The sequence below is a fragment of the Crinia signifera genome, chromosome 6, assembly GCF_055691185.1.
Source record: "Crinia signifera chromosome 6, ASM5569118v1, whole genome shotgun sequence".
Classification (NCBI taxonomy): Eukaryota; Metazoa; Chordata; class Amphibia; order Anura; family Myobatrachidae; genus Crinia; species Crinia signifera.
Genome location: NC_139222.1, coordinates 240,410,218 through 240,481,469, shown reverse-complemented (window position 1 = coordinate 240,481,469; position 71,252 = coordinate 240,410,218). Strand labels below are relative to the sequence as shown.

The 71,252-nt window shown below is 44.6% G+C and overlaps 1 protein-coding gene across 1 annotated transcript; it reads left to right on the top strand.

Moving 5' to 3' along the window:
• Positions 1 to 24,697: 24,697 nt before the first annotated feature.
• On the top strand, positions 24,698 to 45,044 carry LOC146009112 (uncharacterized). The gene is made up of 3 exons (XM_083149172.1): positions 24,698 to 26,598; positions 27,398 to 27,485; positions 42,888 to 45,044. Exons 1-3 carry the CDS (start codon positions 26,493 to 26,495, stop codon positions 43,126 to 43,128), a joined length of 435 nt encoding a protein of 144 aa, XP_083005298.1. The 5' UTR covers positions 24,698 to 26,492; the 3' UTR covers positions 43,129 to 45,044.
• Positions 45,045 to 71,252: the final 26,208 nt, after the last annotated feature.

Here is a 71,252-nt window from a genome sequence, read left to right as displayed (position 1 = left end):
CGTGTCAGCAATGGAACTTTGGCGGGGTCTTTCTGGTTTCTGTGGGCACCTGTTCTCGTAAGTGTTCTTGTATGAGTAAATGCTGCTATAAATAATATTTTACACCCAGCATGTAATACATGTAGAAGGTAAGACTTTCAGGAAATATTAATATGTGAAAATACCGTAGGTAAAAACATTTCTATGCATCTCAGATTTGTTTTGTGGAAAAACTGCAGGGAAATTACTATTGCTTAAGCCAGGCATGTCCAAACTAGGGCCCTCCAGCTGTTGTAAAACTACAAGTCCCATCATGCTTTGCTACAGTTTTGCTATTAGGCATTGCTAAAACTATGGCAAGTCATGCTGGGATGTGTAGTTTTACAACAGCTGGAGGGCCACAGTTTGGACATGCTTGGCTTAGGCTATATGGCTTTTGACCTATGACAATTTATCGTGGATTTAAAAAACAACCAATATCTACTAAAGGCAAACCTATACTATAGTACCATAAGCAGCATAATCTTGTTCTGTAGGAGTTATAGCTTTTCCTGTTCTATGCATTTGCAACCATCTTCTAGTATTCACAGCATTCACCTGCTGCAGAACTGCTAATCCAGAAGAATCTCCTCATCTTTTATTTTCTTTATCTTTTAATTCTTCTCTTTTCCAGAGTCACTCCGCATTGCTCCAGAACAGTAGGCAGCCCGAACGTAATTGTTTATTATCTAAAGTTGGTACACACCGAGACTAGAGATATGTAGTTTCCAGACAATCAGAATGACATATGAAGCATTTTGCTTGGTGTGTATACAGGGCAGCCGAGAGGAATGCCGGGCCCCGGTAAAATTGTGGGGGTGTGGCCTAAGTGTGTGTGTTGTGTGGGCACCTCCCACACTTAGGCCACACCCCCAAAATGTTTAGAGGTGGGTAAAAGAAAACTCTAAAAACTGTAATCTCAGACGCAGCACACACCTACAGCATGTGCTGTGCTGACAGCAGGCTCAGCATGACCTCTCACGCTGTCATTGAGACACTCATGCTGAGCCTGCTGTCAGAACAGCACATGCTGTAGAAGTGTGTGCTACTGTTGATACTTGGGAGGGACGGAGGGGGAAGGGAGGGGTCGAACCAGGGCCCCTGCGGGGCCCCTTCAGCAAGCCTGGGCCCGGGTAATTAGTACCTGCTCCCCCCCTCTCTCGGCTCCCCTGTGTGTATGCCCAATATGGGGGTGCCCGCAGTCGCATGCGACAGCCGTACTACATGGCAAACCGGAAGATATTGCATGTGTAATGAAGGAAGGAACGCTATGTCACTTTGAACATAATTCATTTGTTCTTGTTTGTACCCATGATCCAATATTTGTCGGCCAGATGAATACACATCATATATTGTTTACCAAGCCCTGTTTTCCCTACAAATATGGGTGTGGTCATAGGGTCAACGGTTATTAGATTGACAAAAAGCCAACCTGCACAAGGTCGGCATAGGAAAAATGTCAACACAGTGGTTCCCAAATTGTGTACCCTGGGGTGCCTTGAAACTATTTCAAGGGTGTCTTGGATTGCTAGTCCAGGACTAATACAAATGATTTATGGTCAAATTAATAGGCAAATTGATAGATTGTGGCTGCCAATCTTGGCCCTCACCACATAGATGAATGAAAGGTTGACATATAAACACAATTTAGTTCATTTACAATTTTTCTAAATTTTTCAATTACAAACTGGGGTGTTGTGATTCAAAAAAGTTTGGGTACCACTGGGTCAACACAAGCAATAGGTGGACACGAAAATGGTTGACACATGAAGAGGTTGATGTGTTTTTCATTTGTTTGCTGTTAATTTGTACGTTTGAACACAAGGACCCCAATGAGGGTACCTACATTCCAGGCCATATATTCCCTGTCCGGCTGCCCCTAGTAGTGGATGGACTAAGCGCTACATGTAAAAATGATTAATTCCTCTAAAATAAGCATCACAAGCGTAACATCCTCTTCATAAGCAATGCTAACCAACAGTACTGGCTTACTGGCACCAGGAGGAGGCATGGACTATAGTCACAGCGGGTATGGGTCATTGGGTTGACAAGCATTAGGTCGACATGCATAAAGGTCGACATGACTGTAGGTTGACATGGTCATTAGGTCGACAAAAGCATTAGGTCGACACGGGGAATGTCGACAGTCAAAAGGTCAACACAGGATTTTTTTGCATTTTTTTGTCCCGAATGTCGACATGGACACTAAAACGTAGCTTGCTGCGCTCGCCATGCTTCGGGCATGGTGCCTCGCAGTGCTCGGCACACTATTTTATTCACCCGCCATGCCCTAGTGGATGGTAGGGCATGAAATACCACCTGTTGGCACATGTCGGCTCCAAAAATGTGAAAAACCCCGTCGACCTTCCTCATGTCGACCTAATGCTTGTGTCAACCTAATAACCCTGTCGACCTTAATGCATGTCAACCTACTTGCCATCGACCCAATGACCGTATCTGGTTACAGCATGGGTAGAGTATGGCACACAGGCAGTGATGTATGCAGGCAATTCAGTGCAGACCGTGATGTGACGTCACATGTGCTGCAGAGTGAAGGCCGGGTGCACAGGCCGCTATCCATGCAGGTGGGCGCCTATCGCAGCATTTCACAAACAGCACAGGTGAAGCTGAAGGGGTGTACACATGGAGAACTTTTAACAGGAGATTTTCACTAGATAGTCAACATCTCCTAGAAGGTTAGCCAAAATCTCCCTATTTTTCTCTGGTTCCCCTTGTTACAGCCCTGGGAGTTCTGGCTGGCTAAATTTTGTTGAGCTCTGAGTATTACACATAATTAGAGTTGAGAGCAGTAAGGTCACTGTCCATAAGCACACACCCTCCCCACCACTAAGAATAGGTCTAAATGAAACAATGAAAACCTTGTGAAGCCTTTGTATTACAGACACTATTTATCTGCTAATGTGAACTGTGACACCCCTGGCCTGGCCCCAGCCATAAACCAGCCTATAGCACTGATTGCAGTAATAAGGCATACACACATTGGGGGAAATTTACTAAACAAAATTTGTAAAAAATAGGTGTATTCGTATCCAGAAATACACCTATTTTTTTTACTCATTTACTATCCCGAAAATATGTCAATTCGTATTCGTATGGATGGGACATTCGTATTTGTATTAACAAATACGAATGAATACACCATCGAAAGAATACGTCAGGGAATCCCCATTTCAAAAAAATGGTGATTCCTAATTTACTGTTAATTAGCGGGATACGCAATGTCCGAAATGCATAAGGCTGGTGACTTTTAAAACCTTGTCACTCGGTGACAGTGGGACGCACAGAGCTTGTGGAGGATAGTGGAGCCTGCACCCTCTACCTCACTCTCCCTGATTCCAACTCGGGACCTGCTGCAGACGTCTTTAGCCTAGTGTTACAGGAATTCTTTTTACCACAGTCGGTGGTTACATGCCCTTTATCCTGTTTGTTTGTAAGTGTCCTACGAGACTATTAAACTGTCATATTTTTTAAACATATTGGACTGTTTGGCGATGTTTTGTGATTTCTCAGGTTAATATCTTGGTACTAAAACTTATTGGACATCAGACACGCAGTGGAACAACCTGACTTTGTGCGTAATTATAAACTATTTTTTATGAAATTAATTATATCACCCATAAGTGCCCATATACACTAACTCTCACTACTGCTTGTAATCTGTGTTAAGACCTAAGGTGCAGGTCTTGTGTGTATGGTGGGCTGCACTGGTGGAGTATCTGCACCATTTTTTTACCAAATATACTACAAATTGGAGCTCAAGTGGGTAGGCACATGTAAATGCCCGATCCATCTACAGATATATCTGCAAACAGATTGATCTGTGTCAGGGCTTTGGTCTCTGATGTTCCCGGCTGTGGCAGCAATGGCCCAGTGGTGGATGCTGGGAACTGGAACACGGTAGGTTTAACAATATACAGTTCATATAAGGATCACTGGCACTGCGGGCACAGCTAGGTGGGGGGAGTTGACGAGACTCTGGTCAGAGGCGCGGAATCTAACACCACCAACGGTTTCACCAGGGACCCCCGCAAGGAGGTTTAGACTCCGCTGCATTCGGTGGTGAGGTCGCGGCCCTCTGACCTGAGTTCCCCACAGCTAACTAGCCAGTCACAGGAGATGGACAGTGACTAGTGGCAGTGAGCTTGGAACTTGGATCTTTGGTCTGTGTTGGCCTGAGAGGCCGGAGAGATGACAGTGGCTTGGGAGCCGATGAATAATCGATGGCCTGGGAGCTGACACAGAAGGTTGACAGCCTGGGAGGCGGAGGGAGTGTTGACGACCTGGGAGTCGACGCGGTACTGTAGATGGCCTGGGAGCCAGAAAAGTGTTGAAGACCTGGGAGTTGACACAGTACTGTAGACGGCCTGGGAGCAGGAGGGAATGTTAACAACCTGGGAGTTGACACTATACTGTAGACAGCCCGGGAGCTGGAGGAAAGTCGATGGCCAAGGAGCCGGAGGGGTATTGATAATCTGGGAGTTGACAGGAGCTTGTTGATGACCTGGGAGTCAACACGGTAGTTGATGGCCTGGGAGCCAACACGGCTGTTGACGACATGGGAGTTAACATGGGAGTTGAAGGCTTGGGAGTTGACACCTGTGTCCACTTGGGAGTCGCAGATGGTATGGCCCTTTAAGGGCAGTAGCAAACTCAGCTGAGGGATGATGTAGTGCTTCATTCTCTTCCCTTAGGAGCTGGAGATGGTAGACAGCGAGGAAGGTAACCTGGCCGGTGAGAAGAGCCAGGGAGCTTTAACGTCAGCAGATGACAGCAGCATATTGCACAGGGATTGCAAAGGGTAACCACAGGGACTCTGGACGGGATCCTGGAGCCTTGGGACGCTGAGGACTCGATACACACAGGGATCAGACAAGTTGTTCAAGGCAGGAAAAATGGGCCAGAGGCCTCAGCTATATCCCCCTGCTGGTCTGTGATTGGCTGCAAGCCGTAGCAGCAATTAAGTCCCGGAAGTACCTGTGCACACCTTTGGTCACATGAGTCAGCAAACGGGTCAGAGTAGCAAGGTCGCAGGGAAAACATTGGACAACAGCCATATGATTGCATATGATTGCAGGTGTCAATGCGGCGCCCATGTGGCGTGGGCTCGGGACCAGCGTGGGACACCGGCAATAGTTCAGGGTAATGCCACTCAGATCCTGCCATAAAGAGTACCCTTGGACAGCACAGGACAGGGGCCTGCACAGCAAGACACACCAGCGAGCAGGTAAGGAACGCAGGTGTGTACCCAGCTTAACATTCCAAGTTTTAAGGATATACATGACTAAACAAAGATGGTTAAGTCAAAATAAATCAAGTAATTTCAGTAATCTGTGCTCAATTATTGATATCCTTAAAACTTGGACTGCTAGAGTTGAGACCAAACTTGAGAACCACTGTACCAGAAACAATGGTAGTAAATAGAATTTCGTAACCCAGTTGTTCCCAAAATCAGTCCTAGTAAAAGTGTAATGCTTGTTGACAATGCCTACTGATGCGCTATTATTTATTGTTTCTTATTAGTTTCTTACATAGCGCACACATATTCCGCAGCGCTTTACAGAGAATATTTGAACATTCACCTCAGTCCCTGCCCCAGTGGAGAAAGGTGTCTCTTTCTTTCATTTAATGTATTGTTTCCGTTAATGAGATTAAATGTAATATGGCCCTTTTGAAGGTTAGAGGGTTGTCTATCACTGGTTGAGGTTGTTAACTTTATTTTCCCAGCCTAATCCCATCTAGACTAACATGAAACCTGTGATAAGATACTGGTGAATATGCACTTGCTCGTTATCAGTAGTGCAAGGTTCATTGTAATAATCTACAGTTTCTACACCTGTCTAAAGATGGAAACCCATGTAATGATTGTCATTTCAACTATTTGGAATGAGACTCTGGTAGCGTACAAAGCATCCAGAAAGTATTCACAGCGCTTCACTTTTTCCACATTTTGTTATGTTACAGCCTAATTCCAAATGGAATAAATTATGTTTCAAAATTCAACGTGAAAAATGTTTTTGGAAGATTTTTGCTAATTTATTAAAAATAAAAAAAAAACTAAGAAATCACATGTACATAAATATTCACAGCCTTTGCTCACTACTTTTTTGATGCACCTTTGGGAGCAATTACAACCTCAAGTCTTTTTTTAATATGATGCCACAAGCTTGACAAATATCTTTGGGCAGTTTTGCCCATTCCACTTTGCAGCACCTCTCCAGCTTCATCATGGATGGGAAACATTGGTGCGCAGCCATTTTCAGGTCTCTCCAGAGATATTTAATTGGATTCAAGTCTGGGCTCTGGATGGGCCACTCACGGACATTCACAGAGTTGTCATGAAGCCACTGCTTTGATATCTTGGTTGTGTGCTTAGGCTCGTTGTCCTGCTGGAAGATGAACCATCATCCCAGTCTGAGGTCAAGAGTGTTCTGGAGCAGGTTCTCATCCAGGATGTCTCTGTACACACTGCATCCCTCTATCCTGAATAGTCTCCCTGTACCTGCCACTAAAATACATCCCCACATCTTGATGCTGCAACCACCATTCTTCACTGTAGTTATGGTAATGAGCGGTGCCTGGTTTCCTCCAAACATGAAATAATGCATTCATGCCAAAGAGCTCAATCTTTGTCTCATCATAGCAGAGAATTTTGTTTTTCATGGTCTGAGAGTCCTTCAGGTGCATTTTGGCAAACTCCAGGTGGGCATGTGCTTTTAGTAAGTAAAAATGGCTTCCATCTGGCCAATCTACCATACAGGCCTGATTGGTGGATTGCTGCAGTGGTGGCTGTCCATCTGGAAGGTTCTCCTGTCTCCACAGAGGAATGCTGTAGCTCTGGCAGAGTGACCATCAAGTTCTTGGTTACTTCCCTGACTAGGGCCCTTCTGCCCCGATTGCTATGTTTAGACAGCCTGCCAGCTCTAGGAAGAGTCCTGGTGGTTTTGAACTTCTTCCATTTTTGGATGATGATGTGCTCATTTGGACCTTCAAAGCAGCAGATATTTTTTCTATACCCTCCCCCAGATTTGTGCATCGAGACAAACCATTACTTCATGCTTGGTTTGTGCTCTGACATGCACTGTCAAGTGTAGGACCTTATATAGCCACGTGTTCCACCAAGTTCTCTGGCATACGTTTTTTCATATGCATTTAATAGGGCCAGACCAAAGTCTGTGATTTTTTCATGTCCGTCTGTGGTCAGGAAAATGTTCTGCATTTTTCCTCTGGAATGCATGAAGTGCAAGCCACAGACCTGTTCCGCCACTGTAAATGTTTTCGGTGATTGGGTTCAGCAATGAGTTCGCTGCACCAAATGGAATAGCTGAAAATTGCAGTCCCAAAAATCTAAGTTTTGGGTCCAAAACATGTGTTCAAATTTTTAGCTTGGTCAGATAATTATTACTATCCCCAGCAAGTCCTTGAAATGTTGAAAATTTTACACAAATTAGGATATTTTGTAATCAAGTAAAAGCATGATTATAGGGCACATATTTTGCCAATTACGTTTTTTTAGGCGAAAACACTTCAGTTGAAGGGGGAAATGTACTAAGATGGGAGTTCTATTGCTAAGGTGAACAAAAAAAAATCTACTTCTTATGTAATTAGCACCTGCTAGGATATAATAGATAATATCTAATTGGTTGCCCATAGCAACATCCTCTATGAAAAAGAACTCACATCTTAGTAAATTTTCCCCGAAATCTGTTACAAACCTTTGCGTTAAATGCTTAAGAGGGGGGTCCATGCCTTATCCCCCACCCCCGAGAAAAGGTAAAACTATGACAATTTCCCAAAAATGCCATCTGAAAATTGAATGGCACTATTTTCAAGTATTTTAGCTCATGAAAATTTAATTTTTAGAGGAAGAGGTCTAGTTTGATTCTTTTGACACCCTACTATCCCTGGGTCAGAAAATTAATCTCACATTCCAACTTAAATACCCAAATGTCGACCAAAATTTCCTCATGTTTTAGTAATGGTCTTTTTATTTTATTTGATTTAGTGGTCTTGTCTTTAAGAACTTTTAATTTGCTGAACTCGTGGAATTTATGGTTGTCCTCGGCTACTTGCTGTTAGAAATTGATTTATTTTATTATGAAGAAAATCAGCATAACTGTCTTAGTATCTTTGTATGGTGACTTTTTTTCTGGTCATCTCTTTCTCTGGCAGGTTTCTTTGGCCTGCCCAATGGCTTTATTCTTCTTCTGGATCTTCATCTATGTCCATGTTTCTTCTGTGTCTCATTTGCCAAAATCTGGGATGCCTGCTATTTGATTTTAAGAGCTGATCTCTTTTCTTTTCAAGAAATGCTGCAAATCTATCCAACCTCTCTGTACACCTGCAACCAATGCATTTCTTCTCATCTCTCTTTATTGTCTGCTTTCTTATGCTGCTCTTTTGTTATTTTCTGTATCTTCTGTAGTTTCTTTCCTTTATAGTTCTATATTTTCTCTTACTGCATTCTTTCTTCTAACAGTTCCAAAGCCAGGAATAGGGCTCTTATAGAAATTAACAAACTACCAATATCAAAAGATGGTACGGGGGGATGTTATAGGTCGCACAAGACAAAGGTATGCTGGGTGGACCCCCTGAATTTATAATTGCACTTAATAACTTGTAGCAATAATGGGGGTGTGCTACCTCGGACATGTCGGCCGGGAGTCAGGTATCCAATTGGGGAGCTCCCTATCCAGCGAGCCCCCGGACGGTGTCCTCTCAGTTCATGTATTGGAAATCGTTGTCATGGTTACCACTAGCGTGTACGTCTGGACGTGGGCGCATTAATGACGCGCGCCTGCTCCGGTCCAATCGTGTGTGGTCTGTTGGTCATGACGCATAGTTGCGTCTGGGGTTGGTATGGTTACTGTGACTTGGTTGGACCGGAGCAGGCGCGCGTCATTAATGCGCCCACGTCCAGACGTACACGCTAGTGGTAACCATGACAACGATATCCAATACATGAACTGAGTGGACACCGTCCGGGGGCTCGCTGGATAGGGAGCTCCCCGATTGGATACCTGACTCCCGGCCGACTTCCGGGGGCGCGTCCAACAAGACGCACTACCATTGGGGCTTTACACATTACCACAGGTATAAAAACCCTGTGCTCACTCAGGTTGGTTGGCCCTGAGGAAGCTAAAATCTGCGAAGCGCGTGCCGGCTAGCGGTGCGCGGGCAGATGTTTGTAACTGTTTATTATTTTTCTTCCCTATGCATTTTGATTATCTGTTGAACCGTGCTATGCCGCAATAGCCCTTCTAAGGGCGTTCACTGCAGTCAGCTACGGTCCACTTGGAGGCGACTCCACTGGACTAGCACAGTGAATAAATATCCAGCAGGCACTGTACCCCATCGTACTGACTCCTCTACCAGGCAGACTGTAGCCGATAGGAGTTCAAGTTATTCGGGCCAGCGCCCTCATACTGGACCTATATCATTTGATTCAGTGACTCAGATAGTGACCCTCCCTAGGGAGTTGGAGTGACTTTCACCCCATACACTATGAGATTGTTAGTTGTATGTAATCCACTTCTGAGCATCACCAAATGATTTAGGATAAACGTGCCACTCTTCTACTGACACGAGTGTATTTTGCGGCAATTAGAACATCTACCTATAAAGGCAAACTGCCTATCTATATTGTTCACACTTGGTCTGTACAGTGATTACAGATCAGGAGCACACTGTCAACAAAATCAGTACATATATTATAGCATATGACAAACATCTGCCCGCCACCTTAGTTTTTAACAATATGTCACCCCACCCTTGTCTATTATATGTATTCATTTTATCTCACAGTTCTTAAAAGAAATTAATAAAAGTTATGTTTTACTCTGCTTTGGTGCACCGACATAGGACATCTCTCTCTCTTTTTTCCTTTTCTTGTCAATAACAAAAGATATAGTTTGAAGTTTAGTAAAACAGAGGCTCAAGGGCTTCAGCAGCGGTATAAATTGCTGCATGTTGTCAGTAGTAATTGTGGTGTAAGAAGTGTGCAGCTGAGCTTAGTCCTAAAGGTCACCTACATTATGGCATCTGATATAGAGTACAGTATGTATGAAAGTTTTATCCTTTTCAAATTTTAACCTTTTTTTACCAGTTATATTATTGCCTATTAAATTTTTTTACTTGAGATATTCATTGTCTTAATGTATTTGTGACCACACAAAATGTGACTTTTTTTCTGTTTTAGGCCTCGATACATGTATTCTTATAGTTATGTATATGTATTGGCCTTTCATACCTCTGTCATTTTTGCAAAAACTGATAAAGAATTTTTATATATGAAAAACTAAAATGTTTAGTTTTGCCACTGTTTTATCTCACACTGTTTTCCACCATTCTTACAAGGAATCATTTGCTCAATACGCTCTTATGAGCAGTTCATTTTTAACATCTCACTCATTATATCCCTAATGGGCTCATTACACATGTGGAAACACCAGTTTACACATGTGTTGTCGGCTTGCTCGGTTTCATAAGGTATTACTGCTATGTCAGTAGCAGTGTTAAGGATCTCTGCGAAAGCTGCTTTTTGTAATATAATTAAGTATCCATGTCCACAACTCAGCCTTGTGGATTGAGTTTGATTCTTTGGGGCCACTCAGTCTCCCCGAAAAACACCAGTCTCTCTGTGTCCCCATAAATCACTTCTTTACCTCCCTCTTTCTCTCATAAATACCTCTATAGTTATTATGCTATTATTAACCATTCACAATTAGTGATGCTGAGCAAGGGGGAGCAGGTTCACTTATCCTGGGTCTGATAGAGGTGCCTGATGGGGTCCAGGGTCCTGATACCCCCTCCGCCATTGCAGAGAGCTAGGCACAGAGATAGAACTAACTGACACTGCAGCACCCTCTCTTCTCAACCCAGTACATGCTTCTCAGAGCTGTGTGCAGTTTTCGCTCTTCCTGTGGGGGTGTGCTTTCCTGCACTCTGCAGTCCACTGGTTTAGACTCTCATGCCCAATGTTCCCTCTAATTTTACGAAGGCTGTGTGCGGCTAAAGATTTTGGCTGTGCAACTTTGGAATTAAATTTACATTTTTGTGCGTCACTTATATATAACTGAAAAATGACGTTCAGCATTTGCGTTAACTTTACTTCAAAATGATATTAAACATTTAAACATTCAAAACACAGCACACAATGTAGTTAATGGGTGAAACACACATTAATTGAGTCCACAACTGCAAAGAGGGACCACTGCTGCTTTGTGCGCTCAGTTGTAATGTCTGTGCACACGCTCATCGAGGTGTGTGCGCGCACACATGCTCACAGCTTAGAGGGAACACTGCTCATGCCCCCTGTGTACCACACAATCTAAGTTGTTTTTTTTTTTTTTTTTTACAGGGGCATGACCACGTTTCCTTAATTGACCATGTGGCTATGCCCTCCTGTTTATTTATTTACAGTTCCTTATATAGTGCAGTATATTCCGTTGTGCTTTACAATTGGAAACAACAGTGATTAAACAAACTGGGTAGATACAAACCGACATGGAGGGATAATAGGAGGGATACATAAGGATAGAATTTCATAGCATGGCTGTCCCATCAGATTACAAGACAGTCCTGTTGGGATGCAATTAGATATGAATGCTACTGGAGGTTGTGTGGGGATCCTGAATATGATAAGCTAGCCTGAAGAGGTGAGTTTTCAGGGAACGCTTGAAAGTTTGGCTAGAGGAGAGTCTTAATGTGTGTGGAAGGGCATTCCATAAGGTGGGTGCTGCCCGACAAACATCCTGCCAGTGTAAGTGGGAGCAAGTAATGAGTGTGGATGAGAGACGCAGATCTTGCGCAGAACGGAGAGGTCAGGTGGGGATATGTTTTGAGCTAAGCAAAGAGATATAAGTCGGTGTAGTCAGAGTAATGGCTTTGTATGTAAGTAGAAGTATTTTATATTGAATGCAGTAATATACAGGCAACCAATGGAGGGACTGGCAGAGCGGATCAGCAGACAATGAATGTCTAGCCAGGAAGATCAGCCTCACAGCTGTATTCAAAATGGATTGTAGTGGTGAGAGTTTTTTCTTAGGAAGACTGGTAAGGAGGCTATTGCAATAGTCAATGCGTTATAATGAGTGCATGGATTAGAGATTTTGCAGTGTCTTGTGTAAGGTATGGGCAAATTTTGGATATGTTTTTTAGATGCATGTAGCATGATTTAGAGACAAATTGAATGTGAGGACAGTTCAGAGTCGAGGATGACCCATAGGCAGCGAGCTTGTGGAGTAGGACGCATGTGAGAGTCACTCCCAATCTCTGCCATAATGGCGATTAATTTTTTTGACTTTTTGGTGCCAACCTATTGGCTGTCGACCTTTTAATCCAGAACCGTCATCTTACTCCACTGGAAATCTTGTGGCATTAGGTTGCCTCATTATAGGCCCCCCTCCCCCTTGAACTCACTGCAAACTCTATGTTATTACATACAACAGTCCTTTGCTGTCCGATCCGCTGGTTAAGGAGACCACATTTTCATCTTGTGCAGTCTGGAGCCGAGCCACAGCGGAAGAAAACACAGAAAAACAGCGGAGATCGAGTTACTCCCGAGCAGGACTGAGGCTGCGGAGAGAACTTGGTTAAAGGTTTGTGCTAGAACAATGACAGTCTTATACACGACCACTTCCTCATCTTCTATTAAAACATAGTATGAATGAAACACTATATTTTTATCATCTTCATTTGTTCCTGGGCAAATCCGTGCACACTCCGGCTTCTTCCGCAGGGATGAGTGGAAAATGTTAACGTGTCGCATACAGGACCCCATATTGTAGATAGGTCAACGATACCATATGCTGTAAGAGATTAGATGAAAGGGAAGAAGTCAGTGTTAATAAACATGTCGTCATAAAACCCTTACCGCAGCCAGTAGCTGTAACTATTTTTACTCTGTCAAATTACTTATGTCATTAAAGCAAAATGATTCATTAATGGGCTGTGGATGGAATCATTGTCAGCAAATGATGTTCTTGGTCTATAGTTAGACTTTCAGCACACGGTGCTCAGCGAGTGGCACGTGTTCCGCTTATCTCTCTCTAGGCCAACCTATGACTGGAAACGCTAATACATTCATGCATTCATTACATAATGGTTGGCTCAGACTTTCCAGTCTTCCCGACCAATATGTTACAAGCTCTGAGTATAGAGTTGCTGACTTGTACAATAAAAAGATTTAACCCTTCCAAATTAGTAGCAATTGAAATTGACTGCCGCTGTTACCTTTCAGAAAAAAGTAGTTAACAGATCATTTTTGCACATTGTAGACTCATACCCCTTTTATGCCAAAATGCTGGGTTGCACCCGGGTTTTTGGACCCAGCTTCAAGCCGGGTGCGACCCAGCGTTTGGTCCATTTTACACCGGCGCCCCTCCTCCCAACGCAGGCGGTTCCTGAGCTGCCGCTTGGAGATGACATAATCTCCAAGCGGCTCCGCCGGCTCCGGACCGCTGGGGGCAAGCCCAGCACTAAGGTAATCTGCTGGGCTGCCCCCAGCCCCTGTGCACCACCCAGCCCTTGTCCGGGAGGTGAATGGATGCCGCACACAGGCATTTATTCACCTCCTCCGCTGCCGCCGCTGCTGTCTGCAGAGTATAGCAGACAGCAGCGCAGGCTATTTGTGCCCCCCCCCCCCCCCGGTCCAACCTGGGGACGCTTGTACGTCGCCCATTGATGTAAAAGGGAACTCGGTCGGATGACCCGGCGTACCCATTTACACCGCCCTCCACCCAGGTCCTAGCCATGTTCTACCCAGGTCAGGACCTGGGTAGATGTCCCGTGTAAAGGGACATGGTGTGTCCCATTTACACCGCCGCTGACCCGGGTCTGACTCGCCGAAGATCCAGGTTTTGTGGCGGTGTAAAAGGGGTATCAGAGAGGGTACAAATGGTGAGATATGCTCTATATTTCTGTTTGATTTTGCTTATAGACACCAAATCGAAAAGAAATCAAATCAAAATACTTTTATTATCATTGGATGCAGATTCGATCCCAATGTGCACTCCCATGTAGTTGGCTGGCAAGACTACTGTATCTAATGGAAATCTAACAGTAGATAGTGCAAATCTAATGTATATAGTGCAAATCTAATGTGTTCACTGCTGCATTCGATTCGATCCAGATTTGATTTCAGTCTTCTGTCTGAAGGATCAGGAACACTGTGAGATCGAATTGAAATCAAATACACATCGAATGGTAAATCGAGTAGGAAAAACTTCAGAACAGGTGGAATAGACCAAATCTAATAAAAATCAAATCGATCCATGTATATGCACTATTAATTTTGTTACCTTTTTTTTTTGTGAGGTCTTGGTATAGTAACAATGCATTGGTATAATACTGCATTCTGCAAATTTAGCATAGAAAAATCAGTACATTTGCCAACCATTATTCCCTGGTCAGTAGTTGCAATGCCAGGGTGGCAGGACATAGTATAGATAAAGAAGTAAAATAAAGATAAATAAGATAAAGAAATAAGGATCAAAAAGGGTTGAGATTACCTGAGGGATAAAAAAGGGGCAGACTAGATGGGCCAAATGGTTCTTATCTGCCGTCAAATTCTATGTTTCTAGATCTGGCCTAGGCTACTAGCCCATGCACCCAGCTAGCCAGATCCAGGGCCCTACACCCTGGTCAATAGAACAGCTACCTTTGCAGCTCCCTAAGCAGCTACCTTTGCAGCTCCCTAAGGCCTGGGTAGCTGCAAAGAAACGGCAGCAGCCACTGGCTGATATATTATTGTTGTCTGATAATGAAATCCAGTATGAAATCCCGACGGTCGGGATCCCGGCATTCAAAATCCCGACGCCGGAATCCCGACCGCCGAAATCCCGACAAGGGGGGGACGTGGATCGCCCCTCCTTGCGGGCTCGCTGCGCTCGCCACGCAGCGGGCCCCGTGCCTCGATACGCTCGGCACACTAATTTTTTCTCCCTCCAGGGGTGTCGTGGACACCCACGGAGGGAGAAAGTGTTGGGATTTCGGCGGTCGGGATTCCAGCGTCGGGATTCAGAACGCCGGGATCCCGACCGCCGGGATTTAAACTGCATCCCGTTCTGCCTTACAATAGACACATGAACTCCCCCCCTCCCCCCAACAGCTACAATTGTACAATTGATATTTTGTAACCTTTGATATCAAGTGTTTCCCACACCTCTGTGTCTATATATAATACACACACACATTGGCCCCCACAATAATAATACACTATGCCCCCCCCCCCCCCCATTGTAATAAAATACACTGGTCCCTTCAGTAATAAAACCTATTGTCCCTCCGCAAAAATTAAACATAATGGTTCCCTCAATAATAACACTAATGCACAGTAATAAAGCATTGAAATCGTAATTCCCCACACATTCCCCCACAGTAATTGCACCACACAGTGTCCCCCATAGTAATTCCACCCATTGCCTATCCTCTGCCATACCGTAATTCCACGCATTGCCTACCCACATCCCACAGTAATTCCACCCATTGCCTACCCCCACCAAACCATAATTCCCCACAATGCCCCCCACAATGTCCCCCACAGTGTCCCCCATAGTAATTTCACCCATTGCCTACCCCCACCAAACCATAATTCCACACATTGTCCCCCACAGTGTCCCCCATAGTAATTTCACCCATTGCCTACCCACACCCCACAGTAATTCCACCCATTGCCTACCCACACCAACCCATAATTCCACACAGTGTCCCCCATAGTAATTCCTCCTATTGCCTACCCCTACCTCACCATGATTCAGGGTTGCCTACTTTCTGACAGCCAGTTCTGCGAGGCAGGGGGCGGGCCGACAATGGGACAGGGCTGAACGACAGAGAAACATCCTCTTTAGGGGCATGGCCAGCACAATTGTGTCATCATGGCCACGACCCCCGCCGTGCAATGCTGGTATTTCAGGCATTGCACAGCGTTGGGCAGGGCTTCAATTACACAAATTGCTCTGGATGGTTTGGCAACAAGGCAATGTGATGGCCTGACAAGTGAGTCACATCGCGTCCCTATAGGTCAAAATCTGTGCCGCAGATGAGCATAGCCAAACCTCCCAATATTTGTTGGTAAGTTCTCATCCGAAAAGGAGGCATTGAGTGGGAATCTCTGCTTTTGCCATTTTGAGGGTTGTGCTCCCCTGAGTACTTTTCAGGGGGAGTGGCCTAATCATGGGAGGCGTAGCCATGCAATTTTAGAACACCCCACTGGGCCCCTCCATCAGACCTGGCCAGGATAATTAGTACCCCCTCTCTCAGCATCACTAATTATAGAAACGCTAGTGATTAAAGCTGGCCACACACTCATCAAATCATTTCCCCACAAAAACATCCTGGATCATGTGGTTAATAAAACTTTCCAGACCTCTTGAATGTCGGTCACCTGATCACATTCTGCCTGTGCATGCAGTTCTCCTTCATACACCCTACAGCGTATGGAGGCAGTCTGGTGATTGTCCAGTCTCTCTATGGCCAGCTAAACGCCTAACACAACCAAGATATGTCCAAACTGCTATTCACAGCCAAAACGTGCAAGGGTTAAGAGCCGCTCTCTGAGCTTAGAGCAATATAGTGTCAGATTCTGTATGTTTATAAAGCACCCCCCAGCTTGAGATGTCGAAATCCACTTGACAGTATAAATCATTACAATATGCTGAGGGACTGCAAATGTATGGAACCAGCAGGCTTCTGAATTATGTGGCTGGAGCTCAGAAAAGCAACTTTTATATGTGTGGTAATAGCTCCCACCATAGAAGATAATGCGGTCAAGTTCTGTGTACGACACCAATAGTGGGTGGACAGGGCATATACAGCACCAGTCCTGCTCATGTACACAATGTATGTTACCAATGGTAGGGTTCAGTGACTGCGCGTTTTAAATAATATAATTTCCACAAACCTATTAAATAAATTATAGCCAGAAAAATATAAAATATACAGTATATAAATGTTTTTTTTTTTATTTTGACAATAAAAATGACAAAAAAATCAATATACTTAAAAATAATGAAGAATAAAAAGAAAAGGACTTGTTCAATAAAATAGCTTATCTTAGTTAGCTGAAGGCAGGATCACCAACGCGTTTCTTCACCAAGACTTCTTCAAGGTGTACCTTTACATACTTGTAGCAAACAGTGATATTTTACAGAGTCTATAAATGGGAGATGCAAGGTTACAAGTAAATCTATTGATAGTCAATAAAAAAGTAATAGAATTGTATAAATCGGTAGAAGAAAAATGTAGAGATCACTCAAATAAGACTCAATTGCATTGCTGAGCAATTTTTATTATTCATTTTACATAAATTACACTAAACAGTGATGATTGTCAGTAAGTATAAAAAAAATATCTCTCAACTGTCCTGATTTTTCAGGACCGTCCAGGTTTTTTTGGAAAGGTCCTGTGTCCCAACCGGGGATGGCAGTGTCCAGCGGTGGGGGGTGGGCTTTGGGAGCATGCACACAGCATCTATCCAGGCAGGCAGAGGGACTGGGAGCATGGCCAGCAGCCGCAGCTCACATAGCCCTGGCCCTGCCCCCACAGCGGCAGCAAAAACTTTGGGCGCATCCCTTGTTCCGCAAGGTTGAAGCTGTAACAGGCATAAACAAATGCTGTAATTCCCTTTTAGGTTCGCTTGCGTACTTTGCTATAGTTTGACATTGCTGTAATGGTACTAAGTGATTGGGTAGGCTGTTTGGTTTGGCGTCTTATTAAAAATTTTAAACTTCTTTCAACTGAAAATTACTAAACAGAATTTCCCATTCTCTATAATCTGGAGTCTGGACCAATTTTTGCCCATTGTAGACAGAGGAGCTGCCAACCTTACAGAAGTCACTGGTAAGCACCCTAATAACAGTGATTACAGCCACAGTATGTCTGGATCTCAATTCAGCACTATACTGTAGTCATGACAATTGAAGGTATTGGAAATGACAGGCCTGATGAAAATGATAAAAGTATTCTATTGAAGAAATTCATTTTGAGCAATAAGCAAGCAGTTGTCGCTGCACTTGGTCTGTGGTTTCCAGCCGTTACGGAGCCGCAGACTCCACTTCTGTATCGTCTGACTCAGAGGAGTTGTCTGGCAGCTTTGCCTTTGAAGTAAGAGCATTATCGCTGCAGTAGATCCTCTTTACATGCGATGTTAGATGTTACAATAATATTTTAGTATTATCTATGTAACATTAGCGGCACTGAAGTCCGATTATCATCTTTTCCCCCTGTTTTCGCAATAGCACACAAATGAATATTTCTGATTCCCCTCATGGGTCTTTCACTTTCTGGATTTATAAAGGGTTTTTCTTTTTTATTATTATTATTCTCTAAGTGTAGAGGCATAAAGGTCAATTTACTAAAGCTTCTGAACGTGAAAAGAGGTGATGGTGCCTATAGCAACCAATGAGATGGTGGGATGCAATAGAGAAATGGTAGACAGACTATGACAACAGATAAGAAGCACTTGGCCCATCTAGTCTGCCCTAAACACATTGGGATGATGGCACCTGGTACTAGAGGACACCAGCTTGCCATAGAATAACCAGGGTCATCTTAAAGTATGGGCTTAATGGGCAGCTGCCCAAGGGCCCCCCGATTCTAGGGGCCTTTGAGCTGGGGCATATTAAGTTGTGGGCATTTGCCTCCTGAGCTTCTTGGGAGGCAGTAATCACACACAAACAGAGGGTTCGGGCAGCATTCTCTTCCTGCTTCCCAGTCTGCAGCCAGATAGTGAATGGATGTCAGCATGGTGATTGGTGGATGGCTGGAGCTATCCACCAATCAGAGTCCAGCATTCTCTACTTGCCTCCCAACTACAGCCATACAGTGAATGGCTGTCAGCATGCTAACTGGTCAATGGCTGGAGTGCTGGCAGCCATTCACTGTATGGAAGCAAGTGGAGAGATGGCATGGGACCACAAAAGGGTGTTTAAATTTTTTTCTGTGGAGGGGCCCCAACTGCATTGCTTTGCCAGCGGCCTACAATGCTGTTAGGATGGTCCTAAGAATAAGATGAGGCCTGCTGCATATGTGCCACCCGCAGACAGTAATATGTGTCGTTCTCATCTGCAAACTGCCCAATAGGGAAGTGGTTGGGCAATGGGAGCTTGATAACTGTTGGAAGGCCAGGAGAACTCCAAAATTTGTTATTCTCCTAGACTTTCAGGAGAGTTGTTAAGTATGCACCCCCTTACATGGGGCCACAATGATACATAATATGAACAAGCTAAGGGCCCCAAAGCAGAACCTTGGGGGCCAGATATCCAGTGACAGATAAGGACAAAGGCTTAAGCTGGGTACACATATATACAATTGTCGGGCTATTCTTCCATTCTGGGTCGGACAGCCGTTCAATTGTATATGTGTGTACACTGTCCCGTATGAGTGATAAACGGCAAAAAACTGTCTTGACCGTCCATACTCGGTCGGTCGACGGTTCTTTGCTGTTTAATTTTCATCCGACAGGATGGCCCCATATCGGTACAAAAGTGCAGTGTGTACGCACATTCGACCGATATGCTGCCGTCCTTGCGACTATACTGCCAAAGCTGGAATGCCCATGTGGGTGTTCCATAGCTGCATCATCTCTGGCAGGGTGACAAAAAAAACAACAACGGCGTGGGGTCCCCCCCACAGCTGTAACCAGCACCAGGCTGAAAGAGCCGGGGCTGGTATTAAAAAATCAGGAAACCCGACAAATAGGGCTTCACTGATTTTTTAAAACCAGCCCCAGGCTCCAGGTACGGGGCTGGTTCCCAAAATACGGGGGACAAAATGACTAGGGGTCCCCCGTATTTTAAGAACCAGGCCAAACCAGCCAGCAGGGTAATGCCACAGCCGGGGGACACTTATTATATAAGGTCCCGTGGCCAAAGCATTCAGCCCTCTAACCGGTCAGCCTGACCAGGGGTCCTGGGGAAGTGGGGACCCCCCCAATAAAGGGGTCCCCCCCTCCAGGACTTACCTGACCAGGCTGAAGCTTGGTGCTGTCTTTGATGCCCCTGGGCGGTGGGCATCGAGCTGATTTCAGTGTAAAAAATAGATAAATAAACTATTGTTTTAAACTGTGGAACTATGAGTCCCAGCAAGCCTCCCCCGCAAGCTGGAACTTGGAGAACCACAAGTCCCAGCCTGCGGGGCATTAAAGGGCCCGCTGGGTCTTGTAATTCCACAGTAAAAAAAATAGTTAAATAAATACACACTGACACATTAGAAAAATAAAAGTTTAATACATACATTACACAAACACACTGATACTTACCTATCTTGATCCCGTAGGTAGGTCCCAGGGTCCGGTCCGGTGGCTTGGTTCCAGGGCTGGTCAGGGTCCGGGGCTCCAGGGCTGAAGAGTCCGGGGTCCTGGATCCGTAGTAATCCAAAGGGGTACCTGGGGAAGGAAATCCTACTCACCTGCTCCTGTGGCGACCACCCCGGCATCCGCTGTACACTAGAGACGCAGAGATCCTTCTTTCTCTGCGTCTCTACTCAGAATGATTTCTGGCCAATCAGGAGCCGACTTTCTCGGCTCCTGAATACCACTATCTCTAGAATACCAGTGAATGAGTGAGTGATAGAGCAGACGGGAGGAGAGCAGTGTGACTTCCCTCCTAAAGTCATTGTAGCACACAGTTCTCACCCATATCATAGATATTTCAACAACTTTTAATAAAGTGAAACACAGAGTAGATGCAAATAAACATTGTGAAAGCTGGACTATAAAAGATGAAGGACATATTTTGCCATTGAGACCATTTCTCTGGAAAAACATATAACCTTATTTAAGATGAGCCTAACACAGTAGATATCAGACATATATCCTACATAGGGCAAATTTACACTGCAGATTATAGTCAGCTTTCAGTGACAATTTACCAAGCTCCAAAATGCTTTTAATTTGTGGAGACATTATTGCTGGAAAGGGTTCCTCCAGTAGCTCCCATGCCTATGAATTATTGCTGGAGAGGGTTCCTCCAGCAGCTCCCATGCCTATGAATTATTGCTGGAGAGGGTTCCTCCAGTAGCTCCCATGCCTATGAATTATTGCTGGAGAGGGTTCCTCCAGTAGCTCCCATGCCTATGAATTATTGCTGGAGAGGGTTCCTCCAGTAGCTCCCATGCCTATGAATTATTGCTGGAGAGGGTTCCTCCAGCAGCTCCCATGCCTATGAATTATTGCTGGAGAGGGTTCCTCCAGTAGCTCCCATGCCTATGAATTATTGCTGGAGAGGGTTCCTCCAGCAGCTCCCATGCCTATGAATTATTGCTGGAGAGGGTTCCTCCAGTAGCTCCCATGCCTATGAATTATTGCTGGAGAGGGTTCCTCCAGTAGCTCCCATGCCTATGAATTATTGCTGGAGAGGGTTCCTCCAGCAGCTCCCATGCCTATGAATTATTGCTGGAGAGGGTTCCTCCAGCAGCTCCCATGCCTATGAATTATTGCTGGAGAGGGTTCCTCCAGCAGCTCCCATGCCTATGAATTATTGCTGGAGAGGGTTCCTCCAGTAGCTCCCATGCCTATGAATTATTGCTGGAGAGGGTTCCTCCAGCAGCTCCCATGCCTATGAATTATTGCTGGAGAGGGTTCCTCCAGCAGCTCCCATTCCTATGAATTATTGCTGGAGAGGGTTCCTCCAGTAGCTCCCATTCCTATGAATTATTGCTGGAAAAGGTTCCTCCAGTAGCTCCCATGCCTATGAATTATTGCTGGAAAAGGTTCCTCCAGTAGCTCCCATTCCTCTGAATTATTGCTGGAGAGGGTTCTTCCAGCAGTTCCCATGCCTATGAATTATTGCTGGAGAGGGTTCCTCCAGCAGCTCCCATTCCTATGAATTATTGCTGGAGAGGGTTCTTCCGGCAGTCCCCATGCCTATGAATTATTGCTGGAAAAGGTTCCTCCAGTAGCTCCCATTCCTCTGAATTATTGCTGGAGAGGGTTCTTCCAGCAGCTCCCATGCCTATGAATTATTGCTGGAGAGGGTTCCTCCAGTAGCTCCCATTCCTATGAATTATTGCTGGAGAGGGTTCCTCCAGCAGCTCCCATGCCTATGAATTATTGCTGGAGAGGGTTCTTCCGGCAGTCCCCATTCCTCTGAATTATTGCTGGAGAGGGTTCTTCCAGTAGTCCCCATTCCTCTTCCGAATGCATTTTTAGGAGCTCTAAATCCCCTGAAAAAAAAGATAAAAACTCATGTCGACCTTTTCATGTTTCTACCTTTTTCATGTCAACCTTTTGGCCATGCCAACATTTTGGTGTTGACCAATTGACAGTCTATCTTGACAAACTGTGGAAGCAATCCCTTGCATGTTCAGGCCAGTTGCTTGAAGGTCTTTATTACTGTATATGTGGTTTCTTTGCAATGGGGAACCTCTGAAGAAATTGTTCCTGAGCCTTTTCTGCTAATCCTGCCAAATGTGGAGAATCTCCAGCCACTTATCATTATTACCAGTTATTTCTACAGCGTTTTACAGAGAAAGGGGCAGATGTATTATAGTGGCGTATAGTGCACCACTATAATACTTCCTGCTTTGCCTCATTAACGAGCAAAGCAGGAAGGGACATCGACAGAATGTATTAACAAACACAAACTCCCCCGTCCGGCGATGATCCCCTCCTGGAGACAGCGCATCAGTCTCCTTCCCCCCCGGCGAGCTCTCCACCGCAGCCAAGAGTCAGCAGCAGGGATTGCTGTGGAGATAGGGCTTCGCCACATTGCTGTTGGCGAAGCCAATAGCGTCAGCAGGCGGAATGGTGCAGCCAAGCGTCAGCAGTAGGGACAGGGCTGTCCCTGCTGAGGAGATAGGGCTTCGCCACCCTGCTGGCAGCGGGCAGAACGGTCAGTGCTGCTGACCGTTCATACATTCGCCCTGCAAAATTTAGATAGCAGCGCATAGCACCCCTGTCATTTAGCGCACACAGCCTCCTTCATACATGGTGGAGAAGCGGTATCAGTGCACATAACGTGCGCTGATAACCCTTCTCCCCCATAACAACACTTCATACATCTGCCCCAATATTTGAACATTCACATCAGTCCCTGCCCCAGTAGTGCTTACAATCTATATTCCCTACCACATGATGTACATGCACACACAGACATTCTAGGGTTCATTTTATTGGGAGCCAATTAACCGAACATTATATTTTTAGATTGTGGGAGGAAATCACACACGCAGGGGGAGAATATACAAACTCCACACACTTAGGGAATCCAACCCATGACCTCAGCACTGTGCGGCAGTAATGACAACCATTACACCATCCGTGCTGCCCACTTCCTGCCAGATCTTTTTATTCAGCCTCATTTCCTCAACTCATGTTGAGCCAGCCCTCCCCACACTTGGGGAACCCTCTCCCCTTCTTTTTTACCACCTTATTCATCTGTCTCCACAGATGAATGGTAACTCATAAAAAGAGTTATCTCCAGTGACCATTGGGCAATTGCACACCCCACAGTGGCCACATCAATAGTGTGGACTCACTAACACCATTGGATACAAACACCTCCAAATGGCCTTTGAGACTTGCATCATACCCTAATTCATCTGCTAGAGAACGTGAGGATTCATGCTTATCAGGTCTGGACACCTTCAAATGGAGTGGTAATTAGTACGAAGATTCTTTACATCTATTCCCCCAATAAGAAGAACTGCCAATCTGAGGGCAATGTAGGAACAGACCCACTTCTGTCTCAAAAGACCACAGTGCCTCTGCAGCCCCACCCCCCCAGAGTGTCATTGCAGTTCCCACAGTGTCCCTCTCCAGTGACTAGCCCCCACAGTTTCCCTCCAGCCAGTGCACTACTTCTCTCTTCTTTATATTTTGGCTGCCATTACAGCTTCCCAGCTCTATCTTTCTCCAGTACCACTGTGCCCCTAGCCTCCCCCCAGCATATGTGCCTGAGCCGCAGTGCGCACACTCAACGAGGGAATTGCGAATGTGGTCGCACAAAGGAATGAGTTGCAAAGTGAGTGACAGGAAGGCAGCATTTAGGGGTGCTAATGGGGAGTGGTCATATCATGGTCGTTGAGATGGCATTTTCTGGAGGTGCTTAAATTACCAGTTGTGATCTCACCTGCGACCCAGGAGAGCAGCTCAGCCTGTTTGTCTACAGAGGCACTCAGATTCTCCAACGTGACCCAATTTGTGGTGATGTTTCCGATGTATCAGCAATTATATGCTGTCGTACAAAAATCATACGAGCCTGCCTATGGCCGTAGCTATGCTCAGGTTAGCTGTTGCCCATATTAGCATATCATCGCAATGGAATACGGCAAAAGACAGAAACGGCAGCAGCAAAAAAGACTGCACCTCAAAGGCTCAGCAGCTGTTCTGTAGCGTCCACCTCTGAACCAGCCCCTAAGTACTGTACCAATGCAAGGACCGGGACTGATTCTTCCAACACAAAGGTATGAATTGATTCCCAGACATTTTCGATTGACCTCTGGACCTTAAATCTCTATCCTGCAGTTGGCATCCTCATGACGCCACCACAAGAGTTACATTATCCTTTGGAATTTAGCATGGATTTTATTTTCCAATCTTATACCTTCTGTAGCTGTCTTTGTGTATTTATCGGTAATACATTCTGCCATGTGCATACAGTCCTTTCATCTGTCTTTATTCTCCAAACATTACTGGATTTACCATAGATATAAATCCACCGGCTTTCTGCTGAGCAGATTGTTGCTCCCAGTGTGTGCCAAGCTTGTACAAAGACTCTTAAGGATCCTATGAAACGTTTGCTCTGATATGTAGCAGGAATAACATGTGACTGTGCGACAGTGCTAACCTGCTGTGTCACATTCAGGCTTGGTGGACCTGTAGGTCTGTGCTGCTTTCCAGCCCTGTGCTCAGTGACGAAGGACCCTCCATTGCAGTACCGGTGAAAGAAATCCATAATTACAAACACATTGCCCTTGTTTAAGTTTCCAGGAATTTTCATCGGCTCTGTGGTTAGCGAAAGACAAATACAGGGCGACATCTCCAACTGTGGTTTGCAGGAGAGATGGAAACGGAACCTGAGAGCCGACTATTAACAGTGCTGCGGAATACTCTGGCCCTGAGTCCTGAGCATTAACCCTCTGTCTGCTGCACCAGATGGCACTACAGTATTATGAATGTATCAATGTCCATAATGTAGATAAAGGTGTTATGAATGCTTTTTTCATTGTATTAGCTGCCAAATGCATTTGGTAAAGGTTCCTTTGTAAATATGGTCCCAATTCAGACCTATTCGTAGGACTGCATGCGTGGGGTCATGGCTTGTCATCGCTGGCTGACCGCAAGTGAATAGATAAGTGAATAGCATTGGTGGTCACTGTGGGTTGCACCTTAGAATTTTTTGGGAGTCCCGTAAAAAGCAGGTGGTGCCCGGCCATTGGGAGGGACGGCTGCTGACGTTATCAGCAGCCTTGATCTCCCCATGTTTATCGCTTCTGCATGTGGGAATTCATTCTATGGTAAGTGTGTGCATGGCTGTGAACACAATCGGAGGGGAGACACTCTGGCAGGGCGGCTTGTAAGGATCGCTGGTCTGAATCTGGCCTTAAGTTCAGTATTCAAAAGCTGCATAGTTTATGTTACAGTAGGGAAATGTTCACCAGTCCCAGCACATTCAGCCCGATAGGGCCACATAGATGGGTGATCAAATTGTACAAGACTCTATGGTGTTTGATCCAATCAGTTGGATCATGTTCATTACATATTGGGGGTTTGGAAGTAGGTCACACATAGGCCGATGACGTCATCTTCTAAATAGATTTATAGACATTTCCCAATGATGATTATATGTGGCTGGATTTATCAAAGATAAAATGCGGACACACGTATATAAATGCTGTTTTCAGATTTCTGACATTTCTCATATGCACCATGCTCTAGAACAGGGGTGGCCAAACCGGTCCTCGAGATCTACCAATGGTCCACGTTTTCCAGGTTACCTAGCTGGTGCACAGCTGTAGTCATTACTAACTGTCACATTTTAAAACCTGCTGCATTCATTCCTACTATAGATCCACAGGTTGCCTGGAAAACATGCACCGTTGGTAGATCTTGAGGACAGGTTTGGCCACCCCTGCTCTAGAATGTAATTCTGGAGCTTGGATCTGCCTAATAGAAACCCATAGACTTCTATTCACAATGTGCACTGAGAGGGATCCAATCAAATCCCTTCTATACGCCTGCGATGAGTGGTGGGGGGCATCACATGCAAAATACAATGCTTGAAGCATCCAACCCTTGTTTACCCACTGATATCCCTTCATTTACAATATGGACACATTTTGATAAATAGAAAAATCATTTAAAAAAAGGCAGCTTGGTACAACCGTCCTCCTTTACGGGTTGCGTATTTGGATCAGTTTGTTATTGTAAACTAAATTGCTCTTTAGTTCTAGACTATCTACAAAATTAATAAAGGAAGTCTAGATACTGTACAGTATGTCACAAGGAATGGAGTGAGATGAAACATCAACCAGGACCAGAGCTATCACTAGGCAGCTTTAGGAGCTGGCTCCTGGGAGGCACCATTGGGTTCTTCTACCACAAAAATGAAAGCTTTCCATCAGGTCTGTAGTATTTCATATATGACTTTACAGAAACTTACTTTATTGGCTTCTGATGCCCGAAACCATGGCACACCGGTGCTCCCTTGTTAGCTTATCCGTCTTGTTGTTTGTTGAACCGAAACAATAAAGTTTATAAAGTAAAACATTGTTCAGTTGAGAATACACATAGGAGGTACAAACAATTGTCTACATGTTCCCTTCATACCATCAGACAAAAACATAAAATCAAATAATAACAGTTCACGGCCCTAATAGTCACAAACCAAATATATTGGCCGCAAAATCAAAATATGGAAAGGGGCATGCCCCATAAAACCGCCGGCAGACAGTCATAAAATTAAGTATAATAATGATATGGTGAACAATAAAAAAAGAATAATAAAAAACATAAACCATAATGAGATAACAAAATGAGAAAAGAATTTGAATGCCCAGAGTCCTCGATCGATCCATGAACAGATCCACCCAATAAACAAAGGAGAAGTAGGCGAGAGAAGAAGAATAGAGTTGAATGTATTGAATTGTGGCATTCATTTTACCTGTACTCACTTGTGGTGCCTTATAAATAAAACTATGATAATAATAATAATAATAATGTAAAAAAGAGAAGAGCTCAGAGCATGACAGGACATCTATTGCCCAAAAGTTGATACCATGAGGTGAGCCCCATGCAGTTTTAACAGTCCAGAAATAATTGGGAATGGTGAGCCTGCTGTCTTTATTTTTTACCGCAGAATTGAATATAAGCTACAATTGTAAAACTCTTTTTTTTTATTTTGTAATTGAATCCTGTTTTCAGTTTTAAAGAAAATGTCCAGGAAAAAGAGGATTTCACCAATGACTCTCTCGACTTTACCTGTCAGAACTGCCTCCAATGACACATGGCTGTAAGTCCGTACTGAATTGTATAATTATGCTATGATTTATGTTTCCTGCAAGAATGTAAAATGACTGTACAGTGTGGTTATGTTACTGCACTTACCAGGGGCTTAAGTACACCCCAGTTGCCTGGAGCAGGGTCACCGACAGGGAGGTGCTGTGGGTACAGCTGCCCGGGCCCCAGACTCTGGATGGGCCCAGGCAGCTCCTTTTGCCCACAGTAACCCTGGGCTGTGTGCTGCCTGCGCTGCGCTCGGTCCTCAGCAGGTCAATCCAGGAAGCTGACTGCCAATTAAAATGCTGCACTGGCTTTTGAGCCAATCAGAGCTCGTGTACCGTTAGCCAATCGTACCGCTCTGATTGACTCACCCGCTGGTGCTGCATTTTAATTGGCCACCAGCATCCTGCATTGAAGAAGCCAGGCTGTGCTTCGGAACCTGCTGAGTCAGGCGGTAATCAGTCCCGGGCCCCAAAATTCCTGGGGGCAGCCCTGGCCTGGAGGCAAGATAAGGCCTCCATACATTATGTGATTTTGGCCCGATTTCTCTGGATTCTGATAGATTGGGACAAGAAATCAGTTGAAATTGTCTCAATTCGCATGTGTATGACATTTGATCCAAGTCAGAGGTCAGACTCCTGCCCATCTGACCTCCGACTTGGTCAGGTTCCGGTGGCAGGACATGGGATTGCAGAAAGACTGCATGCAATGGATCGCATGTGATCCTGCCGCCCGGGCAGCTCAAGGTGGATTGGATGGCCATACACTGCTGTGACTTCTTGCAGTAGTTTATGGCTACCTTCAGAGTTTGGTGCCCCGCCCCCTTACATAAAAGAGAAAAGTAATATGGTACGTGTATGTATATATGTGTATGTATATATGTAATAGATCTACAACTTTTGGGTGTGCACTGATCAGTGATCCGTTGGGGGATCAGAGATATTTAGCATGTGAAAATGTCCTAATTTTGCAGTCAGGACTGAATTGGGCCCATAGTTTGTTGCAAGAAAAGACGGCAAGTTGTTGTGAAAACGAAGGGATTGGACTATGGCAAAAGTTGGGTCTGCTGTAATTGAAGGTGAGGCTAATAGTATAATGACCATGTAGAAAATGTCAATCGTTTCAATTACATTAGCAACTATTGTGAAATAAATGTCAAATACAGTACCTCAGCATACAATACAAGGGAAGTACTATATATTTATTATTATACATCAGCATTAGTAATCAGGTCTGTTTCCACAAAGAATGGTTTTCTCTTCATCTTGTCCTATCATATGTCCCACTTCATGTTCCTGGTGTTATTTATAACATTATTTTAACATTGGTGTGTTACAAAAGAGTGATCACAACCAAAGTATAGGCAACAGAAGTATCCCCAACATTCAACATAAGTCACAGCAATATTTGTATTTTCCGCATTCACCATGATTTTAATGTTAAATAATATGTCATTAGAACGTACAGTCATAGGCGTGCGCAGCACATTTCATTAGGGGGTGCACATTTCATTAGGGGGTGTCTTAGACGCCCATTGGGTGTGTCTAAAACCACCAATCAGACGTGTCTACCATCAGCTATTGGCACTCGCTACAATATAAAACACCTCTCAGCCACACCATAATCTTCTGCCTAGTTCAGTTTTAATCTTCTAATTATTCTGTGTAACAGAACATGCAAATTAAGTCAGAAACATACATGAATGACGCAGGTATGTACATAGGCGTGCCAGCACATTTTATTAGGGGGTGCGCCATCAAAGGGGTGTGTCTAGCACCACCTATTGGGTGTGTCTAACATCACCAATCGGGCGTTACTACCATCATCTATTGGCACTAGCTACTATATAAAACATCTCTCCACCACACCATAATCTCCGGCCTATTTCAGTTCTAATTACTCTGTGTAACAGTACATGCAAATAAAGTCACAAACATATATGGATGATGCAGGTATTTAGTGATATGACAATGGTCTAGTACAATTAATAATGCAAAACATAATTGAATGATGGGCACTTCTTTTAATTGATTACAGTTATAAAAAACAAAAGTATTTGGTAAAAGGGTATTGCTGGTATTGCTAGTGGCAGGGAGGTGTTCATAAGGGTGGACACAGCATTAGGGGGTGCCTGTGCACCCCTAACACTCAATGTGCGCACACCTATGCGTACAGTAAGAATATGTGATGTATACTCTATGCTTAAGGGGTATATTTTTTGTGTGTTTCTCTGTAGTCTTAAAGGGGTAGACGTATTAACGGGACCTGCTGTGCCCATTTCTGACCTAATTACAGAATTTGTAAATCAAGCTATTTTCGAACGGCTATGTATGCGTACCGTAGGCATTACGCAATGACAAAGGGAATTAGCGACAGAAAACGCATATGAGGGCCGACAAAGTCAAAAGGTCATCTGGTCAAATAACTGACACGGACATCATTTAACAGGGTCAAACGCTCAGCATGCAAATGGTCAACACAAAAAAGTTGATACATTTTTTGTTATTTTAATCGTAACCTCCTCCATTTAGACTGTAAGCTCCTTGGAGCAGAACCCTCCTGTCCATCATCTTCCCCTCCTCCAGATACACAATTCAGATGTTTACACATTTATAAGGAGACAATAATACAATTCTATTATGATTTCATCACTTCGGAACATCAATGTATGAACCCAACAGGAAACATTCCAAAGGAGTATATGTTACCCTTTATGAACTACAGTATAAATTAAATATAGGGTTTTCATAAAACAATTATTTTGAGAGTGCCCCAACAAAAAGAGTTCTTCTTTTCTCTTCAAACGTGTTGTAATGTGTTCCACCTGTACGGCGCTGAAAACCATTTGTCGTGCCTTATAAATAAAATGTAATAATAATAATAACAACAACCATCCCCTCGCGCATCCAAACCCTCCCCATGTCAACCTTTCTGTGTCGAACATTTGCATGTTGTCCACCTAAGTCCAAGTCAACCATTTAGCTGTCTCTGTTTGACACTGTTGACCCTTTCGTTTTATGACTGTCGACCATCTGGCCTATTTCCTTTGCCCAACTGGTACTTGTTTCCTAGCACGGCCACACCGATTTCCATCGGGGTGGTCGTGTCGGAAAAATTGCGTCGATCGCATCGAATGCGAATTGGTCGCATGCGATGCGATCGACGCGACCGACCCGATTTTTTAATTGAATCAAATGTGAATAGGGTTCCTGGGACCCGATTTTACATTGGATTCAATGTAAAATATTCCCTAGACCCCCAAATTTTACAACGTAAACCCCATCCCACGATAGACGCCAACCCGAAGCGTGTCGAGCGCAGCGAGCCCGCAAGGGGTGGCGGTGCGCGTCCTCCGACCTTTTCATTTCCCTACTATCCACGTCGGCTTGGAGATGAGAATATATAGTGTGGCGAGCGCATAACTTCACAAGTATACGCGTCCCCTCGCTGCGCTCGCCACGCTGCGCTCGCCACACTATATTTTCTCAACTCCACGCCATCGTGGATAGTAGGGGAATGAAAAGGTCAGAGGACGCATATATAATGTGAAATGGGTCATATTGGCCCATTTCACATTTTTCACATTTTTTCCTATGTGAGATGGACTTAATCAAGTCCATCTCATCTTGTGCCATTATAATGGCACAAGACCGACGCGATGCTCACGATTTCAATGTTAAAAAATATTTTAACCTTGAAGCCTATGGCAAAATCGGGGGCATCGCGTCGGTCGCGTCGGGACCAATGTTAATGGTCCCGACCGACGCGATGCCCCCGATTTTTCCTTTGCCGGCAAAATGGACCTGATTTCAAAGGAAATCGGGTCCATCGCGGGGATCGTGTACCTTAAGTTAAAGGTACACGATCCCAACGATTGTGGCCGTGCTAGGAAATAAGTACCGCCCAACTTACTGCATTGGAACACTGTTCCCACATAAACCAACCATTACGGTTGTTGTGTGATGACAAAAGTAAAAATAGATCACCAAATGCCATATTGTACTTGCATATCATTGCGATAAAACAGAATTGTTACAGAAACGTGCTACAGAGAAGCCCCCAAAAGTATTTATTTTTATTCAATGACAAATTTCCATTTCCAGAGGCATTGATGGCCTTAATATTTGCCATCATGATGCTTTCATTAGCTACGTCCTGTGCCATATGAGACGTCACCTTTGCCAGTTCTCTTCGGAAGATGGAAGTGTCTATTTTCAATATGTCCATCGACAATAGAAACCAGAGGGATTCTCGACATGAGCTCCCCTCCTGCATTCCGCTGTTTACATTCTCTGCTTTTTGTTCTGCTCCATCCTGCACAAATGTCTCCAGATCCCATGGATTAGGGGGAAACTGTCCATATGGGGAAAATTTAGCAGGGAGTTAAAAGCCTGGCACTCATAGAAAACAGTTTTCATGGCATTACAGTTTGTGATGCCGAGATCTGCGTTTCATTTGAAATCTATCTGTGGGAGTAGGAGACTCAACAGGATGAAACAGAGTGTTAAATTGGGAGCGACATGGAACACATGGGGGGGGGGGGGGGATTTGAGTACGGTTGGATGAGAGGATGGAGAACTCAACAAGGGAGAACATGTTATGTAAGCATACTAGATAAAGCCTGATAACCACCTGGAGGTCAAATAGAGAGCATTTATTGGCCTAATTTAGTTCTGTACTTCAGTCGCACATATATTCATTTATGTGGTGGATCAATAAGCATGTCTGGTAATGGTAGGTAGAGAGCTTTAGTAACCTGTATATCTCCCAACATTTGCTTAGTGTGATTCAGGAATTAAAGGGACATGGATCTGAGTCAATAGAGGGGCATGTGAATGAGCCAATTGGGATCAGACATGCTTTATGGTCAATATTTCTTTCCTTTGTATACAGCATGCAGAACATTACCCATTCCCTGATGCTCTTCAATGATTGAGACCTACAGATGTTTCCTCATACATCATTGCTGCAGTCTCAGCTGATCCAAGAGCACCAGGTCCCATGAGACTTTGCTAGTGTCCGGTGTCTTTTTGCACATTTTTTGTTTGGGGGGGGGGGGGGGGGTGGAGTAGGGGGATGTGTCTTAGTAACAATACAAAGTAGACAAGATGCACTAGAAGACTGTGCTCTAAAGGAATTAATATTATAATGACATCACACACATACATACTGACTGTAAACATCAGAATCAGCTTTATTGGCCAGGTATACTTACTTATACTAGGAATTTGGTTGGATTCCTATGCAACAGCCAGGGTGGTAACACGTAAAAAAACAGTCACAGTACAGGGTGCCGGACGGGATCCTGACACTCATTTACCCATTGTCGGGATCCCGACTGTTAAAACACCGACAGATGGGTTCCCGACGGCCACCGGCTATTCTCCCTCGTGGGGGTCCACAACCCCCATAAAGGGAGAATAGAATAGGTGGCAAGCATAGCGAGCCACCGTGCCCACAAGGGGCTTTGTTGCGCTCGCCATGCTGTCTGAGTCCGGCCAGTCGGGATCATGACGTCGGGCTAATGACTGTCGGGATCCCGACTGTCGGAACCCTATACCACACCCATATATATATACTGTATAACACGATCAGATATGCACTACATTTATCCTGATGAGGGACATGGACATAAGGAACATACATTTACTGAGCTGTACAGCACCCAGGCAGCCATTTAGCAGCGCCACTTGGTGATTGCACCAGCCAGATAGGTAGCAGGAAGAAACAGTACAGATATAGGACATGTACAGATATACACTAGATGTATCCTGATGGGGGACATGGACAAGGGGAACATACATTTACTGAGCTGTACAGCACCCAGGCAGCCATTTAGCAGCGCCACTTGGTGATTGCACCAGCCAGATAGGTAGCAGGAAGAAACAGTACAGATATAGGACATGTACAGATATACACTAGATGTATCCTGATGGGGGACATGGACAAGGGGAACATACATTTACTGAGCTGTACAGCACCCAGGCAGCCATTTAGCAGCGCCACTTGGTGATTGCACCAGCCAGATAGGTAGCAGGAAGAAACAGTACAGATATAGGACATGTACAGATATACACTAGATGTATCCTGATGGGGGATCATGGACATGGGGAACATATATTTACTGAGCTGTACAGCACCCAGGCAGCTTTTATTGAAAGAAATCCTCTCCCAGACCCCTTATTCACCAATTTAATACTTATTTAATTTACTACAATGTATTACCCTGAGGGAAGGTTATAGAAACATTGTATACTATCGGACTGTGGGAGAAAACTGGAGTACCCCTTTTTTATGTAGTCCCTCAACGTATTTGAGAATTAAAATCAAAATGGGAAGCAGCTTATTAGTACTTCTATGGGAGCCTGGCAGAATAAAGAGGTCTCTCCCAGAAGATACTCTCTAAGGATGCATGGGGCTGCTCTGACTTGTAGCTCATTAATACATCAGGAGAACACTTGAAACATTAGTAACATTGCTTTAATAAATATATTCCCCTTACAACTGTATGCGCATAGCTCTTGTGCAATGCCTGTGTGCAGCTACGTTTTCTATGGACCTATAAGTTACAGTGTATGTCTGTATCTCTTTGTCAAATGCAAATATGTTCTGCCCATCAAAAGTAAACCATTTCAGACTCGTTTCAATTAATTGCAACTAAATTTTATCCTGATTATAGCTCTTCGGAGACTAAAAGTGAATTCCTGAAAGCACTTTACGCCATGTGTCCCATTTTTACAATTATAATGTAACATTTAATTACATTACATTTACTTTACCCACAAAACATGCTTCCATACAGTATAGTGCACAAGGCATCCATCTGCCTAATAACAAAAGTCTGATGGAAATATACTGTATGTGCACAACTTGAGGATGTAGCAGAGTTTATGTACACACCAGAGAATGCCTTACAATTACAAACAGCCCAGTTACTTGCCAGTGGTTGGTTTCCTTGAAGACATAGCAGGTACAGCTGTGCACACTGTTATACCCACACTGGTATATGGAGTGAATCTTGAGCGGAGCAGGTCGTTATTTAGACACAGCAGCCAATGAGTGCATGTAGGTACCAGGTAGTGATGCAAGGTGCTGGAACATTGGTTAAATCAGAAGGAAATCACAGTTCTCGGATAGTGTAACGGTTAACATTACTTTCTCATTGGTTTAATTCCCAGCATGGTTTGGTGTGGAGTTTATATATATATATATTCCCTGTGTCTACGTTGCTTTCCTTCGGTTACTCGGTTTCCTCCCACAGTCCAAAATGACACTTGTATCTTAAATGGCTCCCGATAAAAAATTAACCCTAGTGTGTATGTGTGTGTGTCCCCATGTTCATGTATTCAGGGCAGCCTAGATGGACCAAGTGCTGGACCGGCGCCACCACTAGGCAGCTTTAGGCATTTGCCTAGTGCGCCGGCCACTGGAGGGTGGTAATGAGCTGCAGGAGAGCAGGAAGATGAAAGCTGCAGCAGCTGCCAAGTACGGCACCCAGTAGTTCGTACCAGCAGGGAGCAGTGCCGTACGCCCCCCGTCCTCACCCCCCCTGCCTGGATCCTGCCCGTGGAGCATTGTTAAACTCGCTGCCCTCCCCCCCTGTGCTGATCGTCAGCGTAAATCTTCGGCGGGGGTAGCGCCTGCACACCGCCCCCCCCCCCTGGAGCTAGTTAGCGGCAATCCACGGCAGGTGCCGCTGCACACCCCCTGCTAGTCAGCCGTAGAGAGGCGCGCACCCCCCCCCTGGAGCGAGGAAATCGTCAGGTGGGGCCCCTTCCCCCCCCGTGAGCCTCCTCTGTGGACTGGGTCAGAGCAGGTGAGCAGGGGAGGGCGGGGGCAGGGGTTGGTCGCCTGGGGCACTGACAGGGCTTGCCCTGGCCAAGTGGTTCTTATCTGCTGCCAAATTCTATAGTTCTATGTTATAGTCTACAGTCTCAAGATGTCGCCACACCTGCTCAATAGTAGCCTTGGTGGCCATCTTGGTAATAGGAATGAAGCCTCCCTGAAGGAGTAGCAACATGGAGCCTGAGCACTAGCACACTTGACTTACAGCAAAGTACAGTCACTGCAATCTTTTAAGATGTGAAAAATGACATTTAAAAGAAATCCACGGTGAACCCCAAAATGTGCTTTCTGTAGGAGATCATATGAATCTCAAAACATGAAATCTGTTTTTTGCTTTTGTGTTCCTGTCATCAGTAATACTTGCTCCACTGTTGTTCTTGATCGTAATTGTGGTTCATGACACCCTCAGCCATGCCCTTACTCATAGTATTAGGCAAAGTTGTGCAAAATATGGTGGAAGGTGTTTTTAAAAAGGCAAAGCAGTTTTCAATATGAGGAGTCTATTTTATTTATTTGTGTATATATATATAAAATAATAAACTACCTGTAGCAGAAATATAATCATGTTGTTAATGTCTTTGCTACTTTGATTGATGTCTACAATGCTGTAAAATGGCTGCCACTTTTGACTCATTTGATTTGTTATAAATGTTATTCTATTATTTTTTTATGATCATCCTTCAAGCATTTTCCACTTTAAGACGAGTGCACTTAGGTAGTCCTTCAGTTTCCATTTTCATTCCTGCTAACCATCAGATACTTGGGAGTCAGTGGACTGTTTCATTTAACATCTGGATGAAGTGTTTTGGTTTTGAATGCTGTATGCAGAACTGGGTGTAAAATGCTGGGGTCAGAATGAAATAGGTCACTATTTGTTGGTTATTCAAACCTGATCACACAACTGTGAATTTGCACCTGATTGGTCAGAAGCCACAGCCATCCATCCTGTCCTCTACACTTACATCAAATCCTATGACTGCTCAAGTCCTCCAGCCAAGTCGTAACTCTGGGAGACAATGGAGTCATCTGCCGCCGGGCTTTTGCTCCCAATGGGGCACCTTTCGTACAAGTTTGAATCAGTTAATAGAAAGCTGGCGATATGACTTCAGTGGCTGACTCCCCGTTCTAGCACGACAATATACGTCTTACTCTTTTTATTCTAAACATAATTTTTGCACACATGCATATATTTATATTAGGTGGTGTGTGTGGGGGGCACCAATATTTATCTTGGGACAAACTTGCACCAATGCCTCCACTACAGCTATATTTATGTGTGTGCATGTGTGTACATACAGAATATGTATATAAAACATTATAACGTCTTGTTTCTACTTTTGGAAACTGACTAATTTTGCTTTTTTTGTGAATGAGCACCAAGTTACAGAGTGCATGGTGCTACAATTAGAAAGCTGTGACTATGAGGTCACCATTGTGTGATGTAGGTGTGTAAGCTGTGTGAGCCATGGCTCTTTGCCCTGTGCTGAGGAAAATATGAATTATTTTCCTGAGTAACCTTCCCACCCACACAATTCTAATGGGAGACACCCTGTGGAATTGCCCTCATTTATTCTGCCCTATCTTGCCATAAGCATACAATAGGAACCAAACATCTAATTGCTGACACTGCATTCCTGCTGAAATATGTATAAATAATTATTTTATCTCTGCATTTTGTTCATTAGAGCCTCCCTGCTTACTATTTTACAGAATTGAATTTGTATACTTATTCACCTAGACTACCGATTTTAAATCCAAGAGAAAAGCATAATTCTTGCTAGAGTGGAAAGCATTATTTCATCAACTATAATGCATAGTTGCCTACCTTTTAAATTTCCTCTCCTGGTTAGGGATGCAGGGGGGGCTGATGTCATAAAGCCACGCCCCATTCCACAAAACGCTGTGATTAGCGGGTCTGCAAAGAGGGGGTGTTGCTTAAATGCAGCGATTTACTCCATTTAAGCCCTGCCCCTCCCCCCGTACAGCGCAAATTCCAGCAGTTGTAGTTGCGGGGAAGGGGGTTGCCTGGGCTCCGAGAAAATTGCGGGAGACTTGCCCACCATCCGGGGGGGGGGGGGGGCTGGGGACCCAATTTTCGGGAGACTTCCGGCCATTCCAGGAGGGTAGGCAAGCCTGATATAATGTGATCTTTTACTTTCTGCAATCGCACACATATTTCAATGTATTGAGATCCATCCATAGGGATCAACACAGTGCTGTTCTCTCCAAGAGCGGGATGTACAGTATCAATACTCGCATTTCTGTAGTGAAGTGGAGTCCTTTTTTCGTGGTGTTTTCGCTGGCTTTTTGCGGAGTTTTCCGCGTTATGTATGATTTTTTCCCTCTGTTCTTAGGTCTGCGGTAATGCAGACCTCCGTCGAAATCTTTTCGTTTTTTTGTTTTTGTGCGCATGCGCAGATGCGTCCTGCTGCTGGCTGGGTTTCCCCGGCTCGCAGCGCTCAGCTTTTTTTGACTTATCCATTGTATTGCTGGCGAACTGCAGTTGTGACAGTTCAATTATTAAAGTATAATGTATTTCCAGTGTTGTATTTACCTTATTGGGTTGTGCTTTGGGATGTATTTTACTTGTTGTATGGGAGGCAAGATTGGTTCTTTTTTGGAAGGTGTGAGGCACAGATCATCAGGGCTAGGCAATAGGCAGTGTGCCTCACACCTCACTGCCTCTTGCCTAGCCCTGATGATCTGTGCCTCACACCTTCCAAAAAAGAACCAATCTTGCCTCCCATACAACAAGTAAAATACATCCCACAGCACAACCTGTTTTCATAAGGTAAATACAACACTGGAAATACATTATACTTTAATAATTGAACTGTCACAACTGCAGTTCGCCAGCAATACAAGGCGAATTATGTGCAAGAAAAGCTGACACAGCGCTTCAGCTACAATACACTACAATGGGATGATCTTGCGTGCCGGAAACTCTGCAATATTTCAACCCGGCGGAGTTCAACAGGAATCCGAAACTTTATTCATACATCACACGAACAGTCGGCGGAAGCGAAAACGGGATGTCAGCGCGAGACGGTAAGCGTTGATACATCCCGCAGTATGAGAGAATCTTCTTATGCTGCAAGAAAAATAACCATAGTTAACTCTTTTGAGTACAAAGTGCATTTGTAAAAATAGGTGTGAAAACCTTTTAATTAAACCCTTTTAGTGCCACCGTTGCTTTGAGAGATCCTCAAAATATCCGTTAAAAATGCCAGCGCCGCTCACAGCATATATTATTTTTTTGGATGCAATATTTAACTAAACTATAATTAATGGATTTGGCCGTATTTGTATTTATTTGTACTAAAATAACAGTCGCTGTGAGCGACACTGGCATTTTTAGCAAATATTTGGAGGATCATTCAGAGCAATGTTGGCACTCAAAGGGTTGAAATCGTATATCACCATTGAAGGTACAGGTGGGCATCACATATCCCCAGGAGGATCCAGATGTAAATAGTAAGAGGAGCGTCCAGTCCTGGATAACTCTCTGCTCTCCTTGGTAGAACCTCACCCTCAGGATAGCAGTGTGCAGTGTAATGATGTACTCAGGGCAGCCGAGAGGTATGCCGGGCACCGGTAAAAATTTTGGGGGCATGGCCACCTCCCGTGATTAGGCCACGCCCCTTATTTTTATAGAGTGGGTGAAAAAACACTCTAACGTGGAACCCCTCCAGCAAGCCTGGGCCCGGGTAATTAGTACCGACTCTCCCCCCCCCCCCCCCCCCCCCCCTCTCGGCAGCCCTGGATGTACTCAGCTTTAATAGTCATGGGTTCATCATTTTTATGGATGCCCTATTAATACCTCCTATACTTCGCTAATTTTTCAATTGTTTCCAGTATCATTAATCATGTAACTGTCATCGTACAGTTCGTCACCAGGAAGTGACTCTCCGTGCTATTAGACTGTCCTGCTCAATAATGTTTTCGGCATGTTCCCTGACATGATGTCCCATGTGCAAAAATACTCCTAACTCCAGGTCCTATTCCGCACACTGTGACCATGTTGTCGGAAGTCCGTAACTGGATGTGATGGCTTAACGATTTGCATTCTGAGTACCCGGATCTTCATACTGTCGGGTGTGATTGCGTTCCACCCATTCATTTTGGAATGCAGAAATAGTCCTTTTCCATGTAATCCATATGGTGGTAAATACAGTAGATATCCATAAATATCTAAAAGAAACATAAAATCACTAAACTAACATAATATAAAAACATAGACACAACAATAAAGAAATGAAACATGTATGAATAAAAGTAGAAGAGGCCATCATTTTCACTATAAATTTTTTTTGGTACTTGTATACCTTCACGGCTCCCATCGCATGCCATATGTAGTGGCATGCGATGGCATGCGATGCGATGCGATTTTTCCGAGTTTTTTATGTATTTGTTGTAAAAATCGCATGCCATGCGATGTGATGGCATGCGATTTTGATCACAAATGCATCCAAATGCATTTAAATTAGTAGCAAACATGTTAAATGCACCCCAAATGTCTTTTTTCACACTGTACCACCCCCACTATCAACGCCAACCCGAAGCGTGGCGAGCGCAGCGAGCCCGCGAGGGGTGGCGGTACGCGTCCTACAACCTTTTCATACCCCACTATCCACGTCGGCGTGGAGTTGAGAATAGAAAGTGTGGCGAGAGCAGCGAGCTACCGAGCCCCGCGAGGGGACGCGGATACCTGTGAAGCCCGCGAGGGGACGCGGATACCTGTGTATCCGCGTCCCCTCGCGGGGCTCGCCACATTTCGGGCTCGGTGGCTCGCTGCGCTCGCCACACTTTCTATTCTCAACTCCACGCCGATGTGGATAGTGGGGGTATGAAAAGGTCGTAGGACGCATACCGCCGCCCCTCCCGGGCTCGCTGAGCTCGCCACGCTTCGGGTTGGCGTTCATAGTGGGGGTGGTACAGTAACAAATGCCCTTTGGGGTGCATTTAACATGATTTCAACACATGTCAATGATTTCTTTGAAAAATGGCATTGCATCGCATCACATCGCATGCGATGGCATGCGATGTGATGCGATTTTTTCTTATGCGATGCACATCGTGGGAGCCGTGTTACTACACAAGTACCAATTTTTTTAATTTAAAAAACACTTTTAGCCCATAAGGTAACACATTTTTTAATATATGAATCCACCGTATCTCTCCCTTGGCTAGTCTCACTTCTATATCTTTAGACCGCCAAGTGGAATTAATTTGTTCTATATCACAAAACATTTTAATACAATGAGGATTGGAGTTATGTACTTGCTTAAAGTGTGAAGAAACCGTATGGGTTTCTAAACCTCTCTTAATATTGCTGACATGTTCTGCCAAACGAACCTTTAAACTTCTACTTTTTTTTCCAATGTAAAATAAATTGCATTGGCATTATAAAACATATATATGACGTTTTTAGAATTACGACTATTAAAATCCTTAATGGCTTATACATTTTCTTTTACAGTGAATTCCTTAGTTTTACTAATACCCTTTGTTACTTTACAGATACATGGACGTAGACCATACCTATAAAAACCTTGACTTCTCACATATCAATAGCACTCTTGACCAGCTTACTTTTGATTGATGGGGCCCTTTTATTTATAAAACCAGGTATTTCAGGTAATTGGGTCCCAATGATGGGATCCTTTTTAAAATCTTCCAATTTATTTTAAAAAACCTTCTCTATTTCCTTATTTTGCCGATTAAAACAACTAATAAAAGACCATTGAGCTTTATCGTTATTTGGTCTCGGATCTTTTTTATCCATGTAATTTATTTCTTGTCCACAGTTTTTACTTTCTGTTGGGCATTTTCAACCAATTCCTTTGTGTGACCTTTTTTCAAAAAACATTCTCCTACTGTATCTCCAAAACTTGTGTTTCGCAAACACATGCATCAGTACAATTTATTTTTACTCAAGCCAATCATCATGGTGTGGACTCTCAATTAAGCTGTTAGAGTCTGTTGGTTTCCTGCAAACTCTGGTTTTTAGTGTCTTATTTCCTATATACTGTATATGCACAAGTCTAGATATACAATCTCAATATTACTCTTCTTAAAAACCAATTTAATATTAAAACTATTATCATTCAGATATTCACAGAAGAGATCTAATTCCTCAGATGATTTCTTCCAAATGAACAGGAAAACTTTGATACATTCACACCAGAGCACCAGGCCCGCCCCAGTTCCCCTCCATGCCAAACCTTTTGGTCTTCCCAGTATGACATGAAGAGATTTGTGTCATAATGGGAAGACCATACGGTAATGGCATGGAGGGGAGCTGAGGGCATGCCTGGTGCTCTGGCATCGATATATCAAAGATGAAAACCCACTTGATAGTATGAAGAGAACTGGAACGCAAATCGTTAAACGTCAAATCCGGTGACGGACTTCCAACAACATGCTTACAGTGTGGGAGAACGAGACCCGGAGTTAGGAGTATGTTTGCACAGGGGATGTGACGGGACATGCCGGATGCATTATTCAGCAGGACATTCTAATAGCACGGAGAGTCACTTCCAGTTGACGAACTTCACAAGGACAGTCACGTGATTAATGATACTGGAAAAAATTGAAAGATTAGCCAATTGTAGAAGGTATTAATAGGGCGCCCATGGAAATTTTGAACCCATGCTTCTGAGGAAGGACTATTGTCTGAATACGCATTAAAGCTACATGTAATATGTGAAGTACATGTAATATGTGATGTCCACCTTTACCTTCAATGGTGATCTGCGATTTTAACTATGTTTAATTTTCTTGCAGCATTTTCTGTGTTCCCTATGGATGAATCTCAATGCGTTTATTCTCATGTGAAATGTGAGTGTGATTGAAGAAATTGAAAGATCACATTATAATGGACGAAATTGCTCTATGTTTGTTTTCTTTGTTTTGAATCTGTAACATTGTTACCGGCCAGGAAAGTAACCTTAATAGCGTCGACCTGGCGACCATATATAGTACATTGTGCATGGTAACCACAGCCTTCCCGAGCCATTACGTATGCTTTCAGGTGCTGGTAAGATACTCCATATGCTGGTATTGCCCAACTATTGTTTTCTCACTGTAACTATATTAACGTCTATCAACATGTTTTCAGATCATTATGTTGAGAGTCTCCCCTTCCTAGGATTTATGGAAATAGAACTGTAATGTCCCAAAAAATATGTAAACAATAATGATTGCATGCTTTATTCATCTTTATATATTTCTCAATTTCAGTGGGATAAACTCTTCTTTGTAAATGGATGGACGTTTTTAATGTAAACCTACTGGTGGAAAACATCATCACAGAGGGGACCAATCTGAGCTAGTTAGAGGATTCTCGGTAATCTTAGGATTCCGTCTCCAAGAAATATTTGAAAAGAACAAAAAAATCACTATGTGCAAAGAAGGCTGTGTATTTGGGCCAGATGTAGTCTACAGAAAGGCTCTGTACAATGGGTGGTTTCAGTTAACATTTTCGCCCACCGTAACCTTATCATATACAGTATGTCTGGTTTGAATTTTGCTTTAACTGTATCTATCTGTCCTTCTTTCTCCTCAGCCCTCTGCGCTGTTTCTGCCGAGACTCTGGCATTTTGCACAAAGAAGAAATCTTTTTGAAGTGGATTTTTAAAGCCCCAGACCCTCTTAAACAAGCTCTTCGCTTTCCTTTCATCCTGATCACATATTCTAGTCTTGACCTCTCATATAACTTTGAAGAAAACATTCAGACTAGCTTCTGTATCTCCTCAAGAAGTTACCGGTATTTAACATTGGAAGTGTATTTTTCCAGTATGTTTTAGCTTTTTTTCTTATGTAAATATTTAAGTTACTTAGAAGAAGTGTTTCAATTATAGCTTCATGGGAACTTGTAAAATAACTTAAGGGGAGGTCAAATTATGACATTTTTGTTTCTGTCCCTGTCTTATTTTTTTTAGATTAACTTGAAGAAAAAACTCTGAAAGAGAGTAAAACTATAGGGAAAACTTCTCTTTGGGGGCACACTTATATAAAAATGTATGGCTTTGCCCGGTGGATCAGGGCTTTTGGAGGCGGGTTAGAGGGGATACTGAGACCCACTTGATTCATTTTGTACCATTTACTCCTGATTGGGTCATTTTGGGCATTTTCCAAGGGGAACGAGACTTGCGCCGGGTTGTAGAAAATATTACTTGCAATAAGTGAAGAGGCAAAAAAATACCTTTCTACAAGAATGCAACCCCCATTAAGGTTCAATTATATGAGGGGAAACTTACCTTTATCTTCCATATTACTTGGGTTGAGACCATGTTTGATAAAGAGAGAAGGGTTTTGTTCATTTTTCAGTACATAGGAATGCCTCATCGCAACTTTGCCAACATCAACGCAATCCAAGATTTTTAATAGCATGCATTTGACCCAGTGGTAAACCCTTATCCTGCTTGTGATCCCCAAATTGTGTTACCCAAAGGATGAGTGCCAGACATCCCCTCCTTTTTTTCTCTCCTTTTTCTGTTATTGTATTTCACCTATGCCAATATTTAAATGTTAGGTATCACAAATATTGAACCATTTACAAGTCGGCATATTATAATGAGCTACCGGGGAAATGCACTGATTCTTGTTTTATTGTATCTCATTTATTATTGCACGTACTATTTTATATGTTCAATTTAGCATTTTGCTTCGCTAAAAAAAAAAAAAGTACTGTATGGCTTTTTCCAGTGGTCTCTCTTCAGTATATCTAAGCCTGAACTTGTGTGTGCACCATCAGTCCCTGGAAATAGGGGGAATAATGAGGCTTGTTCAAATACAGCAGGCATGGGGAACCTTTGGCCCGCCAGCTGAGGTTGAACTACATATCCCAGCATGCCCTGCTACAGTTTTGCTATTTAGCCATGATAAAACGGTTGCAAGGTATACTGGGATGTGTAGTTTAACCACAGCTGGAGGGCCAAAGGTTCCCCATCCTGAACTACAGGCTCATTTTTATAATAGCCAATCCTTTTATGTATTCATTAATATTTCAATTCTTTGGTATTTATACAATTCAGGGGAAGAAATAAACCAGATTGATCACTTTTTTGGGATAGTTTCCCCTTTCTATATTTATTTTATACATTTTTACACACACACAGTATATTTCCTACAAGTATGCTTCCCAAAATGATGTTTTATGTTTGTTTTTGCTCTCTTGCAAGTCAGATATGTCACCTTGTGGAGCACCAGTAACAGAAACTTAGGTAAAATGTACTTGTCACACATATTGACGTTATCTCTAAGTTTTAGAGACATTGGCAGACATTTACTAAGTATACGACTAGATACAATTCGGATTCGGATTCTGGCTACGCCTATCTACGCCTGGCATTGTGTGCGTATTTGTAATATGTATGCATATTTTTTTTTACAAATTTACAAAGCTGTCATATTTTTACAATTCGTGTTTTCCAAAGGCGTATGGTGTCGTAATGGATTTGTTATTTCGATGCATATTCGTATTTCTGTTACCATACGTATTTTAGTCTGTTTTACGGGTGTTTTGTTCCTACTTTTACGTATGTATTTCCAATTAATATACGTATGTATTTTTTCTCAAAATAAAACCGACTTAGTGATTGGCTGCAAGTTACAAACTATGTCCAGCTATATATAAGCCCCCACACGCCCAAGCTCCTAGTGCTGTGAGGCAGTAATGATAACCATTACACCACCTGTACTGACATCCTGCAGAACTTTAAAAGAGTCCATACTATTTCATTGCCAATACCGTACCTCCCAACTGTTCCGATTTTTGCAGGAAAGTCCCGTTCTTTTGGGACTTTCCCACCCAGTCATGGCAGTGTCTTGCAGTGGGAGGGGCAGTTGGGAGTCCTCCCTGCCCACATGCGCGCAACGTCTATTCCTGGAGACTGGGGGCAGAGTGCTGGCCATGTCCCCAAAGTGGCAAAAATGGGGGGGGGGGAGTGGCCTTGCGGGAAAAGTGAATGCCAAATCATCCCTCCTACCTCCTTTTCAAAGTTGGAAGGTATGTATGCAAGAGTTTCAAGCAATAGAGAATGGATTGTAACTCACAGAAGAGTAATGGGCCCCATACATCAGCAATTAATTGTGACAATCCTGAGATCTGGAGATGATTGCCACAATTAATTTTAGATGTGTGGGCTCCCCCTTTTGGCAATCCCAATCAAAAATTAATAGGGATCGCCAATCGATTGCTTAATCAGATTTTTAAACATGCTTAATAATCTGGTATTATCTGCTGATCTTTTTTATATGTGTGGGCATTCCCAATTCGTCTTCTTTATCTATTTACATTATGAACAGCTGAAATGACAATCGATTGGGCAATTTCCAGATATGAAGATGCAATCCTTAGAAAAATCTGCCGATCACTGAAATAAATCTGTAATGTCAAATAGATTGTGAAATCCATTTATCTGGCCAAAAAATCCCTGGATCTGGAAATCCATTAATTGTGATTGCTGATGTATGGGGCCCATAAGAGTGACCACACAATTTATAATAACTGGTTTCTTTGCGCCTCAATTTATGCGCATGTAAAGACGCTTGGTGCAAACCGGTGTGGCAAATTGCTTTTTCGCCATCCCGTTTGCACCTAGCAGTGCAGGCGGGGGGCACGGGGCAGTGGCGAGGGGTCATGCCCATGGGAACACTCAGAGTTTCTTGGGCGTTCCCATGCTAATGTTCCCATGACACGTGTATGGGGCCGGCAGCTGACAGGAGCGGATGTCAGCTGGCCGCCCGCTTCCCGCACAGGGCGCCCATAGATGTGAGGTGTCTTACATCTGCGAGCACTGTAGAAATGTTTAGATGGTCAGCGATCATCAAATGATTTCCTCGTCGCGCGCAAGCTGTGAATGGATGTTTATGCAAAACATCCATTCGCGTGCGTGCGTGGGGAACACTGCGTGCGAGGGAGGAGCAGGCGACCGTGCAAGCGGTGGGTGGCATTTGGGGAACTAGCAAAGTTGTGAAATTCGCAGCATTGCAAGTCAACCAGAATAATGTCCATAATGTATTACAGCTTCATGTGAGCTAACCTCTGTTAAGTGTGCAGGTCTTCATTCACCTGTACAAGCCGGTTCACCGCCCTTTCCCTTCCACCCCCTGTAGCTATGAACAATGGGAGGTACAGCATGGAGCTTCTCTGTATTTCTCGCTGTGTTGATCACTCAATCTAAGAACACATACACAGCACCATATGCAACAGATCGAGCAATCACTCACACCCACAGCATCTATGACTAAAAATGATTCCCTTTCCCTAAAGAGCTGACAATCAAAATGTATTGCCAAAGATGAACTGACTCAATATAGTGTCACACATAGATGCCTGGGGTTTGAACTGTGGTCACGGAACTTTAAAGTAAATCTTTAGTAGTTGAACAGCAAGGACATTTCATAGCTGAGTCATTTTGATTTATCACACCTTCTGTATAATATCGCTGAAGTAAGATGGTGGTTTGGCAGCAGTATGGGAAGGTGAATGGGACACTTGAAGGCAGGGTTCCAGGTAACCCACAGCTAGTACAAAGCTCTTTTTATTCCCCTGGAGTAGTTATCAGCAGTAGCAGCCTGTAATCTGTGCAGCAGTACAGTAAGATAAGGCTGCTCCTTCCCTGTCATTAACCCCATGGCTGCACAAAGCGCACACACGCCTCATTCATGGACCTGCAGTCCTAGCCAGCTTTATAACAGCGAGCTTCTGATGGCTGGAGTATAACCGGCTGAGGGGAGTGCATGCGGTGCGCTGGCAGGCTGGCACTGCTGCAGATCAGTGCAGTGTGACTAGTGCACTGTGCTGTATCCTATTCCAGATTTCCTGAAAAAGGCGATATTATTGTTATTGTGCTGCACAGTACATGGTAAATACTACTGGACAAAGCTTACAGTTTGCATTAATGTTTTAACCCCTAGCTCCACTTTCTTCCTCACTCCGCAAAAGCCATGTCATGGGGGTATACTCAATGCCCTATGGCGAGCTGTGATGGCGAGCAGTGCTGATAACTTGTGGGTCAGCATTCAATGGACCACCCTGCACTTGCTGTTTATACCTCACTGTGGTGGAAACGGCGAGTGCGGCTATCAAAACGGCGAGGGTCACCGCTATATGCAGCAGGCTTGCCGCATTAGCAGCGGACCTCATCATTCGGGGGAATCCTCTCCATCCTCTGACGGCGAGGATCGAGGATTCCCCCGGAACATAGCATAGGACGAGTGGCCGACGAGGGGGTTAGACGCCAAGGATGGCTTGTTTTCAGCGATCCTTGCCAAAAACAAGCCACCCTCGCCACAGAAACCTCCTCGCCAGCATCATTGAATCCTGCCCATGGTGTCACATAGCTGTATAGGGTCCTGCAGTGCATTCAGAACCATTAAGAGGACTTTAGGTGCTAGGGTTGGTTGTAGCTATTGGGGTAGGATTATGCAAACCCCACCTCCCCAGGTTGTGCATCCGGGTATGGGTCATTGGGTCGACCCAAAGATGGTCGACAGGCCTTAGGTCAACACCTGAAATAGGTCGAAATGGCTAAGGTCGACAGGGTTGGAATGTCAACACAAGCATTAGCTCAACAAGAATATTTGTTAAGATTAACTGTACAACAACATTCCACTTTTACAATCAAGGATGAAAATATATGGTAGTAACACTGAAGGGCAATTCTAGCTCATGACACTTATCAATTAGGGGACATTAATGGCTGTTACCACCATATCTGGTGCTGTGCATTATATAATAAGTTCAGGAGGGTATACACTATAAGATAACCTGTGGCCGCTCTCACTGTCATAGCCGGCAACTCCGCCTTTTTGAGCTCCTCGGCTATGACAGTGAGAGCGGCCAGGAGTGGCCGCAGCCGTTGTACTGACAGCCTCCTGCAGCCAGCCATGTGACAGAGTTTGGGATCGCCATTGCTGCCGCTGCCGTGGAGACTAGTGCTGTGGGGGACAGTGAAGTTGCTGGATGGCTCCCCCTCCACCCGGCTTCAGAAGCTCCGCCCCCCCAATGAAGTACCTGCACTCGCACTCACCAGAAGACAATACAGGGGTGCCCTAGGGTCACACCATGGTGTGCCATATACAGTCCAAGTTTCCACTAGGGAAAAAGAGCACTCGCCTGGCAAGTTTTTAAAGAATTTTTTTTTTATTTTAAAGATAAAAAAAAAACAAGAAAAGATAAGAAAAATTTTAAGCTGTCAGGAAAAAAGGTCAGACGTTTCAATCCTACTCCTTATGTCTTTCAACGACAACTAACCCTGGGTATCTGCCAGCGTAACAATTGTTCAGCGTCCTGTCACCTGATGCAATGGTCTTTATTTACCATGTACAGTATTTGTCCTAAAGTAGAAAAAAGAAAAAGAAAAGATACAGTAAAAAAAAAGGATAAAAAAATGAAAAGATACAGTATCAAGTTATCTGTGAGGGGTGCTTATAGACTGAGTTGCTTGACCCGAGCAGCAGCAAGTAGTAAACAGAATAAAAAAAATAAGGGGGGGGGGGGGGGGGGGGGTGGATGCTGCGCTCACAAATGATGCAATTTGTTTAAATTAGCAAAATAAAACAGATTTTAATAAACATCAATTACACATGATAAAAGAATTGTTGCATGTTTTGATATAAACTGACACCTTCAAAAAGCTTTTTTTGTGAGTGCAGCATACACCCCTTTTTTTACTTGTCCTAAAGTGCCTTGAACTGTAAGTCATTGATTTCTTGTTTCATTTATGTATTGTTAGGTGCTGTGGAACCATATAAATAAAATATAATAATAATAATATTACAGGTTGAGTTTATCCAAATATCCGTTATCACTACTGGGGACATTTGTAACAGCAATTCTGAGGACACGATATGTAACTGGCACTACTGGGGACATCTGTTACAGCACTACTGAGGAAATTATATGTCACTGGCATTGAATATCTTCAAGAAAATGATTGTGTTGCATTTAAATTCAGTATCTGTGATAGTACACAAACTTTGTTTATGTTTTGAAACCTCGTTTCATGCACAAATAAAATATATTTTTGTGTATTTCGTGTGTTTGATGTGTTTGTAACAACATAAATGCAAGATAACTCAAGATACATCATTGAAATATAAAAATATTCTGAAATTCTTCCAGTCTGATGCATTTTGGATAAGGGATACTCAACCTGTAATAATAATAATAATAATAATAATAATAATAATAATAATAATAATAATAATAATTGCATTGTGTGTACCTGACTTGACTTACATTTGCACTGCCTATATGGTTTTCTAGTGTCTGTCCTTGGTAGACTATAGCTGTAGCAATAGTAAGGCAATAGTCACAATGGAAATTGGAACAAGATCATTTTTCAACAACTGGTACAAATCCATACTCTTCCTATGGACTGAAGCTGGATCCTAAAGAACTCCAGGCTGGATCTATACTCTCATCCTTCGGGCTGGTCATGGAATCCCTCTGTATCTCCAGACTGGACTTGGATTCCTTCTGGACCTCCAGAATAGATCTGAACTTCCTCTGAACCTACAAGCTGTACCTGTATTCCCACTGGATCTTTTAACTAAACCTAAGCTACCTTATTATGTTTGGCAGCTTGTAATGAGTACCTGGCAGCTTTCTCTCTGGCAGTGACCAAGTCCCATCTGGCATTGAGATTTCCCTTTGTGAGCCTGGCTGACTTCTCTGATCAATGGACAGTTCTTTAAGACTGGCAACTTTTTCCATGAGGTTCGACATCTCTCTCTTGTTAATGCATCGTTCTCTGTGAGACTATTGGCTCTCTCTAATGGATGGGTATATCCTCTTATTTCCATTAGTATGTTATACCCTCTAGCTCTTAACGAGGTGTAGTTCAAGCACCCATTGAATGGTGCCACTCTGCTCAGTTGCTTCTCCTCACCTGTCAGTCAGCTACCATACAGGTAAAGGTACCTGTACAGGTGAACATGAGGTTGTTTTTGTTGTTATTATTATTATTCACCGAATGCTAAAATGTAAATATTCTGATATATTAATGTATCCTTCTGTGTACAGCAGCATAAATTATAATTATTGTAAATCACCAAAGATTGTGGGGCTATATAAAGTGGTCTTATATCATCCTACAGGACCAGGAATCTTGGTCTTGACATCTTTGTTTCAAAAAGCATTGTGGGGAGATGAAAAATAAAGAGAGTGGAGCTACTGTTAACTTAAGTTGTATTGTCCTTTGGAAAGAAGACAAATACATCTAGATAATTCTAGAAAAGTACAAATCCAAACAATAATCACAAAGGCAAAAACAAATCTCTGTATGCAGAGCATCGCATTCAGCAGCTGTGCAGGAGTTAATATGTAAGCAACTCTGTATGTTACTTCATTACCACCCTACGGTATGAGACTTGAATGTACTTACAAGACCAGCCCATTTCTCTAAATCTTTCTGAGATTATGGGGGTATTTAATCTTTGCTGATATTTCCGACATTTGGAAATATTGGCCATCAGTATTCAATTTAAAAAAAAAGTAAAATCTGCATTGTCAAAAACATCTGTAGGATTGTCAAATCCACATCCATTTTTGACCACCTGCGGATTTTTCGACAATCCTAGGCTGTTCTAACTGTCAGAAGATTAAATTCAGACTGTCAGGGCCGGCGCCACCACTAGGCAGGTCTAGGCATTTGCCTAGGGCGCCGGCCACTGGAGGGCTGCAGTTCGCCCCTCGCCCCCGTGCAAAGGGGGTCCATGCCGGCTTCTGACAGAAGCCTGCAGTGGTGTCCTTGCCGCGCGGGTACCTTCTGCTGCGCTGAGTATAAAGCTTAAGCTGGCGCTGATTCAGCCAATCAGCGTGCGCCGTGCGGCCAGCGTTTTCAAAACAGAAGCGCTTCCCACGCCGCCGCATATCGCTAGTGATTTCTTATTCACTGAAGGGACCCCCCATCGCCGCCAGCTTTATACTCAGCGCCGCAGGAGGTACCCGCGCGGCAAGGACATCACTGCAGGGCTAGCTTCTGTCAGATGCCAGGCTGGACCCCCCTGCCCGCTCCCCAGACAGCGCAACAGGTACCCCGGCACCGGGGCGCCCCCACCCGCACCGGCCCTGCAGACTGTGGAAACCTTCCGGCAGTTGGAATCAATATTGAATACTCCCCTATGTTAAAAGTGAGATCACGTGCGTGCCCAATGAGCCGGCCGTGGGGAGAAAATGTTTTTTTTTAGATGCACATGCGCAACGCTGTGGGGTGCCGATAAGGAGAGCCATTTACACTGGGCATAACAACTCTCCTTATCGGCGCGGGGGGTTAATACATTCGGCCACTACAGGTGCCCGCTTCTCCATGTCATGCAGGAGAAGCGGGACCCGTTAAGCGGGACCCGTTATTTTAAAAACGTTAGGGGGAGATGAATACATCTGCCCCAATGTATTGAAATACCTAAATGCATTGTATAATATTAATAATAATTATAATAATAATAATAATATTAATATTTTGCATTGACAAAATCTCATCAATTTTGTTCATTGAACGAGTTTCTTGATGGGTCCTCCCTAGCCCAGGACTGTTCCTTAGCATGGGCTTAAGACATGTTCTAGAAGGAATTTGTAATGAAGTTTGTTTTGCATTTAAAACCAACCTGTATGCCATGTACTGTACATCAAATAGTTAAGACTCATCAATCAACCCTGGCTACAATATTTTGAAAGTTCTCATGTAACATATTTTATTATTACACTCTGTAACATAATCATATAAAGCAGCCCATTTTTATTATGAGTGAGATCATGCATCAGTAGACTTTCTGGCTCCCGCTATGTATAAAATAAACGAAAAACAGTTTGCTTTCTGCTGCCACTTTAAAATATGCAAAAGGATTCTGGGTTGTGTGAACCAAGATGTAGTTTCAGATTGTGTCCTGGACTGGATCAAGGCCGTCATTCCTGTAAGCTTAATACTGATTGGCATACACCCTGCCTCTTTACACCCTGTCATTGTTTATTCATTTACCATGGCTGATATGTATTTCATTGAGTTCCCACCTTTTATGTTATTGGTGCCTGGATTTTATTTTTGGCATTATTCTCCATTGTTTGTATATCTAGTTTCATGCCTATTACGCTCCCGACTTATAGATCTGCGAGGCTTTACTTTAGTTGTTCACGAACAACTAAAAAACTGTGATATTTTGTGTTCGATTTTGACTATATAGACAAAATCAAATCGTAGTCAAAAGGATATGGAACGGTTTCAATCCTCATTCAATGCTGAATCGATCCCGATGCAATGCAGATTCTCTAGCTGGGCAAAGCTTTATTAAGTGTAAGCGGATACTGCTGTGCTTATCAAAGGTTATAGTGAACATTGCTTTATTTGTTTACATGTTTTCAAATTAGAATCCTTGTAATTTATTTTTACTTGAATTTTATTTCTCTTACAAGTGTAATACTGCTTTTCACATCGCAACATGCCGGGTCACACCCGGACTTTGAAATGGTTCAAAGGTTCAGTCCCGGTGCGACCCTGCATTTTGGGATGTTCACATCCCCTCAGCCAACCATTATTGATGGTTTGTTGACATCATCCGGGGGCGCAGTGGGGCATTGGCGCATCATTGGGGACTGGGGAGGAGGCAACGCTTAGAGCATTTTAATTGGTCTTGGGCCACCAAACCAGGGCACCCCTGCAAGTGCCCTGAGGCACCCCAGGGTGCCACAGCACACAGTTTTGGTACCACTGCCCTATATCATTTGTTGAGTTCAAGAGAAAACACTGCCGACATTGCATCATTTGCAAGTCCTCCAAACTGTACCCACCTTAAATGAAATGCCAGGAGCAGAGCCCCTGATTCCCTTACCCATGTAGGATTCAGCAAACTAGATTCCAAGACTGTAGGGCACAGACTACTGGATAAGCTACATTGCAGTATTTGTCAGTTTCCTGGGCAAATGGCATTAAGCGTACACACTAAATCATGGGTCAAACTGCAGCCCTCTAGATGTTGTGAAACTACAAATCCCAGCATGCCTTGCCACAGTTTTGCTATAAGGGAGTGTTAAAACTGTGGCAAGGCATGCTGGGATTTGTAGTTTCACAACATCTGGAGGGCCACAGTTTGAAGACCCATGCACTAAATGATATCATCTACTGGGTACACAGTTTTTCGCGAAAACTGCTCCAAAAGCCCTTTAATGCATTCAGGTGATACTAAAATAATGCGAAAAGGGTGTGAAAACACCCCATTTTACATTATTTTAGTAAAAATAATATTAATAAATGGTCTCCTAAAGCTCTTATTCTTTGTGCATCTATAAGCGTATATAGGCCCAATGTACTAAGCTACTGGGAGTGATCAAGTGAAAAGAGATAAAACATCAACCAATTAACTCCTGTCTTTTTTCAAACACAGTCTGTGACATGGCAGTTAGGATTTGATTTGCTGGGGATTCACTGTACAAGGCTTAGTACATAGCCCCTTCTATATATTAAAATAACCCAGAGATGAGGGGCAGTTCCTGAGATCATGTTCTTTCCCCCTCTTTAAGCAGATACTGTCTACCAATCAGTTGTGGACAACAGGCAATGTACCTGCCAAATATTATGATGCCGTACAATGCCTCGGTCCTTGTAATGTACCATGTTGGCCAGTTACATCGTTTCTAAATCTGTAATTCAGTTTATATAAGGTTGTCCTAGGACTTGCATACTAAAGCACTAAATGCCCAAGGGCAGCAGATTACCCAATATTGGTGCAAATCAGCCAAATATGTTTCCCACTGATGAAAACGACCGTGTACTTGTTGATGGCTTCTTACTGGAACATGGTATCAAATCCCTCTTAGCCGCACAGGGCACAATCTCATCCACAAGGACAACATTGTTGTTTTTAGCAACATAAGAATTGAGCTGTAGGCAGTGGGGAGTGTGGGCATGAGACAGACTCCAGACTGGTCATGCCCATGACCATATTGCATGCACTTCTAGCATATACTGTATATACGTATGAGCCTTTGATAAATATTTGGTGAATGAGTTAAATGCCAACCCTGGTTTATTTCATGTGACCGGTGTGATTCTGCTGGACTGCCATGCCCAGGAGCAGCTGCCATTAGTGACGTACAAGGTGTACTGCACTACTACACCTGTGTCACATCAAGTAGCATGTGCTCCTCTGTTGGTTGTTATATTTACTTTGCTAGTGCCCTTTAACCCTAACACCACACAGCCTAAGACAAGGTCAGGGAAAATGCAGGGCAAGAGGTCGGTGCCTGTGCAATGTCACTTGCACTGCACCTTCCCCGTCTATAAGAGACTACACAGGCTGCTGTAATCCATAGTCAGTACATTATTCAGTAATGTGGGCCTACATATGCTGAATGTTGAGCAATAATGAAATAAAGTTTTCCTTTTCATCAGAAAGGAATTAGTATCACATATAAACCAATTGGAGACAGATACAATTAGGTTATGACACTTTCTGTCTCCACTCTAATTAAATAAGTCTTTGACATGCGATTTGATAGAACATTAGGAGCAGAGCCGGATTAAGGTCTGTGGGGGCCCTGGAACAACAAACTTGTGGGGCCCCCTATCAATAAAAGTGATATAATGGGGGTTATACAAATAAACTAGAAATAAAATAAAGCATGCCTCTTGTATCCCCTCCTGCCCCATGCACCCTAAGTCTTCTCCAGCTTCATGACTCCTAGATCCCCTCGAGCTCTGTGCCAGTCCAACTACATGCCCCCGGCACCCCCTCCTGCTCACTGTCTCCCTGCAGCCCCCTATGTTACCTTATCATCCTGCTTAGTGTCCCCATCCAATCAAATTGAAATTAAGGCAGCACTATGCTTTAGCTCTCTGTCCCCATGGATGTGACTGGCTGCTGGTGTGCCCGCTGTAATAAGCGGGCAGCCCAGCACCAAATGCACACCGTATCCGGCCCTGTCCCCAAGCCTGCGAAGCGCCTTCCATCTGAGGGGTCCCTGGCTTCTCCCGTCTGTTGTAGACCCAGCAGTACTCACGTACAAGCCTACCCTCTCCAAGATGCCAGACACTCAAACCCATTACACTGGGGGGGGGGTGACAGGGAAGGGCCTGACGTGTGCCGACTGCTGTCCAGGGATTTATACCGCGTGCAGTATAAATCCTCTGCAGTGCAAGATGGTTTTGCCCATTTTTAAATTTGCCCTGTGATCAGGTCTGAATTACCCGGAATCAGAATCATCTTTATTGGCCATGTACACTTTCGTGTACTAGGAATTTCTTTTGGTAACAGTGCAGCTTAAACATCAAGTGGGGGTCATGGGCAAGGTGACATTGCATTGAATTACATTCGTGGCATTACATTTATGTCTACATTGCATTGCATTACGTTCATGTCAACATTGCATTGCGTTGCATTACATTCATGGCATTACATACATGTATATTTCACGCAGTGTTCAGTTGTTGGACTGCTATCGCGAAGAAGCTCTTGGTGGTTCTGGTTGATTTGGCCGGGATGGACTTTAAACGTTTGCCCGATGGGAGCATTTCAAACACTTTGTGGCCGGGGTGTAGTTACGCCCTCTGTCCTGCAGCTGCATCAAGTTCCTCCCCAAACTTGCCGTCTTTCTGGACATTCTGGAGGTTCCCAAAACTCTGGTGAATTTCATGGACACCGGGAACAATGTGGTCAACTCTCCCACTGCCCCCTTGTGGCTGCCCTGCAGTTTGATGATGCACTTTGCATTGAATTGCACTCCCACCCCCTCCCACTTTACAATTATATATTTGTAGCATTGTATAGCAGTGGGTGGGTACACAATTACCATCCCTACACACACACACACACACACACACACACGAGCACCCTCTTGGTGGCAGTGTAATACTAAAGGCACTAGCTAGTGGTATGACACGATTCCTTGGTCTCTTTTTAAATTGACACAAGCCCTTGTGCCTATTGAGATATATATATACAGTACTATTTTTCTGGAAAAATAGGTTCAGGAACTCTAGGTCTGGGGGTGGATCAATTAAATAAAAAGAAACATATATAATAGAGAGAGGTAGGGAGAGATAGATGTATATATTGTATTTAGAAACAAAGGCACTCACAGGTGACTTTAAAATAAAACTTATCTTATGAAAAGTAGATTTTCAGTTCCTGATGATGTCATATTTAATTAGAGGTTCAGGAACTGAGTTCCTGCTGAAAAATAGCACTGTATATATATATATATATATATATATATATATATATATATATATATATATCAATATCATAAACCATGCCAAGTTATAACATAGACGTGACAAAAATGTGTTACTATGGGCAGTATGTACTAAGTCTTCAAAAGTGATAAAGGGGAGAGTGAAAAAGTATCAGGCAATCAGCTTCTCACTGTCATGTTACAGGCTGTGCTTAAACAATGACAGTTATGAGCCGATTGGCTGTTTTTTTTTATCACTCTCCACATTATCATTTTCCAAGGCTTAGTACATTCATACCCTCCAACATTTGAAGGGCAGAAATCGGTACACATTTAGGGAGGGGCGTGGCCATGGGTAAAGTGGGTGTGGCCTTGGGTAAAGTAGGCGTTGTCACATCCCCAGGCACCCTGGCCCAGCAATTGCTGCAGCTCATGTCACATGGTGGCTTGGTGGACTGCTAGCATATTAAATAAGTATATTTAATACTTATTTAATAAATAATAGATAAGTATATTAAATATACTTAATTAATATGCTAGCAGTCCACCAAGCCACCATGTGACATGAGCTGCAGCAGGTGCACATGTCACATGATGGACAGAGTACAGTATAACAGAGTCAAGTGAGGAGATTTTATTATTCAGTCAGTGCAGCCTGAGCCACAGAATTGACAGCTGGGCAGAGAGAGCTGTCTGTGCGCTGCCCGGCTGGCTGGGTATGGTCTACTGCGTGCTCTCTCCCCACTGTCCCCTCCTTTCACTGTATACCCGCCATCTTTATACTCCCAAGTTCTCCAGAACGGAAGACACCCCGTGGTGGTCTCCCGCATAGCCGGCCGTTACCTTGCAGTGACATGTGTACACATGCGCCCAGTGCACCCAGGCTGAGGGACTCGGAGGAGATCGGAGTGCGGTCGCCGCAGGGGGGGTGCAGTAAGATGGCTTAGTAGCGGCAGCAGCCTGGTCTATTTTCAATTATCCCACTGGACGGCCGCGAGCCAATAGGAGCTCCCGGTCCAGGCAGCCAATCATGAGCGGCTGCCGGACCGTGAGCTCCTATTGGCTCGCGGCGGTCCAGACTAGGGAGAGTTGATAACAGCGTCGGACCAGGCTGCTGCCGCTGCTGCTTTGACATGACTATACGGCATAAAGTCAAAAACTAGATCCAGCCGGGCAGCGCACAGACAGCTTTCTCTGCCCGGCTGTCAATTCTTTAAAAAATCGGTACATTCGGTACAAGTTTAATTTGCCGGTACAGACCGTTAAAAAACGGTACTGTACCGGCAAATTCGGTACAGTTGGAGGGTATGTACATTAGTCTCTGTTAGTCTACATTGTACCCACTGGTTTATGGGTGGAGTTATGCAAATGAGAAATGTAGCCAGACATTTGCGTTATTCTCCGTCTTGGACAGCCTGCTTGTTCTATGTGCCAGCGACAATTAGCGGATTCCTCAAAGGCACATTACCACAATCCCATTGGGGATAAACGAACTGGCTGTATTTATAGTTCAATGGTATAATGTTATATATGTACTTTGCTGAAAACAATGAAATATGTTTATTTTATATTTCAACTCTTCCTGTTGCAGCCTGAGAGAAATAAGTGCTTGCAGCGGTACTTATGTAGTAACTGGGCTGCCGATTTCTAAATCGGGTCGGATCGGGAGATCGCATCGCATCGCATGCGACCATGCGATTCGATGCGATGCGATGCGATGCGATGACCCGATTTTTCCATAGGAATCAATGTTAAAATGGACTGAGTCCATTTTAACATGGAATTCAATGGGAAAAATGGGTCCTTTTCATACCCCTACTATCCAAGTGGGCATGGAGTTGGATATAAACCTGTGGCGAGCGTAGCGAGCCACCGAGCCCGAAGCGTGGCGAGCGAAGCGAGCCCCGCGAGGGGACGAATACCGTCCCCTCGCGGGGCTCGCTTCGCTCGCCACGCTTCGGGCTCGGTGGCTCGCTACGCTCGCCACAGGTTTATATCCAACTCCATGCCCACTTGGATAGTAGGGGTATGAAAAGGACCCATTTTTCCATAGGAATCATTTTAACATTGATTCCTATGGAAAAATCGGGTCATCGCATCCGATATCGGATGCGATATCGGATGCGATGCGATGCGATATCGCATCGCATCGCATCTGATTGTATGCCTTAACTTAAGGCATACAATCAAAAAATCGGCAGCCCAGTTACTACATAAGTACCCTTGCAGCTTTATGAAAGTAAGTGCCAGCAACAGTATGGAATCTCATCTGGGCCAGGCTACACAACTTTATAATATTAGTTAGCCAGCTATGTACTCATATGGAGTTACAGAAATGTGAATGTAATAGACTCTAGCTACTTCAGTCATGCCTGCGCTATAAGTTATTACAAAACCAGCATTTTATGTAGGCAGCACCATATAACACATTTCCTTGGATCACTTTTTTGACCTACTATACACTATAGGTCAGGGGCTGGCTGGCAATTTTTAGCCTGGGGGGCAATTCCAGAGCACTGGCCCATAAGTACCAGTATAAAATTATGGATCATGATAATACAGGGCTTGACAAATTTTCTTAAAATCTAGGAGCCAGCATGAAAGTGTAGGAGCCAGACAAACTTTTGAATTTTTTCACTTTAAATTCTGCTGCCGCTGGCTGCAGGTCTGCTCAGTACTTCCTGGACACTACGGATTGCCCGCCCCACTCACACCACCCGAGTGCTCAGCGCAGCACAGACCCTGCCGCTGCCCAGGACCCAATTTCCCCTGGCAGCTCCCCTGGAGACCTCGTGAACGATTAGGCACTTGATGTGCCATTTTTTTTAAATTGGGATAAATCACATGTGAAATTCCCAGGGAGCTGAGGGAGCAGGAGTGTTAAAAAAAAGACAAAAAAAAACACCTGGGCAGCGGCGAGGTCTGTGCTGTGCTGAGCGCTCAAGTGGTGTGAGTGGGGCGGGCAATCAGTAGTGTCCTGGAAGCTCTGAGCGGACCTGCAACCAGCGGCAGCAGAATTTAAAATGAAAAAATTCAAAAGTTCTGTCGGCCACTGATTCGCTAAGAGTGCTCTCTCTCAGGTAATCAGCGGCGAGGCAGCGTGGAGGTTGGTACAGAATGACAGGAGATACACTAGGTCCAGTCATCTGTGTGGCAGGGTTTGTGTAAGAACCCCAGTGGAAGGACCTGCAGATTTACTATAAATGAATTGTTTTGCATATCAAAAAAACCCAAAAAACAAAACACATTTGATTTCATATCCTAGTAAACTATTGAAATAAGATTAATGTTTAAAATTTTATTTAATGGTCATAACCCTAGTCTTGCTTGTCTGTTGCATCCCTAAATAGTGAAAATAAAAAAAATACATTTGTACCTTGTTGAAAATAGCATGCACCCTCTACGTTTTGAGCTGGCAGCATCTGATCAGTGCTGCTCCCACCAACCATCCCGCTGGCATTACAGCCCTTACTGGCACCAGGCAGGAGAGGGGAAAGGTGGAGGTCAGGCATTGCTGCCCATGCTGACCTCTAGCAGGAGGAGGAGGGGGGGGGGGTCGGGCTCCACCGCCCCTCATTACCAGAAGGAGGTGAGTCGGGCTCTGCTGCCATGGACCTCCATCAGGTGGGGAGATGGGAGAGGGGGGAGGGTGCTGCTGCTGCCGCTGACCCCCCAGCAGAAGGGGAGATGGGGGGTTGGGCTCTGCTGCCATGGACCTCCATCAGGTGGGGAGATGGGAGAGGGGGCTGCTGCCGCTGACCCTCCAGCAGAAGGGGAGATGGGGGGTTGGGCTCTGCTGCCCGACTCGAGCTGCCACTGACCTCAAGGTGGGGAGCGGGGAAGTCAGGCTTTGCTGCCGGCGACCCTCCAGCAGAAGGGGAGATGGGGGATGGGCTCTGCTGCCGGCCTCTCTGCCCTGCATTGCGCCGTCCTCTGAGTAATATCTGTCCTCCTCCAGCCGTTCTGGCGGCTCCGGCGTCATGACGACACACACGCGGTGTACGTCATGCTGCAATGCCAGAAATCAGAAGAACAAAGGAAGTTACAGGCGGCCGGGGCCTGCCGCCTGCACATATGTTTATGTATCCCAGGAGGCCGGCGGCCATTCAGGAGGCCGGCGGCCATGTTTCTGTAGCCGCGGCGCCGCCTGCAGGACATGACAGGAGGAGGTAACATACGACCCGGCCCGCAGCAGTATTAGTTAGAGCGGCCCGGGGGGCACATGGCACTCTGCCCCCCGGCCCAGCCCGCCCCTGCTATAGGTGAGTGCTCCAGTTTAGATGAGAAATGAAAATACCCAAACTTTGGGGTTTTGAGTCCAAACAAATCCTGGATCCGGTGACTTTTGGTTAGATATTGGAACTAAAAACAAATATTGACTGTTTATGATGGCATGTAAGCCCCTTCCTCATTGTAAGATGGCATGTAAGCCCCTTCCTCATTGTAAGACGGCATGGAAGCCTCTCCCTCATTGTAAGATTTCATGTACAGTAAGTCCCTCCCTTATTGTAAGATAGCAGGTAAGTCACTTCCTCATTGTAAGATGGCATGGAAGCCCCTCCCTCATTGTAAGATTTCATGTACAGTAAGTCCCTCCCTTATTGTAAGATAGCATGTAAGTCACTTCCTCATTGTAAGATGGCATGGAAGCCCCTCCCTCATTGTAAGATTTCATGTACAGTAAGTCCCTCCCTCATTGTAAGATGCCATGTAAGTCCCTTCCTCATTGTAAGATGGCATGTAAGCCCCTCCCTCATTGTAAGATTTCATGTACAGTAAGTCCCTCCCTTATTGTAAGATGGCATGTAAGTCCCTCCCTCATTGTAAGATGGCATGTAAGCCCCCTCCCTCATTGTAAGATTTCATGTACATTAAGTCCCTCCTTTATTGTAAGATGCCATGTAAGTACCTTCTTCATTGTAAGAAGGCATGTAAGCCCCTCCCTTGTAAGATTTCATGTACAGTAAATCCCTCCCTCATTGTAAGATGGCATGTAAGTCCTTCCCTCATTGTAAGATGGCATGTAAGTCTTCCTTATTGTAAGAAGGCATGTACAGTAAGTCCCTCCCTCATTGTAAGATGGCATGTACAGTAAGTCCCTTCCTTATTGTAAGAAGGCATGTTAGTTAGTGGTGGGATTCAAATAAATTAACAACAGGTTCTATGTCCTAATGCCCATTGCACATAAAGCCGCACGCCATAATGCCAATTACACATTGTGCCACACACCATAATGCCCATTACACATTGTGCCACACACCGTGATGCCAGTTATACATTATGGTACTTGTTTCCTAGCAGGGCGCCCAGTACGCTGCAAGCGTACAGGGCTATTCGCCATAGCAAAATCGCATTGCATTGCATCTCATGGGCTATTATATTGCTATTTTTTTATGTAATTTATTCACTGCTCTGTTGGCCCTAGGGGATTGCATTGCATTGCACCTCCCGAAAAATTGCATGAGATTTTATAGGATGCGATGCCATGCCATTAGCTTTACACTTGTATGACATACAATGAGGTTTCAACGACCCCCCCCCCCCACTATCCACGCCACCCTGAAGCGTGGCGAGGGGCGGCGGAACGCGTCCTCCCGACCGTTTCATACCCCCACTATCCACGTCGGCGTGGAGTTGATTTTATATAGTGTGGCGAGCGCAGCGAGGCGAGCCCCGCTAGGGGCCGCGGATTACTTTGAATGTATTCTGCGTCCCCTTGCAGGGCTCGCTGCGCTCGCCACGCTTCGGGGTGGAGTGGATAGTGGGGGGGTCATTGAAACCTCATTGTATGTCATACAAGTGTATAGCTAATGTGGATAGTGGGGGTATGAAAAGGTCTGGAGGACGCGTTCCGCCACCCCATCACGTTCCGTCTCAGAAAGCCCCGCGAGGGGACACGGATTACTTTACATGTATTCCACCGCCCCTCGCGGGGCTCGCTGAACCCGCCACGCTTCGGGGTGGCGTGGATAGTGGGGGGATCAGTGAAACCTTATTGTATGTCACACAAGTATATAGCTAATGGCATGGCATCACACCCTATAAAATCTCATGCAATTTTTTGGGAGGTGCAATGCAATGCAATCCCCTAGGGCCAACAGAGCAGTGAATAAATTACATAAAAAAATCACATCGCATCGCATCGCATGGCACTATAATGGCCCATGAGATGCAATGCAATGCGATTTTGCTACAGGAGCATACATAAGAAAACTGGGCGCCCTGCTAGGAAACAAGTACCCACATTATTCCGCACTCCATGATGCCCTTTACATATTTGAAACATAAGTGCCACTTACCTACGTACTCATTGCTAGCAGAGTTTTTCTGGATGCCAGGGGCTTCATGCTGGATGCCAGGGGCTTCATGCTGGATGCCAAGGGAGCTTCATGCTCGTTGCCAAGAGGGAATACATGCTGGTTGCCAAGGGGGAGTAAATTGCTCGTTGTCAAGGGGGAATACCTGCTGGTTGCCAAGGGGGAGTACATTTTTAGTTGTCAAGGGGAGTGAAATGGCACCGTATCTTACTGCAGCGGACGCCCTCAAGGTCCTGTAAGCAGCTGTGACAGCCGGGCAGAGAGCTGTGTGCTGCCCGGCTGTATGCTGAAAGCAGGTCCGTGGCTATTTTGAATTCTCCCACTGGACCGCGAGCCAATAGGAGCTCGCAGCTCAGCAGCCTAAGGAGCCTTGTAAGCATCCGTGGCACTCCTTAGCAAACAGTTCTGCAGAAACGATCGTATATAAGGATTCAGTATTGAATCCCGGCGGTCGGGATCCCGGCGTTCAGAATCCCGACGCCGGAATCCCGACAGCCGAAATGCCGACAAGGGGGGGACGTGGATCGCCCCCCCTTGCGGGCTCGCTGCGCTCGCCACGCAGCGGGCCCGGTGCCTCGCTACGCTCGGCACGCTAATTTATTCTCCCTCCAGGGGTGTCGTGGACACCCCAGGAGGGAGAATGTGTCGGTATTTCGGCGGTCGGGATTCCGGCGTCGGGATTCTGAACGCCGGGATCCCGACCGCCGGGATTTTAACTGCATCCCGTATATAAGGTATCAGTTCTGCAGAACTAGTGGGAACCGACTGAATCCCACCTCTGATGTAAGTCCCTTCCTTATTGTAAGATGGCATGTAAGCCCCTCCCTCATTGTAAGATGGCATGTAAGCCCCTCCCTTATTGTAAGATGGCATGTAAGTCCCTCCCTCATTGTAAGATGGCATGTAAGCCCCTCCCTCATTGTAAGATGGCATGTAAGCCCCTCCCTCATTGTAAGATGGCATGTAAGTCCCTCCCTCATTGTAAGATGGCATGTAAGCCCCTCCCTCATTGTAAGATGGCATGTAAGTCCCATTTGTATTGAAATATTTCATGTATGTCTACAAAGGACACTCAAGTACCACAGGCACAGTACTGTCTCCCTCTGTCTTCCCCTTTACACACTATAAGTAGCCCACCTGTTCTATTATGGATCTTCCAGTTCATGCTCACAATGGATGCTGGGAATGTTCATACTTAACACTTCTCCAAAGCAGTTGGGAGGTGGCCCCTCTTACTTCTGGGCCCCATGGCAGCTGCATCCATGCACCTATGGTAGCTATACCCCTATATAATACACATGTGTCTCTTACAGGGGAGGTGGCCACTCTCAGTTTTGTGTCCCATGGCAGCTGCATCCATGAACCTATGATAACTATCCCCTTGGTATTGAGATTACAGCAATGTTGTATGGTGTTTCTAGCAGCAAGGTGGCATCTTATTATATATATATATCCTTATTATATAAGTCCTTTAGACTAAAACTTGTATTGACTTGAGGGTCTTTTGTTTTCTTTTGTTGAGTTCACGTTCCCCAGACTACCTATCTTGAGTTTTGGCCAAAGTTTTTGCTGAGTAAGTTTCTGGAAGATCTTGTGCCCTTGATTCTGAAAAGGGCTACAAATCCGGGAACATGAAAAATAGAACTTGCTGTGCCAAGGTCAGCTCAACTGCTATTTTGTAGGATGATTAAAATAAAATAAGAAAAAGTTGTTTCAACACTAAAGAATGTCATCCATTTTTTTCTACTCTGTGAGCAGATCAGAAAGAGCACTCTAAATCCTATATTATAAGTATTCATGTGGACAGCTAAATCTATCCGGGTTTTTTTTGTAAACTTAAATATTAACTTCTGTGCTTACAAAGCTATACTTGCCTACGTTGATTTTCATCTCAGCAACACATCAGAGGGGCGGGGAAAAAGCTGATATCACTTGGCCCCGCCCCATGCCATAAAACTTTGTGATTTGCGGGCCGCGGAGAGGGGGCGAGGCTTAAATGCTGCGAAATGCCGCTACTGCATCATTTTAGCCCCACCCCCTCTCCACAGACCCGCAATTTGCGGTAATTGAACCAGCGGGGGGTGGGGGTGCGGGGGCTCTGACCAGCAAGTGGGAGACTTGCCCACCTTCCCAGGGGGGCCGGGAGGCAGATCGGATTTTTCAGGAGCCTCCTGCCCATTCCGGGAGGGTAGGCAAGTCTGAGCTTAGCATTATTCAAAATGACGGTACTTGTTTCCTAGAACGGCCACAATCGCGGGCATCGTGTACCTTAAAGTAAAGGTACACGATGCCCGCGATGGACCTGATTTCCTTTGAAATCAGGTCCATTTTACCGTCAAAGGAAAAATCGGGGGCATCGCGTCGGTCGCGGCCATTAACATGGCCCCCGACGCGACCGATGCGATGCCCGCGATTTTGCCATAGGCTTCAATGTTAAAATATTTTTTAACATTGAAATCGGGAGCATCGCGTCGGTCTTGTGCCATTATAATGGCACAAGATGAGATGGACTTGATTAAGTCCATCTCACATAGGAAACAATGTGAAATGGGCCAATATGACCCATTTCACATTGTATATGGCCCGTCGTCACCCCACGATTGACGCCAACCCGAAGCGTGGCGAGCGCAGTGAGCCCGCGAGGGGCGGCAGTGCGCGTCCTCCGACCTTTTCATACCCCTACTATCCACGTCGGCTTGGAGTTGAGAATATAAAGTGTGGCGAGCGCAGCGAGCCACCGTGCCCGAAGCGTGGCGAGCGGACGCGTATACCTGTGAAGTTGGAAAGGTCGGAGGACGCGCACCGCCGCCCCTCGTCGGCTTGTTGCGCTCGCCACGCTTCGGGTTGGCGTCAATCGTGGGGTGGCGGCGTTGTGGGGGTAAAATTGGGGGTCTAGGGAATATTTTACTTCGAATCCAATGTAAAATAGGGTCCCAGGGACCCTATTCACATTTGATTGAATGTAAAAATCGGGTCGATCGCATCGGTCGCATCGCATGCGATTTGGTCGCATGCGATGCGACCGACACGATTTTTCCGACACGACCACCCCGATGCAAATCGGGGTGGCCGTGCTAGGAAACAAGTACCAAAATTACATATGAAATATATTATAACCGAGCACATCTCTCCCTCCATTTACGACAGATGTCACAGCCCCCATATGATGGCTGCAGAAAGTCAGGTTTACCATTTTACGGACTGCAAACAAGTCCAGGAGCTTGGCCCGAAAGAATAACACCATCGTCAGATAGCATTATCCTAGATTAGCCTATCAATGGCAACCATCGATGGTGATAGCACGGATGCTCATCCCTACTTAAAGGCTTAGTACATCTCCCACGCAGTCTGTACAGTTAGAAGCTGATTTGTAGTATCCAAGCTTTGATAAATCTCGCCCCCCGTGGATGTAGATGTAACTGTATTATGCATCTGGGCACCTAAGCACCACTCTCTTCTGTTCCTTGTTTCATTAAATAAACAAAACTTTAATTATCTTTTCCTGTTTTGTGAATTCTCAAATTCTTTTTTTTTTACTGGACCAAAGGGCTGTAATAAAGGAATTTGTGAAGTCTCCCAGTTTTAAACTTTAACTTGCTTTGCTTTTATTGTGAGTCAGGCTAACCTATAAAAATTATGTGCTTTCACCACCTTCGAAACAAGACTAACAACTTTGGCTGTGTTTGATTGTGAAAAGCTCCAAGTTTCCTAGGTAACCTCCCTTTTTATATACATATGGCAGGGTGCACACACTGATCTGCGGCAGCTGCACAGCATGCCTTTAGGTAGATAGAACAAAAGTATAGACAAGATATACCTCAGTGGTGCCATCTTTACATACATAACAGCTGTGGCTCAGTCTGGTACTTAATCTCCATCTGAATACATTTTCTGCAGAATGGCTCACAAATTCCTGGAAGTTTATACATGTAAAACAAGATATATATAATTGGTCGACGATGCATATGGTCGACATTGACAAAGAAGTTGACATGCACTAGGTCGAGGCTGACAAAAAATCGGCACAAGTAAGAGGTCGACATGGAATGTCGACACAAGTTCTTTTACGTTCTTTTTCATTCATTGTACTGTGTTTACCAAGTTCCATAACTCATGGACCCGTAGCAGTGCATGTTTTCACAGTATCCCCAGTACCACCTGAAGATTGATTGTGTTATTCACACCTGTGCTCCAGCTGGATGATCTGATAAATATGTATTTTTATAGATCCACGAGGACGGACAAGGGGGAAGATTCTCTAAGAATCTCCGCCCCCCTTTGCCGCCCATCGCATTTATAATTATCGCATATGTTGTAACATATGCGATAATTAAGGCAAAGGACAGCTCTTGCGTTAAGAGCTGTCCTTTGCGGTGAGAGTCGCCGGGTCCCAGCAGGTCCCGGCGGCTCCCCCCTCCCTCACACACCTGGCGCTGCTGCTGCTGCGCCGGGCTCTCCTCCCCCCTACACCCGGAAGAGGATCAGTGCAGGGAGGAGGTCACATGTCCGGGCAGCACAGCTCTGTGCTGCCCGGACAGAGGTGAGGGGGCGCTGCGGGGCGGCGGGGGGTCGGCGCAGGGCGGCGGAGGGTTGCGGTAGAAGCCCATTGGCTTCTATGGGGCATGGCCAGATTTTTCTGGCGATGCCCCCCGTCGCGGTAACCTGGCGGGGGATGCTTACAGCATCCCAAAATGCGGTAAAAACCGTGATAACGGGGTTTTTACCGCATTTTTCGCTTAGAGAATCTCCCCCTAGGTCTTCACTGACGGGCTTAGACACAATCATTCCGTTATATTGGATGTATAAATGCATCATGCTGGTGGCTCTGTAATGATAAAAATGGAAATGTTATTGTTGGTTCTTCTGTTGCTCTATCCATATGTATTACCTTTAAAGAAGGCCAAGAGTTGACCCATCAGACGAAACAAGGATTGATCAGTGATGCAGTGCTGGTAGGCTGGAACAAACCTCCTTGTGATGACTCTGCTTTTATAGTCTGCTAGTGGGAGGTGGAGCTGGACCTTGGAAGCAGGGGCACATAAAGCTAGAAGGAGGCCCATATAAATTATTCCAGGACCCCTCCTCTCTAGCTGACAGAGCGATAGACCCTGTGCTCTAGGGTCATTAGAATGCCCTACCAAGAGTAAGCATGTATCGGTCTCTGGAAAAAAGGTACAGTGGACAATTTTCCAATAATTTTCCTTCTGCACATATGTAAAATGCTGCATGAAACCCGATTATTTTGCTTGGAAAAAGGCTATTTGATTGAACAGGCATTTTGGTGGCAATTAGTGGTTGGTAATTCCCAGCTAACTTAATGACTCAACTTAAGTCGTGTTGACTTAAGAACCTAGAACCATTTGCCATGTTCCTCAACCCATTCATGAAGAATTTTGCAGTGTGGCAGAGGGCATTATCCTGCTGAAACAGACCACTGCCATCAGGGAATACCATTACCAGGAAGGGCTGTACTTGGTCTGCAATAATGTTCAAGTACAGTATGTGTAAAAGTACCATCCAAAATAATGCCAAGATTTCCCAGCAGAACATGGCCTAGAGCATCACACTGTCTGGGACGATTTGCCTTCTTCACATATTACATCCTGGAGCTATCGCTTCCCCAGGTCAATGACGTACATGAACCCGGCCATTCAAATTATGTTAAAAATGTGATTTGTCAGACCAGGCCATCTTCTGCCATTGCTCCATAGTCCAATTCTGATGCTGACATGCCCATTGGTGTTGGACAGGGGCTATCATGGTCACACTGACCGGTCTATCACAGCCAGTATTCATGTTTATGCAATTTGTGCAGCAGTAGCTCTTCTGTATGATACCGTAGTAACAGGCAGGATAGTTTTTGCTCCTAACACACATCAATGAGGTTTGGGCAGCCGTAACCCTGTCGCTAGTTCACCGGATGTCCTTACTTTTGTTTGGTACAAATCAATGCATACTGGGATTACCCCATGGACCTGCTATTTAGGAGATGCTCAGACCCAGTCATCTTACCATCTGGTCCTTTGTTAAGGTCGCTGTCCCATTAGCCTTGCTTCCAACATATCAATCTCAAGAACTGAGTGTTCACTTGCTGTCTAATACATCCCACCCCTTGAGGAGCTCAGCTGTAAGGCAAAGGGGAGGGGGAAGAGCATACTCTGTACCCGGGTACAGCTATGGGGCAAGGGGAGGGGGAAGAGCATACTCTGTACCCGGGTACTGCTGTTGGGCAAGGGGAGGGGGAATAGCATACTCTGTACCCGGGTACTGCTGTTGGGCAAGGGGAGGGGGAATAGCATACTCTGTACCCGGGTACTGCTGTGAGGCAAGGGGAGGGGAAAGAGCATACTCTGTACCCGGGTACTGCTGTGAGGCAAGGGGAGGGGGAAGAGCATACTCTGTACCCGGGTACTGCTGTGAGGCAAGGGGAGGGGGAATAGCATACTCTGTACCCGGGTACTGCTGTGGGGCAAGGGGAGGGGGAATAGCATACTTTACCCGGGTACAGTTGTGGGGCAAGGGGAGGGGGAATAGCATACTATACCCGGGTACAGGCCTGTTGGAGGGTCCTGCGGGGACTGGGTCCCACTGCACCCCCCCATCCCCCTTTGTAGACAGTGGCAGTGGGGAGAGAGAGGACACTGTACTCCTTCATGTTGGGCCCTTACCGCTTTCTATCTTAGCAGGTAGCCTTACAGGCAATGGAGGCCTTGGCTGTAAACCTTCATGATGCTACATGTGAAATCAGGGGCGTAACTTGATATTCGTAGGCCCTATAGCAAAAGTTTGTAAAGGTCCCCTTTTAGCAACTGACGGTGATAAGTGTATGTAAAACCTATTAATTATTTAGTAAAGATGGGCCCACTTCAGCTCTGGGCCCCATAGCAGCTGCACCCCCTGCCCCATATCCCTGCACCTATGGTAGTTACGCCCTTGGGTGAAATGCATTTTACATGTCTTATACGGAGAAGCATGGACATGACTGAATACAGTGGTATAAACTAATGGATCCGGCATATGCTCTGCTCCATCCTTACTTTAAATGCCCCCTTCCCATCCCCCACTCTTCTGCTCTTGAGATGGGACCCAAGACCCTCACTGTAAGCTGAGGATGGGGAATAACCATAAACTACTCTACTGTAAATGAAAAACATTTGACAAATCTTAGCAGGTAGAGAGGAAGAGACAGATCCTGCAGATTATACTTATATTATTACCTGTATTGTAGCGCTTGGCGTGCTGCAGTGTGTCCTACGTATGCGGAGGGTTCCAGTTCTGTGCTAATACTTAAATCCATAAGAAATTATAGACTTATTAATATATCTTGAAGTAAAGATTCCATTTCCAAAAGCCTCAGACCACAACCTGATCCCATAATCCCATTTTCACCAAACACCAGCTGCCCTCTTGGCCTGGTGCTCATTAAGCATTTACCATGGTTCTAATATTACTGCTAGCACACTCTCTGCTGGAACGCCTGCTATACCGTTATGAGCAGAGGAATGTAACGACCCACTCTCCCAATGTAACGACACACTCTCCCTGCTTTATACTTATGGTATAAATCATGCAATTCTCTTTGTCACACAACATTTATTGCTGAATGTGACGCTGAAAGAAAAGAGATGGAACATACATAAAGGAGACCAATAACTGGCTCAGTGTCTTTTTAAAGGCCTTTACTGAAACAGAGACCTTCAGTACTAAATCCTCTCTTCCCTGGCAGATATAAGCCCCTTCTTAAACAATTTAACCCAAACATATGAAATTACTCACGGGTAACGTCAGCCTTGTAAAATTAGTTGAATCTACTTCATGTTTGAAGCCTTTAAAATCTACAGGAACGGACCCAAACCACTATTTCCAGAGTCACCATGGCAACCGAACATGTGAGCAGCCATTTATATAAATCTACTACCCTTCTTAATTCAGCTATCTACATGAGAGGCGAGGGGCAAAGAAATGGATACACAAGCAAGAAAGGCGCTTTCTGTTCTTTCTACTGTATGAAATGAAAGCTGCTTGGCTGTCTGATACAGTATATTGCAATACCAGTGTGTACCATTATAGTAACATTATTATTATTAATATTACTTTATTTATAAGGCGCTACAAGTGTTTCGCAGCGCCGTACAAAGGAACAATGCAGGGAGACTAAACTTGGCTCAACATTGAATAAATAATAAAAGTAAAATACAAATAAAGAGCACCACAGTTCAATACACATTACAGCTTAAATATAAGTAGTGAGGACTCAATCAACATACTATAAGAGGCTTGAGGCCAATGATGGAGAGGAGTATGCAGAGGAAGATGGTCACAGAGTGTTTGAGTATAGGAGAGCTGTGAGTGACATGTGAAGAGAAGTGGGCTTTGACAACAGGAGGGAAGAGGGCCCTGCTCAGAGGAGCTTACAATCTAGTAGGAAGGGGAGACA

Coding starts and splice junctions, on each gene's coding strand:
- LOC146009112 (XM_083149172.1), top strand. CDS start 26,493: ATGAAACATCAACCAGGACCAGAGCTATCACTAGGCAGCTTTAGGAGC. Junction 26,599..27,397: donor AAATGAAAGCTTTCCATCAG/GTCTGTAGTATT, acceptor TCCTGTTTTCAG/TTTTAAAGAAAATGTCCAGG. Junction 27,486..42,887: donor GCCTCCAATGACACATGGCT/GTAAGTCCGTAC, acceptor CTTTCTCCTCAG/CCCTCTGCGCTGTTTCTGCC.